Source organism: Wolffia australiana, chromosome 3 (assembly GCF_029677425.1).
Source record: "Wolffia australiana isolate 7733 chromosome 3, ASM2967742v1".
Classification (NCBI taxonomy): Eukaryota; Viridiplantae; Streptophyta; class Magnoliopsida; order Alismatales; family Araceae; genus Wolffia; species Wolffia australiana.
Window position 1 is genome coordinate 22,435,264 of NC_135837.1, and position 69,849 is coordinate 22,505,112.

A 69,849-nucleotide genomic window follows, 5' to 3' on the forward strand; every position below is an offset into this window, starting at 1 on the left:
ATGAGGAAGGAGAGAGTGCAAGAGAGAGGTGCGCCCATCTTCCCCACTCTGGAGCCGACCTCTCGACGCCGTTGTTCCTTGGAGCGTTCAGCGATTGGCGTCTGAGTCGCTCCCCTTTCAACCGATGGTTCCTGTTGCATCTACGCCATGCAGTCAATGCCGCCTCTGCGTGCGGGTCAACTCCACGCACATTTGTTGATCAGAGGGCACGTCCTATCCTCCACCATACGTGCCATGACGAGGCTCTCGTCATCCCTTGGCCAGTGGGTTTCAACCACTCCGGCTGAGCGTGGCAGTTCGGCCGTTGGACAAGGCATTTCCAATTCAGTCGAGAATCTCTTCCCGATAGAGTAATCTGCTGTTGACGACCGAGATTGCGGTCGCTATTGCGATCTCACCCGAGCGCTTCACCAGCAACCACGTCTACGCGTCTAATGGTGGCATTCAACCGTGGCCCTACCGCTCGCGCGGCTTGACAGCCTTCGACCGTAGAGTCGAAACGTAGCCCATTGCTGGCCCCACAACCCCGCGTGTTGATTGTTGCCGCCGCGCCCAAGTCGACCAGAGATCGTCCATGTCAAAGTGTGCCAACTTGCTCTTCAGCACCCATTGTCAACCCACAACTTATGGCCAGTGGACCTATCTACGCCCTAATGACGGCCGCTTGCCCTTGCTCGCTACGCTTGCCAAACTCCGCCATGCCCACCTGCCAAAGGGTTGCGCCTTGGACTCAGTCGCATTCAAGAGCCGGCTCCCTACGCTCTCCGGACTCTCCCTCTCCTCCGACCTCCGACCTCCGCCTACCCGCTCTTGCATCCCCATTGCCAATTGAGCTATGCCGACTCCCCTATTCGGCTCCTCTCCACCACAACCTGCATCGATTGCCGCAATTGACGAAGAATCTACATAATGAGCCACGCGCCGACGAGATCCGTAGGCCTCCCGCCCGCTCGTTATATTATTCCTTGCAGTCTATTGTTGATTGTCTCCACCGCGCTCGGGGTAGATAGGCGAGAGAGGAAGTGAGAGATAACCATGATACTTGAGCGTCTTACCGGTACGAGTCAATCCCGTTCATTGCGTGCGAGCCCCAACAGATTGATTCCATTCGGCGCCGTAGACTCCATCGTCCCTCTGACAAGGTTCGAGAAGCCACCGTCACCATCACCTGTCAACCCCCTCCAGAGTATGGAGTTCGGCACTCTACATCGAGTCGGGCCCTATAAGTATGATCACGTAGGATGCATCATTTCACTCGTAGTTACATACCCATTAGGTTTTATCCGTTGCTGACGACGTCCTACACCACTATCTAGGTATTTGAGCATCGTCTTGGTACCACACGGATGACGTCTGGCATTAGTATGTAAGCGTAGGATATTTTGATTTCTTTTTCAACGGATTAGGGACCATGGCTATTTTTAAGTTGGAGTGAAATTAATGTGATATTTTCTGAGAAAATTATTACATTCATGGATTTCTTAACGAGAGGAATTTATTCTTGTGAAAAAATAGATGTATGAGCCTCATCTTGAGAATTTCATTCCATCCTTGATCCAAAAAAAGTGATCATGAGCTTTTCACAATGATACCAACCTTAATTTAAGACAGCATGTATGATACTTCCTAAATAGGAAGGATAATTAGTGAACTGAGTTGGGGTGTTGAAAAATCAAAGGGCGGAAATTCTATGGGTATGAGTGATAAGAGTGAGTGAAAGTAGTAGAGAAACACCTCCACCTCATGTGATGGATAGCAAAATGTACCTTGGCTGTCTAGTTCATTCATGAAATGGAATTTCAAGTGGGGAGGGGGTTATTACTTCTTCAAGTCCTGAGCACCAAAATCTAACTTTAAGACCTCTCTCTCTCTCTCTCTCTCTCTCTCTCTCTCTCTCTCTCTCTCTCTCTCTCTCTCTCTCTCTCTCTCTCTCTCTCTCTCTCTCTCTCTCTCTCTCTCTCTCTCTCTCTCTCTCTCTCGCTCTCTCTCTCTCTCTTTCGCTCTCGCTCTCTCTTTTGACCGCTCGCTCTCTCTCTCTTTCTCTTTCGCTCTCGCTCTCTCTTTTGACCGCTCGCTCTCTCTCGCTCTCTCTCTCTCTCTCTCGCTCGCTCGCTCTCTCTCCCCCTCTTTCTCTGTCTCTCTCTCTCTTTGTCTCTCTCTCTCTCTCTCTCTCCCTCTCTCTCTCTCTCTCTCTCTCTCTCTCTCTCTCTCTCTCTCTCTCTCTATATATCTATATATATATATATATATATATGTATATATATATATATATATATATATCCTCTTCACCCTTATCCTAGCCAACCTAAAACCATTCCCCATATGATTTTATTACCTATAAGAATCCATCTCTAAACCTTCTCACTATTACTGATGATATGCTTTCTCCCAAGTTCATCTATCTTCCCCTTTGTGATATCCTTGTGATATTGTTTTCTTGTCATCACTCTTTAAAATTTCACTTTTCATCTTTTCAATCTTATTCTTCTCTCTAATTTTTCTTCTTTCTCATTACATTCTCACTAGGAATAATGTTTTATGGTCATGCATACATTACATGGATTTGCTTATGACTTTGGTCATTTCTTGAGCAGTTCATTTTTCTTTTGCCCCTTTGTAAAAAAACAAATGAAAAAATATATTTCAAAAGAAAAATGATTCAAAAACAAAAAAGTACCAATTGGGGTTTTGGACTTAAATTTTATTCTCTCTTAATGAACTCTCTATTAGATTTTGTGCCTTGATTCAACCATGGAAAACAAGTTTTTCCATGCATGTGGAAGCGTTCAACAATTTTCAATCGATCTTTAAAACAAACATCATACGTACCTTATGTTGGGTTCTGTGCCTTGGTTCGGCCATGGAAGACACGTTCCATGGATGCAAAAGCGTATCGATCAATTCATAATCAATCTTTAAAACAAACCATTGAACGTACCTTTTGGGGAACTCATTCCACCCTTCACTTTGCCGCTCCGAGATCATTTTGAAGCCGTTCACGCGTCCGGCCTCTAGAAGTATCCACGCGATCACTCGGTGCTTGGATCTTCATCTCTTCCTATTCAACTCTTCTTGGAGACTCTCTCCTTGGTTGATCTAGAGAATGAAGAAAGGGAGGGGGCGCTCAAATCAGGCTTGCATGGGTGATTAAAATGAGACACCTTTCCCTCTTTATATTTCACTTAAAGTTTTTCTCAAAAAACCCTCCAAAGTAAAATATATGTACCAATGCCCTTATGACCTTTTGCATCTGACCCTCTAGGCCCATGTATCATTCTAGTTAATAACTTTAGTGGCCCAGTTGACCAACCTTATTAATTAACTATATCAACCTATAGATTAGTTAAATAATGATCAATTCAACCCAATCAATATATTAAGTTTCCAACCTGTGGGTTGCCAAGCTATACCTCATGCTCTAGAAGATGCTGAGTATTTTTGAACTCTCTCATGGAACCTTTACCATTACCTGTTGTCGTATATGTATAATCCATCCTCCCCGCGATACTGTCAAACGACTTAGGGGTATGGTTTATCGTCAAAACCTAATCCGTCATTCAATTAGTATTGATGTGTAACGCGGATCATTGGAAAATGCCTTCTCCAATATCCTCACTACCCTGGCCAAACATGTTTCTGCATCATCTTCCTTGAGTCAATCTCCTCTTATACCGAGGGCGAATGATCCCGTCTTGAGCACTCAATTATCTCCGTAAGTTTCTTACTACATTCAATTTATAACTTATTTGAATCCCATGATTAGAGGCTCGTAAGTCATAGTCAAAACGTAACTGTCCACTCACGAGATGCCCTTGGTGTCTCAGGTCAATGGATCCCTTATACAACCGTGAAATGAATCAACCTGATTTACGTTTAGGTATAATACCATTCAAGGATTCTTACGGATCAATTCAGTGAACTCTCTCTCCAAAAAGCACCCACTATGTGTCCTTAGTGTCACCACACTAATAGCCACAAGATCAGCTATACTTATCGTATAAGTAGGATCAACTAGTGCTATTTTATCCGGATAATTTGATGTTTTTATTGTCTATCCATCGAATAGGAATATTTAGAATGCATGTTTAAAGACTAATAATCACTGTATTATGATCTCATCATAATTCACCAAATCATTGCATGTATTCATGGACTTCATTATAAACATCACACATAATAATAATGAACGCAAATATTTTATTTAATAAACTTAAATAAACATGGTACTGTGATTGGCTTGATGGCCACATCATATCCATCACCTTATGGGGAACTTGTTCTACCTTTGACTTGCCCACTCTGAGATTTTTCTATAGCCGATCACATGCCCAGCCTCTAAACGTATCCACGCGATCACGTTGCTCTTTGATCTCCTTCTTCTTCAACTCTCCTTGAAACTCTTGAACATCTTCTCACCATGAATGCGCTCTTCTTAGTGGGGTGGAGAAGAGATCAGAGTCGTGAAAGTGGGCTCTCAATTTTGGCTGGCCTGGGTGCTTGAAAATGTTTGCCCTTTCCCTATATGTACTTAAGTTAATATATTCACCAATGCTCATATGATTTTCTTATACTTGTGATCCTCTAGACCATGTATCATTATAGTTAATAAATTTAGTGGCCTTATAATAATTTTTGGGCACTCAAATCTGGCTTTCATGGTGCTTGAAATGAGAGCCCTTTCCCTCTTTATATTTCATTTAAAGTTTTTTCTCAAAAACCCTAAAAATAAAATATATCCACCAATGCCCTTATGACCTTATGTGTTTGACCCTCTACGCCCATGTATCATTCTAGTCAATAACTTTAGTAGCCCAATAACAATTATTGACAAACCTTATTAATTAACTATATCAACATATAAATTAATTAAATAAGGATCGATTTAACCCAATCAATAGTGAAGTTTCCATCCCATGTGGGGACAAGCTACATCTCATTCTCTAGTTTGAACTCTCTCATGGAACCTTTACCATCACTGGTTATTCTATATGTATAATTCATCATCCACATGAGACTCTCGAACGACTTAGGGTATGGTTGATTATCAAATCATAATCCATCATTTGATTAATACTAGTGTGTAACGAGGATTGTTGGAGAATCCTTCTCCAATATTCTCACTACCCTAGCCAGGGATTTGTTGCATCATCTTCCTTGATGATGATCTTCTCCAATATCCTCTTATACCGAGGGTGGATGAATTCGTCTTGATCACTCAATTATCTCCATGAGCTTCTTAGCACATCTTGGTTATGACTTGTTTGAATCCCGTGATTAGAGGCTCGGAAGTTGTTGTCAAAATGTAGTCTTCCATCCAAGAGATGTCCTTGGTGTCTTAGGGCAATGGATCACATATACAATCATGATATGAATCAACCTGATTGCTGTTTAGGTATAATACCATTCAGGGATTCTTCGAATAAATTTAGTGAACTATTTCTCCAAATAGCATGCACTATCTTTCCTTAGTGTCGCCACACGAATTATCACAGGATCAACTATACTTATCATATAAGTAGGTTCAATTAGTGTTATTCTATCTGTATAATTCAATGTCCATTTCGACTATCCAGCAAAAAAGAATATTTAGAATGCATGTTTAAATACTAGTGATTATTGTATTATAATCGCATCATAATTCACTAGGTCATTGCATGTATTCATGGACTTCATTATAAACATCATAATGGAATAATAATGAACACAATATTTTATTCAATGGACTTAAATAAAATATGGTGGTGTGATTTTTCTTGACGGTCACATAATATCTATCACTATCCATGTGCCTTTATTAAATCCAATTCTTATGAGGAGTATTTTGATCAATTTCCTCAATGTTTTTTTTACCTCCTCCATTTTTTCTAAAATCTTGGGAGTAAAGATGTCTAAATAATCTTTCCCAATATACATGTTATCATTCATTTTACTTTTCCCATTTCTTTCGAGCCATCCATCATTCATTCTCTATTTACCTATAGCTACCACAAGTAACCATATCCTCACCACCTCACTTCATTGCCAATCACTTGACATTTTATGCTCACTAGGAGGAGAAAAATATATCGGAGGTATCTAGCCCCAAGTAGCAACCTATTGAGAGATTGTGTCCATAGCCTTGAGAGATGTTAGGGATACTAATTTTTTGAGATTTGTAAGGTCACCGTTATCTATGGCATAAAACTAGGAGAAAAGTATACTGCCTTTTTCATCTTCATCAGCTCTTTCAAAACTACAAGGGAGTTGACTTACATGTCCTTTAAAGATTTGTGTCTAAATTGTCAACGAATGTGACATGTATTGCCAAGTGGTTGATATTTCTAACACTTCACTCACACTCTCGCTTTCTCTCTCTCTCTCTTCCTCTTTCTCCCTCCATCTCTCTCTCTCTCTATTTTCAAGGATGATCGAGTATCTCAATAAAAACTTATTGGCATTGTTAAGGGACAAATGGGACTAATAATGAGAAGATTAATAAAAATATTCTTTTTATCTATTTTTTACCACATGTTTTTTCATTTGCATTAGAATTATTCTCCATTCAAGGATAACATGAGAATATTACGATTTATTTTCATACAGTCTATTTTTATATATTTTATTGTTTTTTTAGACTAATCCCATTTGACTCCTTAGAGTCAAGTGAACTGCTCACATCTTCTTGTAGTTTTATTTGCAAAACATCACTTAGGTAATTACACTGGTGAATTTGAGATAAAAATGGGAGGAAAGTAGAAGCCTTAGTCATATAATAGATACTAAATAGAGTCCCACTACACAAGACACTCACTCTAGAAGCCCATTCAAACCTCCTTAAGGACCAGGTCAACCAATGTTAAGGATTGTGGAACTAACCCACAATTTGAATTTGAAATGTTTATTTTCAAAACTAGGAATCCATCACTTGTTTATATGGCAATATCACCGGGGGAAGTGTGGCCTAAGGTTCTGCTTGTCCTTAAAATTTATGTATTGCCCTAAAAAAAACGCCAAACTTATTAAAAATAAATAAATATTTATTTCATTTATTCAAAATAGTTTTGACAAGTTTTTCATCATTAAGTTGATTTTATCTTTAGAAAATAGTTAAAAAATCTAGAAAATATAAAATCACCTAAAACAATTATTTTTAGATATATTTGAATTTTAATTTACTCTCTCATTACTTGCTTCTTGTGGATTCAACCCTTACCCTGTTCTATCAAGGAAAATTTTATAAATATTGTTGCCAAAAATCAGAGCAATAAAACAACTTATTTAACCCAAATTCTAGTTTATCAGTGAACATTTGCATTACAACTATGAATAATGAGTCCCAAATCATTAGACACTAACCACCCTTTGATCGGTATTAACCTAATAAGGAAGACTAGTCAAAACACTCTATCAAGTATCCACAATAAGGAAGACTAGTCCCAATTGAGAAACACCCGTGCCAATTTCTCCGTAAGGCCCCCTTCTTCTTCATCTCCATAAGCACCCTCCCCTCTTAGTATTACTAGAATGGGGAGAAGATCTGAATGTGTCCCTGGTGGTGGAGATTGATGAGAAGATGCACTAATCATACATGTTGAGGACTGCAAGGATAGGTCTTAAGATTGTTCATTTGTATTTCTCAAGATGATTCATTCAAGAAATCAAACTATAGTATATTCAATTATGGACAATGTGAAGTGATCATTGAGTAGTTTTGGTGTGATGTTCAAGCTCCATTGTCAATTGTATCTCTTCTATTGACGAAATGCCATCTCAGACTGTACTTCATGGCATAACCCGAAAATATCAAATCAATAAGCATGGGTTAAATAAATAATGAACGTACCCCCACTGAATAACTGAAAGAAACTCTACGGGTGTATTGGTCATGCAGGCTTCCATAGAAGATTCTTCAAATATTTTGCTAAGATATCGAAACCATTATTTAATTTACTTTCTGGGCATTCCTCTTTTATTGTGGATGGTAATTAAATGCATGAATTCAATTATATTTTGGAAATCCTCACACATGCCCCTATCTTCCAAGCTCCAAAGTGGAGCTTTTATTTAGAGATAATGTATGATGCCTCACACTTTTTTCCAATAGGGGCAATCTTGGGTTGAAGGGTAGGTAATACCCTCATCATAACCAAAGGTTCTTTTAAGACCTTATTAGATGAACAGCAAACTTAGTCAACAATGTTGAATTATTCATCACTTTTAATTTTTAAAATATAAATAAATTTAATGTTTTAAAGTTAACCTTTTTTATCTCACAACTTTGAAGTTTTATTCCTAAACAAAAGGAGCTAAGTGAAGGCCCATTGCAAGAACCTGATACAGAAATCAAGTATGTAAAACAAAGTGATAATTTTGCGGGCAACTGGAAATCCAGATTAACTTTTATACATCCTTATTCAGCAACCTAAATATGCATATACTGTAAATTATCAGGTTAGCGATAGGAGATGTGTCCTAGATGAAAAACATCAGAAGAAGACCTTAGATTTTCTACACACAAATCTGTGTGGTGAAAAATACTAATGTATCTTCAAAAAAAGTGTTGCAACACAAACACCTGCTTCGTTCCCGCCAAGATGTTATACCCCTCGGCGGAGCTTCAGGATGATACCGGATGAGCGTGAACATAACACATGCGTCACACATCACCAACTCCGGGGGACATGAACAAGCTGTTGGCGCTTGAGGCCGCGCCACTTCAGACATTCAGTAATATTACCATTGTATCTTTTTCCTTTGTGTCATGGACATGAGCGAGTGGAATCAGCGTGTAATTGGGATATTTACGCTCCCTCTACGCTTATAAACTCTTCTAAACACTTGACCTTGCATATATAAAACCCCCGGGTGACATCTAGGGCATGGGTGGAACGGTCTACCAGCACAACCCTTTGGTTTGTCGTATTCAGCACTGTGTTTTTGCCAATAAAAACAAAGACAAAGATGTTGAAAATTGCATTAATTTGCAAAAACATAGATTTCAATTATCCATAGATTTCATGAACAGTTGATCGTCGTCCTTCCAACCCTAATTGGAATGAGACACCCCAACACCCCCAAAAGACCCATTGGGGCTCCACCTCCTCGATCGCTCTCTATCTACTGGCCGAGGTTTTATCCAATCTCGGCGAGCCACGCGCGGTCAAACAGTCCCGTCAACGCGCGCTTTTAAATCTCGGGACACCGACGGTGACGCGGTGCCAGCTGGCGGCCACGTCGGACGAGGCCCGCGAATATCCGCCCTCGCGATTCGCGGAGAGAGGATATACACACGTCACAGATGACGTCATCCCGTCGTAGGCTTATCCGGGACGCGGCTTTTCTCAACGTGGCGCACGCGGCTGCCGGATCCGTCTGCCACGTTCGACCGCGTTATCGCATTTACTAGGTAGACCCAGAAAACACCCATTCATTGTGAAATCACCTGGCGTGCCTCGCAATTGCGTTTCTGGATCTTTTCGCACTTCCTCAAAGGGCGGCACGAGTGGCTGGAGGCCACGTGGGGGAGCCGGCTCTCTGCCACGCGTGACGAGTCCAGCGGGGCTTCTCGCAGGACTTTCGGATGCCAGCTGGCGTGGCAGAGAGAGAAAGCCCCGATCTTATCCTCTCTTTCTCTCTCTAGTATCGTCTGTGTTTTTCTCTCCTCTGCCCGCCGCCTCGTTGGTCGCCTCTTCGCCGTCCCCGTATTTATTTATACCAGAAAATCACAAAGAAGGAGGGTTTCTTCCTCGCCGTTTCCTTCTCTTCTCTACAGCCGCGCGCGAGAGCGCGGAAGATCCAGCCCTGTTCTTCCCATTTCTATTCTTCTTCTTCTTCTGATTCCTCTTCTTCTTCTTCTTCCCATTCTCTGTCTATCAATCTGATCTGTTTCCGGGAGTCTTGTTCTCCGTCGGCGGCGGTTGGTCGGATTTCTTGGGATCGCGGAGATTTGGTGGCAGGATTATGCCCTTCGATTTCGTCGGGGAAGAAGGGAAAGGGCTCCGGCGAGGTCTGAATCGAGGTGGGTTCGCGTCCGAATCTGAAATCCGCGGACGGGAGCGGTGGTTGGAGGAATTTGGGGGGGAATCCGTGATCTAGGGTTTCGGGCAAGATGATGTCCAGATCGTACACGAATCTCCTCGACCTGGCGTCGGGGAACTTCCCGGCGCTGGGCGGGGGGGGCGGGCGAGCGAAGCGGCTGCCGCGGGTGATGACGGTGCCGGGAATCGTCTCGGAGCTGGACGACGACCAGGCGAACAGCGTCTCGTCGGACGTGCCGTCGTCGCTGTCGCAGGACCGGATCATCATCGTGGCCAACCAGCTCCCGATCAAGGCCAAGCGGCGGCCCGACGGGCGCGGCTGGAGCTTCGCCTGGGACGAGGAGTCGCTCCTTCTACAGCTCAAGGACGGGCTTCCGGAGGACATGGAGGTGATCTACGTGGGCTCGCTGATCGCCGACGTCGAGCCCGGCGAGCAGGACGACGTCTCGCAAGCCCTCCTGGAGCGGTTCAAGTGCGTGCCGGCCTTCCTCCCCGCCGAGATCGTGGCGAAATTCTACCACGGCTTCTGCAAGCAGCAGCTATGGCCGCTCTTCCACTACATGCTGCCCTTCTCCGCCGACCACGGCGGGCGCTTCGACCGGTCGCAGTGGCAGGCCTACGTCGCGGCGAACAACATCTTCTCGCAGAAGGTGATCGAGGTGATCAACCCGGAGGACGACTACGTGTGGGTGCACGACTACCATCTCATGGTGGTGCCGACCTTCCTCCGGCGGCGGTTCAACCGGCTGAGAATGGGGTTCTTCCTGCACAGCCCGTTCCCGTCGTCGGAGATTTACCGGACGTTGCCGGTGAGGGAGGAGATTCTGAAGGCGCTGCTGAACGCGGACTTGGTGGGCTTCCACACCTTCGACTACGCCCGGCATTTCCTGTCGTGCTGCAGCAGGATGCTGGGGCTGGAGTACCAGTCCAAGAGGGGGTACATCGGGCTGGAGTACTTTGGACGGACGGTGGGGATTAAGATCATGCCGGTGGGGGTGCATATGGGGCAGCTGGAGTCGGTGCTCAGGCAGCCGGACTTGGAGTGGCGGGTGGCGGAGCTCCGCCGGGAGTTCGCCGGGAAAACGGTGGTGCTGGGGGTGGACGACATGGACATCTTCAAAGGGATCAACTTGAAGCTGCTGGCCTTCGAGCAGATGCTCGCCGCGCACCCGGGCTGGAAGGGCCGAGCCGTGATGGTCCAGATCGCCAATCCTCCCCGGGGCAGGGGCAGGGACGTGGATGACATCCAGGCCGAGATCCGGGAGAGCTGCCGCCGGATCAACGGCGCCCACGGCTCCGAGAATTACACCCCGGTGGTGTACATCGACCGCGCCGTTGCCTTCGGCGACAAGGCCGCCTACTACACCGTGGCCGAGTGCGTTGTTGTCACCGCCGTCCGCGACGGCATGAACCTGACGCCTTACGAGTACGTCGTGGCGAGGCAGGGCGGTGGCGAGGCGGCGGCGGTGACGGAGGCGGAGAAGAAGAGCATGCTGGTGGTGTCGGAATTCATTGGGTGCTCGCCGTCTCTCAGCGGGGCGATCAGGGTGAACCCGTGGAACATCGAGGCGACGGCGGAGGCGATGCACGAGGCGCTGGCCATGGACGAGGGGGAGAAGCGGCTGCGGCACGAGAAGCACTTCCGGTATGTGAGCACGCACGACGTGGGGTACTGGTCGAAGAGCTTCCTGCAGGACTTGGAGAGGTGCTGCAAGGACCATTTCCGGAGGACCTGCTGGGGAATTGGGCTGGGATTTGGGTTCAGGGTGGTGGCGCTGGACCCCAACTTCAGGAAGCTCCATGTGGACGTGATCGTGTCGGCCTACGAGAGGGCCAGGAGCCGCGTCATCCTGCTCGACTACGACGGCACGCTGGTGCCCAAGACCTCCATCAACAAGACCCCCGGCAAGGAGGTGATCGCCATCATCAACGCCCTCTCCCGGGACGACCGCAACGCCGTCTTCATCGTCAGCGGCCGCGCCCGCGCCAGCCTCGCCACCTGGTTCTCCCCCTGCGAGAGGCTCGGCCTCGCCGCCGAGCACGGCTTCTTCATCAGGTACTTTCCACTCTCTCACTTACTCACTGAATTGCTTTTACTAGTACTATTAACATGTAGCTAGGATACTACTGATCTCCAACATCCTTGGCTCCAATTCCATGTTAGAATTCTTAGTGCTTGCTAACATGCTAAAAGCTATAGTTGATAGCATGGGTGCATATCACTCCTATTAACGTTTAGGTAGGATACACGGCCCAATGGGCAGTCTTTCTCCGGCAATTAGAAGCAAGAACCTTGCCTGTGGTTCTCTGTTAGAATCTGAATTGCTCTCCACTCACTCACTTACTGAATTGCTCTTACTAGTACTATTAACATGTAACTAGGATACTACTGATCTCCAACATCCTTGGCTCAAATTCCATGTTTGAATTCTTAGTGCTTGCTAACATGCTAAAAGCTATAGTTGATAGCTGGGTGCATATCACTCCTATTAACGTTTAGGCACGATGGGAATTTGAACCTGCAACCTTGGCTGTAATTCTTTGTTAGAATTTGATTGCTCCTGTGCCGAAAGCTATAGCTGATATAAAAGGGTAGTGTGTTGTTTCTGGGAATTAGAACCAGGAACCTTGGGAATTAGAATTGTGTTAAAAGCCGTAGCTGATGGCATTTATTAAAAATGTTTAGGCAGGACGTGGATCTCCAAAACTCATGTCTTTCTGTCTGATGTTGGTGGTGGCAGGTGGGGGAGGGAGGAGTGGGAGGTGTGCGGGCCGGCTGGGGACACGGGATGGTTCCAGATGGCGGAGCCGGTGATGAAGCTGTACACCGAGTCGACGGACGGGTCGTGGATAGAGAGGAAGGAGAGCGCGGTGGTGTGGCACCACCAGGACGCCGACCCGGGCTTCGGCTCCAGCCAGGCCAAGGAACTGCTCGACCACCTCGAGAGCGTGCTCGCCAACGAGCCCGTCGCCGTCAAGAGCGGCCAGTTCATCGTCGAAGTCAAGCACCAGGTAAACACCACATATATTTATATATATATATATATCTTTATAAATCTGTATTTAAAGGGGGAAAATGGCAGGGGGTGAGCAAGGGGCTGGTGGCGGAGAAGATACTGCAGGGAGTGAAGGAGAAGGGAAGGGCGGCGGACTTTGTGATGTGCATCGGGGACGACCGGTCGGACGAGGACATGTTCGAGGGGATCGGCGCGACGACAGGGAAGGGGCTGCTGCTGGGCGCGTCCGTCTTCGCCTGCACGGTGGGCCAGAAGCCCAGCAAGGCCAAGTACTATCTCGACGACACCCACGAGGTGCTCTCCACCCTCCGCGCCCTCGCCGACGCCTCCCACAGCCCCCTCTTCTCCTCCCCCTCCCCCTCCGATGACGATGATGACGACGACGACGACGCCTGAGACCAAGCTGCAGGCCCCATCATTGATTCCATTGATTGATTCCACACTGTCCCTCCCCTCTTCGCGTTGATTGATTGGGCCGGCCCGCGACCAGATCTTCCGCGTTGTCGCTTCGCGGGATCTCCGGCGGAAAAGCATCCGACGGCTGTATGATTTCCGACTTCTCGACCCCGTTTTTTTGTCTATTATATAGGCAGTAATCAATCAAATATAAATACAAAAGGGTCGTCAGCGGGCCGGGTAAACCTTGCACTGGACTATCGTCCTCCCCAGCCGGAAACCGGGAAAAACGGTAAACCCGACGGCGGCGCCGCCGCCGCCCTCGACGACGCTCTGCATGTAAACCTCGGAGAAGCGCGTTCCGGGGCGCACCTGAAACACGTGTCGCTCCGCGGGCGAGTCGGTGGAGAAGAAAAGCCGGTGCAGAAGCCAGACCCGCCGCCCCGCCTCCGCGAACCGGCGGCCGAACCGGGACTCGGCGCCGAGGAAGGCCTCCATCGAGGGGTGGACAAGAGCGCGGTACTTGGCCCGAGTCAACTCGGCCACGTCAGCGCCGCCGTGGCCCAATCCGAAGTCGGGGAGGTGGAAGCCGGAGAAGAGGACTCTGGCCACGAACGATTCAAAGGCGAATCCCCGGTCCTCGGCCCGGGCAAACTTCACCTCCGGCGCGACGGCGCCCGCCGCCGCCGCCACGTCCCACCCCGCCGCCGCCATCTCCTCCGCCATCGCCGCCGCCAACGCGCGGACCGCCTTCCCGGCGCGGCGGAGCGCCGCCAGGAAGCCGCCATGGCTCTCCACGTCGCTCAGCTGCGCCTTCAGCTGTAGAATCTGCGCGTCCTTGTGCCCGAGCTCGGACTCGAGCTTCTTGGAAGTGATCTCGAAGGTCTTGACGAGGCTCCGCTGCTCCTGCAACTCCGCCGCCGCCTTGCTGCCGTGAAGAGGAAGCTTCTTGAGATGGGCTTGCTTCAGCTGAGAGAGCCGCTGCAGGTGAGAGACGATGGCTCGGTCGCACGACTGTACGCTGTCGGCGTCGAACGGCGACTGGGCGACCTGCAGCTGAGCGTACTCCGCCTTCACGGCGGCGACGGCGGCGAAGACCTCCGCCGAGAGCGTCGCTTCTTCGTCTTCAGCGGCGGCGGGGCGAGAATATTCCGGCGGCTTCGGCTTGCTTCTGACCAGCCCCGCCCGCCTGAAAAGCGCGATTTTGCTGATGGCTCGCATCATCCGAGAGCGGTCGGACTTCGCCGGCGTCGCCATGCCCGTCCCCCGGCAGAGCTTCATTCACTGCACGGCCGCGAGCACTTGAGAGTTGAGAGAGCGTCGCCTACGAGGCGTCTTTTCGTAGATGCCCCTACTTTTCTTCTCTCGTCGTCCACAGGAAGGGCGAAAGAGAGAGAGAGAGAGATTGGGGAAAAGGAAGGACTGCTTTTTTGATAATTTCATGGGGGTAAAACTAAAAGCAGAAGGAAGAGGGGGGCCCTGCGTTCTACCATGGGTCACGATAAGATTGAGCCTCGATAGAGGAATCTATGGCGACAGCGTACGGATAGGAGCCCCTCCAGGGAAACATTTCTCGCTCGCGCAGACAAGGAAGGCGAACGCTCGGGGTTTCCTGTCTGGGATGATTGATGATCGAGGGATCGGAGTATCGGGCAAGGGACTGGGGGAAAATGTTGAATGTTCGAGCCCTAACTGTTTGAAAACTTGAAGAATCGAGATCGATAGAGTCACTCACCAGGTTTTCTGAATCGGCCGAGAGTTCCGATCTCGCGTTGTTCACGGCAAGCTCGCTATGATCTTCGATTGTCGCACCATTTCCTGCGATTCCATCGCCGGCAGGCCTAAACCCTAGCCGACTGCTCTTCGTATTCCTGATTCCCTGCAAGAAGAAGAAGAGGCCGAAGAAGACTGCGGCGCCTGTCAGCTGTAACCAGAGCGGGTCTCCCGGAATGACGATAATACCCTTCTGTGGGACCCATTCTCTAGCTACTTTCCGCCTTTCTAGAGGTCACTATTTGACCATTTCAAGGGTATTCTTGTACTTTCATTATATTTCCGCCAGCTAGACAGCCGCCTCCACTCACAGAAACTACCCAATCAGTGAGTTGTCATGTTTATTATTTTATTAATTTTTAAAAATGTGTGAGCACAATAATTCCTTGATTATTTAAAAATGATTTACCGTATTTATATAATATCTAACTTTGCACGCCGACGTGGATCGGGAGAGAGAGAGAGAGGACAGAAGTGGCGGGAACTGTTCTGTTTGTTACTAGTACGCTGTTCAGTGATAGTTTCTGATTGAAATCAACGACCTCGATTGCCGCTCGGATCTCGAGATGAACAGAAATCTCTTTATATCTCTGTCTCTGTCCAGACAAACGGAAGAATTGTTCGGATCTCGAGCAGTGGCAACGGACATTCTTGAGCTGGTGACCGATGAGTCTTAATCGTGATTAGAGAAGAATGGGCTGTGTTGGATCGAAGCAGCTCAATGACAATGGTGATCTCTCTTTCTGTCTTCTGCAATTCGTCGTTTTCTTCTCATTCTTTCGAAATGGAATGATATTGTTGCTTTTCTCGGGATGTTGGCATGGAAAACTCAGGTCTGGTAGAATCTTTCCTTACTTCGCTCTCTTCCTCGCACGCTTTCTTTGAGGTTTCTAGAGCGACAAACTCTCCGGAGTTGGTGGTTTCTTGTCGTTTGAGGGAGATAATTCTGCGGAAGAAACGTCTCATTCGCTCGTGTATGAGAAAAATTCGGTGTCATCATCACGATTCAAAATTCTGATGCTCTCGAGTTCTCTAGTTGGATTGTCTTGCATTACTCTGATGAATGAGAATTGCTTTGCTGTATCGGGAAACGGTTTTTGCGCATCAGTTGACGTCATTTGTTTTACATCCTGAATCTAGCACGCGTTTGTGTGCTTTCAACGACATTTTTCATTTTTAAATGGAACACGCCGTATTGCTTGTGCCACGCGTCACTTGATTAATCAGGCAAATTTCGGTTCTTCGCTACCACTGCATTATTGCCAAATCGATTCTTCTTGTCCACCCACTGATATTTGAGACCTATTTATATCTAGTAAATATCATTTGCTGGCTTGTATATGCTTAGACTTATATTTCTATCAAACCGCACTCCATCCGCTACGTTATGCGCTCTTTGTTTGTGTACTTCGTCTACTTTTTAATTTTCTTCTATGGCGGAAACCATGTGAGAATTTCTACAATCTACAATTCTACATAGAAGATTACGTTATGTTTGTGGCGATTAAAACTTCTGGGACCCAGAAGTTTTTACATAGAAGATTTAGTGGACTCTTGATCTCCGAAGCATCACTCCATCCTAATACTCTCTCTAGGCCTTAAATAGTCGTGCAATATTTTAACAGAAAGGTCCTCCACCGCTTAGGGGTTCGGAGTCTCCATCTACTTTGAATGAATATGAATGTGCGATTATCTTTGTTTATTCCTTTTCCAGGCAATTCATTTTCATGAAAATCTGAACGCAATCTCAATGGAATCTTACCAGAACTGTGCCTTGACCATTATTCCGTCTAACAAAATAATATCTCGTCTTAATATATCCAATTCAATGTGCTTTGCCATCAAATTTCTCTGATAAACCAAAAAAAAACTCAGTATTCGGTGAGCACAGGAGTTATCTTACACCAACCAGCGCAGCGCTGTGCTTCAACCATTATTTCCTCCAAAAAAAAAATATACTCTCTTGATCTGTGTAATACACTATGCTTTGACCCTCATATGGACGAATTTATATCTCCATCTGAATTTGATATAACATTTTTAACAAATCAACTAACTTTAAATGAAGAAAAAACAATTATTTCATGAGCGTTGGTTTTTGCGTCTTGATTCATGGGCTCGGCAGCGTTGATTTCGTCAAGATTAGACAACTTTTTTCTAGAATAAGTCTACGAGTGATGCAAATTTCTCCAGATTTTCCTCTTCAGGAAGTTCACGGAAACTGAGGAAGCCCAAACCCTGGCAGTATCCCCGGCCAATTACCAGGGCGGAGCTGGCGAAGATGCGAGAAGAGTTCTGGGACACGCAGCCTCAGTATGGCGGCCGGAAAGGTGCAAATTCCTTTGACCTTGTCTCCCGTTGACCCTCCTACTCCTCTGATCTCGGCCGTCCATTTTAGAAATCTGGGAGACGCTCCGGGCCGCTGCCGAAGTTACAAATTTGGCCCATGCTCAGCTCCTCCTTGACTGCGCGGACATCATCGTCTCCGCTACCGACATGTCCGTCTGCCACGACGAGAGAGGTACACTTATTCATTAAAATATTCATTATTAAAATTCTTAGCTGTTCAATTCATGGTTTTTTTAGGTACCAAATATGAACTTCCCCTTTACGTTCTTCGCGAGCCCACCAATTTAATCCGCGGCTGCTAATCGCCCAGAGCTAATCAGTCTTTTTCTTCATGCGCGTTACCCTCTCTTTCTCTCTCTAAGCTTCCAGGTGGCCATACCTTACCGTCCAGTCTAAGTCAATGGCTAACCAAACGCGGACACGTGTCCATCTGGATGGCTTGCCTGCGGATCCGTTGACCTGGTTTTCGGGTACGGATCCGAGCCGATGGTTAACATTTGCAGTTTCTCTTCGGCCAGGCTCAGGCGTACACGTCGCAGGAACGTGGAAGAGGGCCAACTGTCAACGGTTTAGAGGAAGGGAAGCGATCAAGAGGGATATATCTGGACCCACGCGGCAAGCTGGTTTGAGAAGATCGCCCGCTGAATGAAAGATTAGGAAGAACCCGTGGAGAAGACGAAGAACGCATTAGAAGAAAAGATCACAAGAAGAAGGAGAAGAAGAAAAGTCTGAAGAAGAGGAAGAAATGGGTAGCTCAAGAGAGGTCGCGTTGATGGCGGGGAGGAAGCTGCCGCAGGCGGGGTCATTAATACCGCCGGTGGGGCTCGCCGACCTCGCGCTGGTCGGCGCCCTGGCCAACACGACAGAGGAGCTGGCGGCCGCCGCCGCCGCGCCGCTCAAATTCCACCGGGCCAACGCGAGATTCCTCTTCCGGGCGGCGAAGATTCTCTCCGCCGTCCTCGAATTTCTCTGCCAGTCGTCGTCGCCGAGGAATTCTCCTTCCCCGGGCCTCCCCCGCGCCGCCAACGCCTGTTTCCGAGAGCTCTACGTCCTCTTCCACCGCGCCCGGATCGTCCTCGACTACTGCGGCGGGCCGTCCAGGCTGTGGCTCTTCGTGAACAACTCCCGCGTGGCCGCCCACTTCCACGACGTGGCTCAGGAGATGGCCACGCTGATGGACGTCCTCCCCGCGCGGGAGCTCGCCCTCGACGACGACCTGCTGGAGCAGATCGAGCTGCTCCGCCGCCAGAGCCACCGCCCCCCCCCCTCGCTCGACCCCCGCGACGACGCCCTCCGCCGCCGCGTCTCCGCCTTCCTCGACGGCTTCTGCAACGGCCAGCCCCCCGACCCGGCGACCCTCCATCGGGTCTTCGTCGCCGAGCTGGGGATCCGCGACGCCGCGTCCTGCCGCGCCGAGATCGACTTCCTCGAGGAGCGAATCCACGCCCAGGAAGACGACCTCGACGACCCCGCCCTCGCCCACGCCGTCGTCGCCCTCGCCCGCTACGCTCGCTTCGCGCTCTTCGGCCTCACCGGCGGCAGACCCGTCGCCGCCGCCGCTGACTCCCCCGCCGAGCCCGCCCCGCCCAAGGAGTTGTGCTGCCCCATCAGCCTTGACCTGATGCGGGACCCGGTCGTCGTCGCCACGGGCCAGACCTACGACCGCGCCGCCATCGCGCAGTGGCTCGACGAGGGCCACCGCACCTGCCCCACCTCCGGGCAGCCCCTGGCCCACACCCGGCTCGTCCCCAACCGCGCCCTCCGCAACCTCATCGCGCAGTGGTGCGCCGCCAGCGGCGTCCCCTACGACTCCCCCGCCCTCGGCGCCGCCTCCCTCCCCATCCCCCCCGCCGCCGCGGCCGCCAACCGCGCCACGGCTCGGCTCCTGGTCCAGCAGCTCGCGCGCGGGTCCGCCGTGGCGGAGTCCGCGCGGGAGCTCCGGCTGCTGGCCCGCGCCGGCCAGGAGAACCGCCGCTGCGTGGCAGAGGAAGGCGCCGTGCCGGCGCTGCGGCGCGTGCTCCGCTCGCCGGACCCCGCCGCGCAGGCCCACGCCGTCACCGCCATCCTCAACCTCTCCCTGCTCGACTCCAACCGCGGCTTGATAATGCGCGAGCCGGGCTGCCTGCACTCCATCGTCCTGGTCTCGACCCGCGGGCTGACCGTCGAGGCCAGGGAGAACGCCGCGGCGGTGCTCTTCAGCCTCTCCGCCGTGCACGGCTACAAGCCGCCGATCGCCGCCGAGCCCGGCGCGCTCGAGTCCCTCGCGGCGCTCCTGCGAGGGGGCACCTCGGGGGGGAAGAAGGACGCCGTCGCCGCGCTGTTCAACCTCGCCGCCCACCCCCAGACCAGCGACCGGATGGTGGAGAGCGGCGTCGCGGCGGCGCTGGTGGCGGCGCTGGGGACGGAGGTGGTGGCGGAGGAGGCGGCGGCCGCGCTGGCGCTGCTCGCGCGGCAGCCGGCGGGGACGGCGGCGCTGTCCGCAGACCCGCGGGCGCTGAGCGGGCTGCTGGGGCTCATGCGCCGGGGGTCTCCGCGCGGCAAGGAGAACGCGGTGGCGGCGCTGCTCGAGATTTGTCGGACCGGCGGCGCCGCCGCGGCTCAGAGGGTCGCCCGCGCCCCCGCGTTGGGGTCCCTTGTACAGACCATTCTCTTCACCGGGACCAAGCGGGCCAGGCGCAAGGCTGCGTCTCTCGTTAGGCTCTGCCGCCGGACCGCCGCCGCGTCTCCCCTCACCGGCGGCTGGCCCATGCCCCTCGGCGGCGCCGCCGAGTTCTCCTCCGTCCTCGACTCCTCCGCCGCCGTCCCCGCCACTTAACCATCTCTCTCTCTCTCTCTCTCCTCTCTCTCTCTCTCTCTCTCTCTCTCTCACACACACACACACACTCTATCTGTGTTGATGGCGCACACACAGTTCATTTATTCATTGAACCAGGAGAGGGGAAGAAGAAAAGAACCCCTCGCTGGTCGGAGAACAACAGTTTCAGGAATGCAATCTGTTCATCTGAAGAAGAGCCCTTATTGGTTGAAGAACAACAATTCGAATAATACAATCTGTTCATCTGAAGAACCCTTATTGGTTGAAGAACAACAATTCGAATAAACAATCTGCACATTTGAAGAAGAGCCCTTGTTGGTTGAAGAACAACAATTCGAATAATACAATCTGCACATTTGAAGAAGAGCCCTTGTTGGTTGAAGCACAACAATTCGAATAACACAATCTGCACATTTGAAGAAGATCCCTTGTTGGTTGAAGAACAACGATTCGAATAATACAATCTGTTCCTCACTTCCTCTGTCGCCACATGCATGATCTCATAATGCAAAATCACGCACAGGAAATTTTCCTCTTTCATGAATGCCCTTGTAGAAAGCACAAAGACAAATTACATAATATGAGGGTTTTTTTGTATATGCATTGTTGTTTAGGGTTTTTTCGGTTTGACTTGTCGGAGCGTCGCCGCCGCGCTTTCTTCAACGCATATCGCAAAACTACTGACCGACCAAATTATAATTATTAGATATTACTGGTTTTAATAATTTCCCGCTTTATCAGTCAAGATATCGATGGGGATATTTTTGACTTTCACCCATCTACTGTCGATGATGTTATTGCTCCAATTAATTTAATGAATATTTTTTATTTCACAGTAACAGTTTCGTCGGATAAAAATCAAAGTAGAGATCGGTTAGCGGATTGCGTAGAAAGTTCGATTTCGAAATTTTTCGACAAGTCCTCCGAAGTCGAGAAGTCTGACTTAGCCGCAAAGCGTGGATCTTCGATAGGCGACGGCAGCGCGGCCTCAAAATTTTCCGGCCGCTCGTCGGATTTCGTTGTTGAAGAAAAACGCGATCTGTTTGATGTTCGTGTCGGCTTTGAATCTGCACTCTACATCTCCCTTGTTGATTCTTCGTTTTGCTGTGGTTAATCTCGCTCCGATTTGATCGTTAAGTTCGGCGGCTGTTCCAGGGAAATTTTCCCGGTTGAATCTCAGTTGGCTGACGATTTTTCGGGCCTTCATGGCGAGGTAGATGGCGCAAATGGAAGAATCCAATGAGGATTCTGTGAAGGTCCTGGAACAAGAGGGGAAGTCCAGCAATAGCGATGAAAGTCTTCGGGCTGCGGAATCGTCTCCCTATAGAGCGCTTTCCTTCTCTAGCTGGTGCAACAATGACGAGATCGGAGCTCCTGCCCCGTCTCCAGATGGCGCTTCACCGGATGACGTTCCCTTCCTTCAACAGGGCGGATCATCTAGAGATACTCGTCAGGATGGGAAAATGAGCAGTTCCAACTATCTCCCTCTGGACGTGGAGCAAGGTGCGAGATCTACGAACGGTGAATTTGAAGATGGCATAAATCATCAAAGCGTTTTGTCCTTGAAGGTCGTGCTGAAGACATTGTTCTTGATTTTATTGTGGTACACATCCAGCACATGTTTGACGCTGTAAGTGCCCTTTTCTCCTGCTCCTCCCGTTAATGAGTCGACTTCAATGAAATTGACGTTTCTTTGGCCCAATTTTGGATTAGAAGAAATTTAGCTTGTATGAATCAAGTATTTATTGGTTTGATGCCCGTACTGGTAGTCGTTTCAGTTTCCAAATTTCAGAGTATATTAAATTCTTGTGCAAAAAAACTGTGGAAAACCTCAGAAACTTATGAGATCGAGTGGCTGAGGACGAAATTTTCATCGAAGAAACTTTGGAACGAAATGAAACTGAACAGGGTGAAAAGGGATCCGCTACTCAAAAACTTTATTTTGATACCCAACACGAAGGTGTTAACAAACTAAATGATACGAACAAAACTCCAGCATCATCTCCATTTTGCTGATTTCACGAGCAGATATAACAAGTCGTTGCTGGGGAACAAGCTTGGAAACTTTCCTGCCCCATTGTTGATGAACACGATACACTTTGTGATGCAAGCTGTACTCTCGAGGTTGATCTTATGGTGTCGGCCTCGGAATGCGGATAACAAGGCAAAAATTACTTGGCATGATTATTTCTTCAAAGGTTTGTACTTAGTTCTGGATGTGGATCAGTTTTAATGATGTCTTCTTTTTCTTCTGAATCTTCAAAATTTTCTTCCTATATTTTGTTCTTGCAGTAGTGCCGACTGCACTCGGAACAGCATTGGATATAAACCTCAGCAATACTTCACTTGTTTTCATCTCCGTCACTTTTGCGACCATGGTCTTTTCTTAAAATTTCCAATTTCTTCTTCTATTTTTTGCCCCGAGGAACCATCATAATACGTTTTATTCTTATCTCGGCGCAGTGTAAATCTGCCTCTCCAATATTTCTCCTTCTGTTTGCCTTTGCGTTCAGGTTCGCTTTCTCAATCTTTTGAATCGATTCTTTCTTTTTGGTTTATACCGTTGAAATCAATTCCCAATCTTTTTTATCTCCTATCAGGTTAGAGAGTCCCAGTTTTAAGCTCCTGGGTATCATATTAATAATTTCTTTGGGAGTGCTTCTTGCAGGTACATGCCTTTTCGATTTTGATATTTAACAATGTAAAGCATGTTCCTCGAATAATGATCATCTAACTTCAGCCTGTTGTCAGTTTCCAAAGAGACTGAATTTGAATTCTGGGGATTCATTTTGGTATTATTCTCTTCTGTTATGTCGGGATTTCGCTGGTCAATGACTCAGATCCTTCTCCAGGTGAACGTCTATTATTTTCCCATTTGAAATTTATGCTGCCATAAAATCCATTCTGATTGTTATTTTGTTCCTCTTTGATCGATGTCCGAAATTTCATGAAGAAAGAAACCTATGGTAAGCTTTCCCTGCAACCTTCTTCTATCTTTAGCTACTTTGAAAATTCTGGCGTAATGTTTGAATTTTTTAATATTTAACCTTTTTTGGTTAATGTCGTTCTTTTTCTACTTATCCATTTTAGGACTCAAAAATCCACTCATGTTAATGAGCTATGTCACCCCCGTGATGTCAGTAGCAACCTTGGTGTTCTCTCTCATACTTGACCCCTGGTCGGAGTTTAAAAACAGTGGCTACTTTGATAGCTCTGAGCACATTGTTCGGAGTTGCTTGCTGATGTTCCTGGGAGGAGCATTAGCTTTTGGTATGGTGAGTTCAACGGTTTTAAATAGGCCCCAAATCCCGATCAAAAAGCTTTTAAACATTCTTTAATATTTGCAGGTTTTGACTGAGTACATTCTGGTTTCCGTAACCAGTGCTGTAACAGTGACCATTGCAGGTGTTGTTAAGGAAGCTGTGACTATAATGGTACGCTTTGATATTTCGCAAAGACGATACTTTTTATCGTGTCAATGGGCCCAGAAGTTCATCGTGTGATTTTCTTTTGCATTTTTTATTATTAATTTTAATTTTGTCTTGTTATGGGTATTTTTTTTATAATATTCGTGTAGTTCTGGGAAAAACTGTAATATTCTTGCACTTCATCAGGAAAGATATTTGAATTATTTTCATTTTTTTAATTGATTTTGTTCAATGAGCAGAGAAGTTTCTGATACACTACCGTATGGAATGGTAAAAATTCTTGTAAAATGAACTCACAGATTGCCTCCTCGCTCCTAGCCCTGATCGTATAGAACACCCACGTCGTCTCCGTTCTTCTCTGCAACCACGATCCTTGAAAAGCCTCACGCCGAATGCAGCTCCCGCTCCTCAAGAATAGCCTGCTCCAGAAAATCCCAAAGCTTCCGTGCCTTTCCCCTCCTCCTTTCCTTTATTTATAACCCTCCGTTTCTTTATTTCCTTTCTAAGCTAATTCAAGAATCCGTTCGTTATTTGGCCAGCTCAGTGCCAGCTGGCCCACTAACTTCCCGCCCGTTCCTTTCATTGTGGCTCTGAAAAAAATTATCATATTTTTATTCTGCATCAGAAAATATATTTTTGAACTATTTTTCATGTTTTCTGTTAGTTTGTTTTTGTTACATGACCTGAGAAGCTTCCTCCAAATTCCTGTTTAATAATAACTATCTGATGATAATAATCCCTTAAGTTTCATAATAATCTTGTGATTCTGGAAAAAAACTACAATATTTGGAACCCATCTGAAAATATATTTTGAACTATTTTTCACCTTATTGTTAAATGAGCCGAGAAGCTCCTTTGAAGCTGCTAGTCGTGGCTCTTTTGTAATATTATTGTGCTTCTAAAAAGATATGGTATTTACACGCCACATTAGAAAAATATGTTTTAAGTATTTTTCATGTTTTTTGTTGGAGTATTCAATTTTCTTTCCTTTACTCTTTGGAGTTGGGTTCAATATTTGGATAGATTCTATAGAAATAACAAAAAATGTTTCCCGAAGATTTTGAATCCTAATTTCACTTATAGCTTTCATGTATCCTTGTTGACATCTCCAGTTGGAGAAAGTTTATCAACGTGTGAGCCCAAAAGAACTAACTCTTGTGACTGTATTAGGACACTGGGTTGATCTAATAATTTAGTGATGCAATCTTCCACTAGATTCAAAACGCATATGAGACAAATCCGTATTCTCGATGAGAAAAGGGATACATGGATCGCAAATGTCTGTAGAGAAATGTAAACGAAGGATAGCAAGGAGAGGTAAGAGGGATATACTCTCCTTCTGAGGGATCGTGGAAGCTGGCCGCTGGATCGGACGACTTCAGCTGCTGGGAAGAGGATCTCCTGCCTGGGTCTCGAACTAACTGTTTTTTCATAGCTTGGAAGGAAAACAACTCTTTATTTATAGGTCTTCTTCAACTCTGCTTTCCCGCCCATTATTAAAAAACTTTCCCACGTGTGGATTAGTCCGCACGTGTGGGATTATTTACTCGTCTCTTCTTCGTCTGGTAAGTTATAAGGAGATGTTTATCATTACTTCCGGCGCCAAAGACCAATTGGTCCCCAATTGGGAAGCTAGGGAATTGGCGTTGAACTGTGTTGACATCTTCCCAAGTAGCTTCGAAATTTTGCAGATTCTTCCACTTGACCAGCACTTGCATACCATCTCTGTTGAAGCAATAAGACAGGATGCAATCAGGGTAGACCTGCCATTCCAAAGTATCAGACAAGTTAGACGGAATATCCAAGGTAGCTGTATGATCACCAATAGCTTTTTTAAGTTGGGAAACATGAAAAACTGGGTGGAGTCGGCAGGTCTTGGGAAGAACAATTTTATAAGCAACTGGTCCCAATTTCTTAAGAATTTTATAAGGCACGAAATAACGCGGAGACAGTTTTTCACAGGGGGCTAATTCTCAAGTTCATATGGTACTGCCTGATTCTCAAGTTCACTGAATCTCCTTCCCCAAATTCCACATTACGCCTGTGTTTGTCAGATTGATACTTCATATTATGTTTCGCCTTAGACTAGTACGCTTTGAGCACAGTTAGAATGCGATCTCTTTCTTGCAGCAGAGTATCCAGAGAATTTAAGGGGGTAGCTGGGCTACCATATCTCAAAAGATGTGGTGGGTCTCTTCCATACTCAGCCTTAAAAGGTGTCATCTTGATAGCTGAATGGAATGACATATTGTAACTATACTCAGCCCATGGTAACCATTTCACCCACTGTTTGGGTTTTTCTGAAGGAAAACATCTTAAGTAGCATTCAAGACTTCAGTCTTGAATCCCAGTTTCTGGTGGGTAAGAAGAACTGAGACGTAATGTTGTGCCCTGGACCTTGTGTAATTCTTTCCAGAACCCACTGGTGAACACACTGCCTCTGGGTACCGGATGTAACCTGACAATTTCCTTGGTAAACACCATACCAATGTCATGAGTTGAACAGGGATGTTTGATCGGAATGAAGTGAGCATATTTACTCAGTCTATCTACTACTACTAAGATAGAGTTGAATCCCGGGGAATTTGGTAAGCCCTCAGTAAAGTCAAGAGATATGTCTTCCCATATTTTATCAGGGATTTGTAAAGGTGTTAGCAACCCAGCAGGACACAATGTGGACCGTATGTGTCTGGCAAATGTGAGATGAGGAGACATCAGACTTGATTTTCTTCTTCATGTCTCGCCAATAAAATTGCTGGGATACCCGTTTGTATGTTTTCAAGAACCCCACAACCTTTGCATCATGCAATTCGTTTAGCAACTTATCAATCAAGGAGGAAGTACGTGGGAGTACCAACTTTGCCTTATAAAACAAAAGGTTTTGGAGGAGAGAGCAACTAGGATAATTACCATCATTGGCCATTACTGGATTCTTAATTTTAGAGAGTTATGGGTCTTGAGAAATCTCTAATTCTAACTGATTTTGGTCCAAACAATGAGTCATGGTTATATTGTTAATGGACATATCTCCCATTGAATGAGATAAGGCATCTGCAACAGTGTTACTCTTGCCTGTTTTGTCTTTGATTTCAAAGTTATATCTCAAGAGCTTGGAGATCCACTTGTGGTAAGGTTGTGGTATCCCTTGTTGATCATTGAGATACTTAAGAGAAGCCTGATCGGTCAGAATACAAAAAATTCTGAAAAGTAGATAATGTTTCCACTTATTAACTGCCCGCACAACTGCCATCAATTCTCTTTCATAAGTAGATTTTGTTTGAGCTCTAGCAGATAATGATTTGCTGAAGTAAGCTATAGGATGAGAATCTTGTATTAATACTGCTCCCCCTCCAAAACCAGATGGGTCTGTTTCAATGGTAACAGGCTTTGAGAAGTCTGGAAGGCTGAGTATGGGTGTAGTGGCCAGAGCTTCTTTTAATGATAAAAGGCTTGGTTGGATTATGGTGTCCACTGGAACATGTTCTTTTTGAGTAGCATTGTCAAAGGAAAAGCTTTACTGGAGTAATGACGTACAAATCTTCTGTAATAGTTTGTCAATCCCAGAAATCCATGCAACTGCTTGAGATTTGTAGGAGTTGGCCAGTTTTGGACAGCTTTGACCTTCCCGGCATCAATAGAGACCCCTTCAGCAGATAACCAATGACCCAAAAATTCTATTCTATCCCTATGGAATTGACGCATTTTTTTCGAATTGACGCATAACTGATTTTTCTGCTGCAATTCCAACACTATTTTAAGATGTGATTCGTGTTCCTCTAAGGATTTTATGTATATGAGAATATCATCAAAAAATACTAGTGTAAATTTTCTCAAATATGGCTGGAAAATTGAGTTCATCAATCCTTGAAACGTAGCTGGAGCTGTTGATAGACCAAAAGGCATAACTTAAAATTCATAGTGTCCCTAATGAGTTTTGAAAGCGGTCTTGGGAATGCCATCTTCGAACATTCTGATCTGATAGTAGCCTGACTTTAGGTATAATTTTGTAAAGATAGTTGTCCCCTGTAATTCTTCCAATAATTCTTCCTGTATGGGAATCGTTAATCTATTGGGAACAGAAATTCTGTTTAAAGCTCTGAAGTCAATGCATATTGTCCACCCTCATCCTTCATCTTAATCAGTAATGCAGGACTCGAAAATGGACTGGTCGAATGTTTGATGATTTGGTCCTCCAACATCTCTTGAATCAATGTCTCAATTTCATTCTTGTGCAAAAAGGAATATCTGTAGGGCCTCAAGTATACAGGTCTATGATACGATACCAGATCTAGGCTCGTATCGGAAGGACGGTAGAGGACGAGGAGAGGTAGAATTTCCCGGGGTAGAGAGGTGAAACGGGAAGGATCCGTGGGAAGTCGAGCAGAGGGGGTAGGGATCGGCCGGGGACAAGCCGCCTGAAGAAACTGTGAAGTAGAGACGATCTCGAGAACGGGGATCGTAGAGAGAGAGAGGGAGACCAGACCTAGACGAGGAGAGGGGAGACAAGAAGACCTTACTTCAATCTACTTCTTCTTGGCTGCCGTCCTAAAGGGAGGGCATCCCTATTTGAAGGAAATACAACAATCACTAAATGACTGAAATGCCCCTGTGGGCTAATATGACTAAACTACCCCCTAGGATCCTATCATTACCCCCTTGAAAAACCAGCTAGTCCTCAAGCTGGTGTATCAGTGGCTTGTGCGGTGGGTCCCCCTAGGGCAGCAGCGGAGGTGAGCGCGGGCAGCGTGGTGGGACAGAGGTGATCCAGGAATCAGGTGTATTCGATGATCTAACTCTCATTTGTGTGGTAATCTCATGTTTGACTCAAATACCGAAGTGTATAATGAATCATAATTCGAAATGATAGATGAGAGTTGAAGAGTAACAGAGCTTGATTCGGATTGCATAGTTCAGCTAGTCTTCTGAATTTCTTTTGCTTCTGATGATGTCTTGAGGTGGCAGATTATAGGTAACTCCGTTGGGGCGAAATTCAGGATCTGATTACAACGTATATATCAAGTATTTCCATAACACTTTGAGAGTTAAAATGTTGTAATTGGAGTAGAACCAGTCCAACATCTTGAGCCATTGGACCCCTAATACCACATCAAATCTGCCAAGAGATAGTGGGAAGAAATCTTGGATGATGTCCATACCTTGAATATAGAGGAGCACATTGAGACATATACCTTGGGACGACCTCAAGTAGCCATCCCCCAGCATCACATCAAATCGGGATCTAGCTATGATCGGGATTTCCAAGGAGTTCAAAATTGCAGGGTTTATGAAATTATAAGTAGCTTCCCCATTGCAGGGTTTATGAATTCTTCAGATTACCACTACTGTTTGGAGGTGATTTTAACGTGACATTGGAGGCGGAAGACAGGCCTAATGGAGCGGGAGGACGTGACCCTGGATCTGAAGAATTCTGGGCTCTTATCGCAGATGCATCACTAAAGGAAATGCGGCCGGGGGATTGCACATACACATGGAGGAGCTCGGCGGGCCCTACAACTCTCTCGCGGCTGGATCGATTTCTATGCTCGGTGGAGATCCTTGAAAAATTCCCGTTGGCAGATGTGAGATCGCTTCCTTGACCGTTGTCAGACCACACTCCGATAATTTGGCATTCGCAAGAGAGAACCTCGCGATCCACATATTTCAAAATGGACAGGTCTTGGCTTCTAGAGGAGGGCTTCAAGGAGGAGATAACAAGATGGTGGACTGATGTTCTACAACAGGGGTCTGCCACAACAAATCTGTCCAACAAAATTGGAGCCCTACGCAACCATCTCTTGGAATTGAGAAAACATATAAGAGAGAGGCGAAATAGAAGGCGAGTCGAAGCTCTGGCCAAAATCAGGGTTTTGGATGACCTAGAAGATGTTAGAGTTTTAACACAAGCGGAATCAAGAGAGCGCCACAAACATAGAGAGATAATTGCCGGTGAGGATAAGAAAGTGGAGATGGATTGGAGACAGAGGTCGAGACAACTGTGGCTGGAGGGAGATGCCAACACAAGATTCTTTCATCTCGTAGCAAATGGGAGGAAGCGAATAAATCAGATATTGAGGGTGCAAGCAGGAAACTAAGAATACGTCGGTGCCCGAGCTGTTGGCAGAGCACTGACAGATCACTTTAGGAGCTTCTCAAGACGAGGGGCTAGACACCAATGGAGGTGGAGCGGAAGAGGAGCAACTAGACTAAATGCGACACAGCAGAGAGACCTGGTGCGTCCTTTCTCAGAAACAGAAGTCCTTGCTGCAATCAAGGGACTAAATGGGGAAGGAGCGCCGGGGCCAAATGGCCGCCCATTCTTCTTTTATAATGTCTTTTGGGAGACAATCAAGGCAGAGGTAATGGCTACAGTGGAAGAATTTCGACAAGGAAACTTTGGGTTGGAAAAAATCAACCGTGCTTATTTGGTTCTCCTCCCAAAATGTCAAGGAGCTACTAGAGTGGGAGATTTTCGACCTATAGCGCTATCCAATTCCATATATCTTATCATAGCCAAGGTCTTGGCCAATCGGCTCAGGGAAGTGATAGGCGACTTGGTATGTCCTTTTCAATCTGCCTTTATTCCTGGGAGACAACTGATTGATGGTGCAGTCGTTGCATCAGAAATCTTGACCGCATGGAAAAGATTGAAAGTCAGAGGTTTCATGTGGAAAGTTGATTTTGCAAAGGCATACGACTGCCTTGACTGGGAATTCTCATGGGCCTCTCTAAGGCGTCGTGGTTTTCCAGCAGAATGGGTAGGATGTATTACATCGCACTCTTTCGCGGTGCTGGTGAATGGACACCCCGAAGGAGGTTGGATTCAACCGCAACGAGGGGTTAGACAAGGATGGCCTCTAGCCCCGCTACTTTTTGTCTTGGCCGTGGATGCCCTTTCCATAAGCACAATGGAGGCTTGCTCCAATGGTCTACTAAACGGTTTTCGGACCCCAAGTTTTCCGGCAGGTATTCCTCTTCTACAATATGCGGACGATACCACCTTTTTCATAGAGGGGGCTGAGGAGGAGGCCAAAAATCTATCCATCCTACTTGACCTTTTCGCAGACTGTTCAGGACTACACATTAACCGTGCCAAATCAGCCGTTGGGTTCGGATTATCGCAAGAGGAGGAAGCTCTCTGTTCTAGAGCCTTGGGGACACCTAGTGGTATACTTCCCATGAAATATCTGGGTCTTCCATTGACAGGGGTTTGGATCAAAGCTTTAGACTGGCATCCAGAAGTGGAGAAGATAAAGCGGAAGTTGGAGGGATGGCAAAGCAGAGTGTTATCGAGGGGGGGACGATTGGTGCTTCTACGCCACGTGCTGTCAGTGATACCTATTTTCTACCTCTCAGTGTTGAAACTATCAGTGGGGACCAAGAAGTGTCTAGAAAGTATGATGAGAAGATTTCTATGGAAAGGTTCAGGATCGGAGTAAGGGAGGGGGATATCCCTCGTATCGTGGGATATTGTATGCAGACCAGTTCGCTTGGGGGGACTAGGAGTTCTTAAATTACAAGATCTCAACCTAACATTACTGGCCAAGTGGGTGTACAGACTTATGGGACAGGATACATCGATGGCTACACTAGTTTTGAAAGACATGTATGGCTCGAGTTTGAACTGGGAAGTTTACGGATATCCAGTCCGAGCAGCCTCTGCATTTTGGCAAGAGGTATGTGTTTCCTCAAGTCCGTGATTTCTTCGAAGCCAAGCTAGGAGATGGCACGTCATTCCGGTTTTGGCTAGACGCATGGATCCCCCTGGGCACATTGAAGGCAAAATTCCCACTCTTGTATGCCCATGCAACAGTGAGCGAGTGTTGGGATGGCACATGGACCCATGCCTAGGCGACACCTTATCCGACCAAAGGCTGGAAGACTATACCAGGTTGCAGCAAACAATAATCCACCTACACCCGCTAGGAGGGACACAGGATGGGTGGAAGTGGATAGGCGTATCCTTTTCTGTTCGAGATGCTTATGCGAAGCTTAGCCGCAGACAGGAAGGGGAGGAACCGAGGATACTTTACGCGTGTCGCACCATATGGAGAAAAGTTTCCCCTTAAGGTGAAAATATTCTGTTGGCTGCTCCTCCGACAAAGAATAGTGACAAAGGTTTTTCGGAGGAGATGGCTCCTAGAAGCTTCGGCATTGTGTGCTATGTGTACAAACGGTGATGAGGATTGCGCTCACCTCTTTTTTGATTGTTCCTTTGCCCGAACGGTATGGACTTGTGAGCCACTCAAGGGGGTGGATATCTCATCAGAGGTGGCGTTTTGGGAGTCACCACAAAATGGAGCACCTAGGGGGCGAGCTGGACAGGTTCGGCCCTTCGCAGTACTATGGGCACTATGGCTGCACAGGAATGAAGTCATCTTCAACGAACGGGAAGCATCGACGGATGCGGTGATACAAGCAGCTGCGGGTTTTACTGTTGCATGGTGTAAAATCCCAAGGCCAAGGCCCTGGACGGCCTTTTAGGCCCTTCATGTACTTATCGTTTATATTTTTATCTCACTGGGAAGGTCACCGACGTTGTGTGATCTCCCCTATCCTTATTTCAAAAAAAAATAAGTAGCTTTCCCATCTATCAGGATTACCACATTAGAGCCTTTGATAGAACCCCACAATTTGAGTGCCCCTGTAGCAGCCTGTCTTCGAGCTTGCCTCAAATTTACTCTTGCCATGAATAGTGCACCTTCTGTTATGGGATCCTCATCGGTCTGCATTAAGTCCTCTTCCTACACAGGGTCAGAAATCCCAGTCATTTCATCTCCTTCTCTAATCAGAATAAGGTTTTAATTTTTCCGGCTGCGGTGTCCCGAAGTAAGCTTGTCATTACAATAATAACAAAGTCCTTTATCTTTCCTTTGCTGTTATTCTGCGTCGGTGATCCTCAAATTTCTTCTTCGACCTGACCTTTCATACTGTGCTTTTCTGTGATTGGTCTGAGTGCTAATGTGAGGTTGAACATTGTTGTTGTTTGGTGGTTTGTACTGACTTGAAAAAGTAGTATGTGTTCTTGAAGTATGCACGGTGACAGGCCTCTGACTTGCATTTGTATCGTGTGATATCTCCGCATAAGGGGGCACAGATTGCCAAGATCTATAGAGTATTCCTAAATCAGCTTCAGCCCGCAGCGACAGGTCCATAATTTCCCTTAACCCATAGGGTCTGTAACGTAGCACTTCTGTCCTAATTTCTGGTAGCAAACCTCTGAGGTAGGCATTTTCTTTGATTTCTGGAGCTATAATCGGCAATTGAATGATGATGGCTTCAAATTCCGTCCGGTATGCTTCAACTTAATTCTTCTGTTGGATTTCGAAGAGTTGTTGATGCAGAACGTGAACTGCTAAAGCCTATCTCCCTTCGAAGTGATTCTTAAAGTCTAGCCAAGTCAACATACCGAAATTTTCTTCCATATGGATGAATTCGTTCTTTTCTCTGGCTGCTGTGCTGGAACTTCTGAATAAGAGCAGTTATTTACAATAACTGGTGGCTTGTTCTTTAATTGCACATTTATGTTTGCCATTTCTTGCATAATGTGGTCAAGCACATTTGTAACTCTGCTTTGGTTTGCCTCTACTTTGAGAGCTAGTGCTTCTAGTTTCTCTTCAAGATCAGCCATTAAATCTGAGGAATCTAGTAGCTCTGATAACAAAAATGTTAGGACACTGGGTCGATCTAATAATTTAGTGATGCAATCTTCCACTAGATTCAAAACGCATATGAGACAAATCCGTATTCTCGATGAGAAAAGGGATACATGGATCGCAAATGTCTGTAGAGAAATGTAAACGAAGGATAGCAAGGAGAGGAAGAGGGATATACTCTCCTTCTGAGGGATCGTGGAAGCTGGCCGCTGGATCGGACGACTTCAGCTGCTGGGAAGAGGATCTCCTGCCTGGGTCTCGAACTAACTGTTTTTTCATAGCTTGGAAGGAAAACAACTCTTTATTTATAGGTCTTCTTCAACTCCGCTTTCCCGCCCATTATTCAAAAACTTTCCCACGTGTGGATTAGTCCGCACGTGTTGGATTATTTACTCGTCTCTTCTTCGTCTGGTAAGTTCTAAGGAGATGTTTATTAGACTGTTAATGGTTTGAGCCATGTTTTTGGGGATAATATTTCATCAGATTTTGCGATTAATATTTCTTCAATTTGTTTCTCGTCAAGGCTACAATTTCAATGGTTTAAATTTCTAAAATCATTCTCAGGCTGCGGTATTTTACTTCCACGACAAGTTTACGTGGTTAAAAGGCGTTGGGTTACTCACAATCATGATCGGAGTCAGTCTCTTCAACGTGTACAAGTAAGTCCGTTTTTTACTACTGTTTCAGTATTTCTAAACCTTGGATCCTCTTTTTTTTTTCCTGTTTTTAAAACTGAAAATTATCTCCCTCTAGTTGAAATTGGCGATAATTTAGTGTTTTCCTTTTGTAATATACTTTCCAGTAAAGTTACGAAGATCTGAATTTCTCATGTTCTCTCATGCGCAGGTATCAAAAATTGAAACAAGAATCTTCCTCGACCACTTCAACTGAATCAACCAAGTACGTTATTCTCGACGAAATGGATTCGCTTGAAGATTCTCCCCCGACAAAATAATCATTATTTGGTGACAATCCATGCAGGTAATCAATCACAAGCCCCTTTTATATATCCTGACTGATTTTTTCCACCAATTATAATTTTAGTATTGCAAAGATGAAAACTTGTATATTATCTGCAAAAAGTTCATTATTTTTAATTTTTGAGGTGTTGCCATTAAGCCATAAGTGTAGAGGAAGAAGTTCATTATTTTTAATTTTCAAGAAATTGTTGAACAAGTTAGCTATATTACGGGGAGCTGTTTCTGGATCATTTTCTTGTTTTCCATCGAGAAACATCATTGAGAAACTAAACATTTTCATCCAGAATGAAAACTGTATCGACCTTCATTTATGCCTTTTGTTTTTATTTTTGCAGCTATAATCATTCAGTGATTTGAACTATTAAGGAGCATGGAGTCAACGAAGGATCCTGGAGAAATTCAGATTTTGCATTTTTTCTCCAAAATTCACGGCTTTCTATTTATTCATTTGCTTTGTCAACCGATTTTTCTAGAAGGTCCTGTACAAAAGCGTCATTATTTAAAATTGATCTGTAGACAACAATGGGAATGTGTTATGACTCTCTTATGTATAATTCGTCGTTACTGGTCATGAGAAGATGTCTTCTATATCGAAGCCGACGATGACTCAAAATTAACCAATGTTTTTTCTTACTATAAAATTAGCCAATGTTGAAACGACATAAAAGGCAATTCAGTTGCCTAGTTTAATCAGAATCCAGATCGGTTGGGTGGAACGATGACGTCCATGCAGGATCTGTGATGCATCTATCCACTCGTCTACAGATAGGCTGAATCGGTTACTGGCAGATCAACGGACTGGCAAGATCGGCTTTTCATATTTCTTCCAGAGGTCAAGAGAATCTCCCAACCCCTCACTGAATTCCAAGAAAATGTGTCCAACCTTCAAGCATTCAAATCCTCAAGTGTGTGTCCCACACGTTAACCTCCAGTTGTTCTCCTTTTCTTATTTTGATTTATCCTAGTCAAGACCTTATTAGGATAAATCCCGCACGTTAACCTCCATATGTTCTCCTTTTCAAATTCTTTGAGTTGATGGAATCGATAATTTATGAAACCTACAATTTCTTCCTCCAGCAATGGAGCTGACTGAAATTCAATCCTGACAGAAATTCCCAAAATTTAAGGGGATCGATTTAGCATTGAAGATCGTAACATATTTAGTAGATGAGATCGATTGACATTGCTTTGAAATTGCTGATCCTTTTTTTTTGTATAATATAGAAGATCACCCAACTTGGTGACCCTCCGTACACATGGACGTGGAAGGGTCTAGGCCAAAAAGCATAAGCCCATCCTTCCCCCCATATCCACCACCTCATCCAGGACCAAACCAACAAAAAACCAGTCTCTCTACATCATTTATAGCCCTTTCCACCGACATTGCCGCCCCCTTGAAGACGACCTCATTGTGGTGAGACCATATCGCCCAAAGCACCACAAATCTCAGCCCCCGTTCCTTGCCAATCCCATGCTGGCGCCGCGGCAGTGTGGCCCATAACTGCGAGCTCGACGTAACCTCAGCCCCTGGCTAGCCCATAGCGCCCGAGCAAGTTGACAATGGAAGAAAAGATGCTCGCACTCCTCTTCCTCCTCCGTACACACAAGGCATAGTGAAGATTCAGCCAGAAAAAACCTTCGCCGTCTCACGCGGGTCATTATCCGCTTCCTGGCAAGCAGCCATGCAAACACCCTGACCTTTAAAGGAATCTTTTGCCTCCAGATTGAGCGACATGCCATTAAGATGATTGGGTCCTCATAGTGGTGTGGTCTCAAACTCTGGTAAGCACCTCGGCTGGAGAACGGACCCGATGCCCATACCCACCCATCTGTCATCCCCAACATTGGCCTCCAGTTGTTCAGAGTTTGCTGAAGGCTTAAAAAATCCTCCACCCGCTGACTAGATAAGATGGCCGCAAAAGTTGGACACCACACTCCATCCCAACACTCTTCTACCAAGGCATGCTGGTGACGGAGTCATCCATGCGACGACCAATTGTCCATCCAAAACCTAAAACCGGCGCCATTCCCCAATTGGGCCCAGAAAAACTCCCTGACCAATGGCACACCTTCCTCAGGCCTCTCCAAAACCTAAAACCGACGCCCCCCTCACATTACGCATCAACTTCTCCCAATCCAGATTGGATCCGTATCTGTCCCTCTCCACCTCCTTAATCAAGTCACCCTCCGGTCCCACGATCCGTCCAACCCATTTCGTCAATAGCGCCACATTCAGTGTATTTAGGTCAGGCACCCCAAGTCCCCCCTGTTTAGTTGGCGTGCAGATGTCATTCCATGAAACCAGCGCTATGACACGTCCTTCCCCTGCATTTGCCCCCTTCCAAAAAAATCTCCGCATGATCCGGCTCCGGCGTTTCTCAACACCCACCAGAATTTTAAACGGATAAATAAAAAGTTGGAATTGCTGATAATACCGATCGCAGCAGCACTAGTCTCCCTCCTCGCGATAAGACTCTTTGCTTCCAACCCTCCAACCGTCTCTCCACCTTCTCCACCACTAGTTGCCAGTCTGCTTGTTGTAGGCTATCAACAGATAGGGGTAGCCTCAGGTATCTCATAGGCAATGAACCCACTGGCGTTTCAAGCGCACTGGCACACTGGGTCTCCTCCTCCATCGATAGGCCGAAACCCACAAATTCCGATTTTCCTCTGTTGATGTGCAGTCCCGAACAATTTGCGAACAGCCGCAAGAGTGCCGCCAAATTCTTGGCCTCCTCTACCGATCCCTCGATGAAGAACAGTGTATCATCGGCATACTGTAACAGAGGGATGCCTAATGGCTGGCTTGGCGTCTGAAAACCTCTAATACAACCCCTTCCACATACCAAAGAAGTACATATGGCTAGTACATCAGCTGCCAGAACAAAAAGCATCGGCGCTAGTGGACACCCTTGTCTGAGCCCTCTCTATGGTCTGATCCACCCCCCTTCTGGGCGTCCATTTACCAAAACGGCAAACGACTGAGACGTCACGCATCGCTTCACCCATTTGATCCATTCCTCCGGGAAACCCCTCCTTCGTAGCGCTGCCCATAGGAACCGCCAATCCAAAGCATCATATTCCTTCGCAAAATCTACCTTCCACATGAACCCCTTGGTCCCATTCTTCTTCCACGAAGCAATAATCTCCCCTGCCATGACTGCACAGTCAACAAGCTGTCTCCCCGGAACAAAAACAGACTGAAACGGCCCAACCAAGTCCCCAAGTACCCCTTGTAATCGATTAGCCAGTACCTTTACCACAATGAGATATATGGAGTTGGATAACGATATGGGCCGGTAATCGCCTACATTCTCTGCTCCTTGCCGCTTCGGTAGTAAGAATAAGAAGGATTTGTTTATCCTTTCCATATTTGTTTGAGGGTTCCTGAGCTCCCCCAATGTGGCGATCACATCATCTTTGACCTCACTCCAGAACTCCTTGTAGAAAAACACCGGTATGCCGTCCGGTCCTAGGGCGCCTTCGCCATTCAGCCCTGCCATAGCTGCCCGAACCTCCTCCATATCAAAAGGAAGCACCAGACCATCTCTCTGCCCTTGCGTTAACTGAGACGCCCCTTGGCCCGTCCACCGCCAACTGTTCCGACCCCCCGCCGTGACATCAAATGAAAGTGCCCTGCCATTGCTCGACCCACTGCCTATGTCCCTGTAACCCTTTGCGATCCAACCTTCACTGATAATATCTGATTCATTCTCCGTCGTTCATTTGCTACAAGGTGGAAAAACCTCGTGTTTGCATCCCCCTCCTTTAACCATTGCTGCTGGGATCTTTGTCTCCAATTCATTTCCTCCTTCCTATCCTCCTCTGCCACCACACATCTCCACTTCTTTCGCTCCTGAAGCTCCGCACCCATTACTGTCCGACCGTCCTCCACCTCATCTAGTTCTCTAATTCTTGTGAGGGCCTCGACTCTCACTTTACATCTCGCCTCCCTTATCCTCCTTCTGTAGCTTTTCAAGTGATATCTCAACCCATCTATGCGAGTTGCCAATCTGCTCGCCCCTGGCTCCTGCTCCGAATGTATCCGCCATATGTCCTTTACCTCCTCTTTGAAACCCCCTTCTCGTAACCATGACTTGTCAAATTTAAAGTATGTGGTCCGCCCATGGCCCTCATGAGACTTCCACATGATCGGTGTACGGTCCGATATAGGCCTAGGCAAGGCTCTTACATCTCCCCCCGGGAATCTCTCCATCAACTCCACTAAGCATAAGAACCTATCCAGCCGAGGCTTAGAAGCCGCTCTCCCCAAACTCCTCCATGTGAAACAACAGTCAATCGACCCCATATCCTGCAACCCTGCTTCCGCTAAAAAAGCCCAGAACTCCTCCGATCCTTGGTCTCTCCCCCTCCATTAGGCCTATCATTTGCCCCCAGGGTCACATTGAAATCCCCCCCAATCAACAATAGCAACCCTCGAAATTTATCCACAAGTTCCGCCAGCTCCAACCATAGCCCCTCCCTCAGACTGGCGTTCACAGGTCCATAATGCTGATCCATAATGCTGATCTATTTGAAATAGCTGATCTATATTGGTGGCCAAAACCCTCCAAGAATAGCCTCTGGGATCTCCTGTAAACCCCCATGATATGGTAAAGAGAGGATATTAGGGGAAGCAGTGAGTGGAGATTCCCTGCAGAGAGCCGGATGAGGGGAGACCCTCACGTCCGGTTCGGGCGGGGATATCCCGACCCTAGTATCATTATGCCTTTGCAATGTTAGTACATTCATATTTCATGGGCTTAATGAAAAAAAAATGTGAAAAAAGGCTAGTAAGCTGTTTGAATCTGAACTGTGTTGCTTGACTTTCTTTGAACCAGCCGACTTAGGTTGATGGCCAAGCCCTTTGTATAATGGCTTAATAGGCTGAAACTAAGAATAAGGAAAATGAAAAAAAATTGAACTGGCTTAATGGCCTGATTAGATCTGACCTGATATCCAAAAAAGTGCTTTCGGTTCATTGGCCTGAAACACATTCGCTTTGGTTGATTCAGGCTTGTGTGATCGTGTGCGGAGCACCATTTCACAGTCATGCGGTGCAGTTCGAATTTTCCAACTGCACTTTGTGCAGCCCGCAGGATGTGCAGACCCTAATTTTTCGTTTCTTTCACTTTTTATCTCTCATCTCTCTCTCTCTCTTACTCTGTCATTTTCTCTCTCTCCCTCTCCCTCTCTCATTCTCAGAAAAGGGGCAATCAGAAATTCACCTACTTGATAGTGCTGGAAATTATAAATATTTATTTTAATGGACTAATGACCTGCTGAAAGAAAATGAAAAAAAAAACAAAATGAAAAAAAATAAAAATATCTATAGATCTCAGACTCCCCAACTACAATAGAATGATGAGTTGACGAAGAAGGATTTGTCGACCAATGGATCCTACCAAAATTAGATCGTACTTACAATCAGCTCATCCTCTGTTCGTCCTCTACCAATGTCATTGGCATATGACAATGGTGTCTACTACGACATCAGTGCCCTATATGACATCGACAACAATGACAAGTTTATAATGTGTATAATGCTGGGAAGAGACTCATGGCCGGACTGACGGCAGACGTTTGTCGTTGACGTAGACATGAATGATGACAGATTTTAGGGACTCAGCTGACAGACGAGGTTGTCAATGTCATAGACGCCCCATGACAATAACACCACCAAATTTTTGACATCCGTCCATACATGTCGTTGTCATGCATCATCAATTCATCATCATCCAGGCATGCCGATCCCTATTTGATCTACCGAACTCCTCAGGCAAGGGTTTGGCCTTGACTGGGCCTCGAACATTTCTCAAAAGCCTAATAGGCCAAATTACCTCGCAACAGAAGATAAATTATCTAGGCCCATTAAAGGCCCACATTTCTCAAAAGCCCAATGGTCCAAATTACCTCATTTCAAAAGAGAGATTTTCTTGGTCCATTAAGCCCACTTGTCTCAAAAGCCCACTAGGTCAAATTACCTAGCGTCATAAGGGGAATTTTCTCGGCCCATTAAGCCCACTTGTCTCAAAAGCCCAATAGGTCAAATTACCTCACGTCAGAAGGGAAATTATCTCGGCCCATTAGGCCCACGTTTCTCAAAAGCCCAATGGGTCAAATTACCCTGTATCAGAAGATAGATTATCTCGGCCCAGTTAGGCTCACATTTCTCAAAAGCCCAATGGGCCAAATTACCTTACATGCTAAACACGTTGACCTTGGGCTGTGAGATCCTTAGATTTGCCATCATCCACATCCTGCAAAAGAAAACATCTCAGTAGATTAAGCAAAATAAAGGATTTTCAATTGGCATTTGAATCGGCCAAGAATTGACTTGGGTCTTAATGGGTTTCTTAAAAAAACAGTTTTGATGTAAAATCATGCAAAAACAAACTCACCCGGCATGACATTTTAGGAACAGCATGCATTGATTGTGAAATTCCCATGAAATAAATCCCAGAGATATGCTAGCAATCAGTTGAAACGAGTATAAATCATGGGAGACTTTTATTTTCCGAGCTTTGTTTCTGATTGAATCTCAGGAACTTGAAAAACAATAGCGTAACACAGCTTAAGATATAAAACACAGAAAATCCAATAAAATCAACCCATAAAAATAAATGCCACGGTCAGGTTGTCTCGGGCTGTCAATAAAGGGATCTCCACCTCCAAGCTCCGAAAGTATCTATAAAAGGGTATGTCAGGCACATAAAATATTTGAATATTTATCATTTTCTATGAGAATTCAACAACACAATCAATATTTTCGAGGCATTGAACTTGTAAGAATATTGATGCGTCTTTTATCTCAATCAAATCACAATGTACCAATATTGATCAATATTAATATCAAGAATCCAAAATTCATGTGTATTCCATCCCAAATAGCATCATATATACACGAAATGAGTATTCAAAGAAGATAAACGCTGTGAAGCATCATATTAAATTTTATTATGTTTACCATTACTTGGTCTATTGTGTATTATGATGTGAATATAAGATGCCACATCATGAGTGAATTGAACTTAAGGGTTTTCATAGATATCTAAAACAAAATATTTCAAAATCGATCTTGGAAAGCCATATAAATGAAATCTTTTTAAATGCATGTACTGATATAGATTGGTAACATTTAAGTTAAAACCAGATATTTACCAGGGATACAGTATTTAGTGCATCCAATCTCATGTCATGGAGCTACCATTAGAAAAATCCAATTTCTGGGTAAAGCACAGAAGCAAAATATAAAACTACAATACCAATTCTAATATAGTTTTTGCTGAATCTTCAGTTTGTGAAATCTGAATAAAACTATATTTTCTGAAATTTTAGTTGTGAGAGCATCGGGGAACCTTATCTAGAATGCAATTATATCTTCCATTCACAAATCAAATAAATAGAGTTTTACTTCCATTTCTACAGTGCAAGTTGCATGATGAGTTAGTTGTACAGTATTTGCACCATTCCTGAAATGGCCATGGTGGAAAGAAAAGAGAGGAAGAGAATTAAAATTATGTTCAAGAAAACAAATTTCCGAAAATAGTTTGACAGCACCCATGCATGACCTACATACTTAACTTATAAGAGGGTGTCAAGGCAAAATATAAAACTTTGAACAGATGGTAGATATCAATTGAGAGAGATAGGAAGAGATGTTTAAATCCAAGACAGCATACAGCTCCAGTTTAACGATGTATATCATCCAAGACGGCATACAGTTCCGGTTTAACAATGTAGGTAACAGGTTGACAATGACCATTAACATAATGTTATCATTCAATTAAAATTATTTTCTGTGGCATTTGATTAGCTGACTATCATCCGAAAAACCTTATCATCAGCTGTGTTATCCATCAACAAGAAAAAGGAAACCGATACCAATAATCATATCTATATCATCCAAGACGACATACAGTTCCAGTTTAACAATGTATATCATCCAAGACGGCATACAGTTCCAGTTTAACAATGTATATCATCCAACACGACAGACGGAGAGATATACCATATCCACACCCAGGTTGGCGCATCAAATCATAGGCAAGCACATTAGGCCTTAATGGCAGGTGTTTTGAGATGTTTAAATCCAAGATATAACTGTGTTCTCCTCAGTACAAATAGATAATATAACAAACTGCCAAAAACCATTCACCATTTAGTGCTAGAGATAGTAATACCGAACAAAATCAGTAATATAATTCCTATTGATATTGTTGTAAACTGCATTATCAACTTCATTATCATTGTTGTAAACGGAGAAGCCCCTCTTGGCGGAAGCGGTTCCCGACCGACGGAGAAACAATGGAGAAGAAGGCACGCGTGACGGAGAATCAATGAAGAAACAATGGAGCTCGACGTGACAAGAGCTCTCTCGACCTGGCAAGAGCATTCGACCAAGAGCGTTCGACCTGGTTCGAGGAAGCCTTGGACAAGAGCTTTTGACTTCAACCTAACGGGGAATCCTTATTCCTCAGAGAATTTAGAACTTAGAAGTTAGAAACATAGTAAAACAGAGATATTATTTCCGTCACCAGTGATAGTGACGCCGTCACAGTGATGGTGACGTGATGGAACGACGACGGAGGGACCATGACGCGGGTATGTGACGGTTTTTTCCCAAGCTCCTCAGATGTGTGACTAGACAATGACGTGACGAATAGTTCGTCACGTCACAGATCGTCATCGGTCCCATCACATCGGGGGCGTCATGTCCCGGACGTGCCGTTCCCTAGCTCATTAGGCCCACGCTACTCAAAAGCCCAATGGGCCAAATTACGTCGCATCAGAATAGAGATTATCTCGGCCAAATTACTCAAACAGAGATTATCTCGGCCCATGTTTCTCTGGTCCGTTAACAGTTCATCACGGTTCTTCTCAGTCGGTTGAAGACGACGCGACGGTTGTGTGGCTGAGGTTGCCGGCGGAGGCTAAATCTCCCTACGGGGAAAGCTTCCAATTGTTTGCGCAGCAGAGGGAAGAATGTCCAGGTCCTGTTCTACCGGTTCTTCCACTCCGATCTCTTCAATTTCCGGCGTCCAGGTAAGCTTCGAACGGGATCTCTTTGACTAGGCTATCCAAATTCAGCGGCGACTCGCCTGATTCTTTTTTAATTTGTCAAAGTCGGCTGGATTAATGACTGTTGCTCGTCGGCTGTTCATTCTGACGTCTTTCAATTTGGCCGAGATGTTCGATTCTCTCTTTTTCTCTTGCTTACACTTTTTAGCCAGTGAAAGATACCAACAGAACCAAAATGCTGCTCCTCACTTTGATCATGGATCAAACTTTGACCAGCTCAGCTAGTTTTGGGACTCTGCTCAAACTACGGTGTATACTGTAGGAGAAACATAAATAATTGAACTTAGTAAAAGTGATCTGGTTCGTCAGGTGGAAAGGGGCAGAACCGATGACCGTTTCAGGTTGAGGACTTTTTGGACCGTCGATTAGGACTTGATATTTTGCTTTTAATTTTGAGTAACAAGTTGGGTAAGACTGATTTTTCCCTTCAGAGAAATAGTTGTGTATTTCTAGCGCTTAAGGGTTGCGATAAACATGGACTTGTACTTGGTTAGTGAAATAGAGCTCGAACACGTTCCTACAATCTATGATGCATTCGTTATTATTTGACTTAGCTCCCCATTAATTGAAGCTTACCTATCGACATTTTTAGAAATATTTGATGAAATAGAACGTTGTCTTGAACATGTATTGATTAACAAAGGCGCAGCTCATGGCTCGCTGTGTACATTATGAAACTGACTTTGAGACTAGCGTCCCAGTGACCTCGTTTTTCAAGATTTCGATTTCTTAATTCAATTATGATAACTGGCCTTCGGTATTTTAAGTAAGCAAAGCACATTGGAACTGAAGGCTGATTCTAGAAGCGGAGAACCACATTATCATCATGATCACCACTTTTACTAATTTCTTAGAAGTGTAAAATCCATTCTTCGATGATGCTAGTCCTTGGATTAATAGATACATCACGAGGTTTAAAGGAAGTCTTGGGTGAATATTTTGTTATTATTCTTTGACTAACTAAAATATAATCTTCCTCATTACGAGCCCAAAAAGTGAGGCTTTCTTTGATCCTGTCTTCATAATATTGAGTAGGAATCTTGATAAAAGGAATACAAATCATATTTGGTATTGGAGTTTCCGATGAAATATTCAGAAATAGTATTCATAAAACATCCATCTAACTGCTAAGGGATGGGTTTTCAGGGCTTGTCTTCTTCTAAGTTACTCGGAAGCAGAGCTAGACTGTTTCTTCCTTCAAGCCGTTCATTTCCTGTCACCTTGAGAAGATCCCAGGGATACATTTGTGCTGAATCTGGGAGACAGAATTGGGATTTAGGCAGATTCATCAAAACACTGTACTTTTTTAATGGCCCGCCATCTCCCATAAAGGTTCAGACTCTGACATTTTACCGTCTGAATACTGAACTCAATTTTTTCAGGGAAGTTTATTTCATTTTTTTATCTATGATTGGTATTCTGCACAGATAATTGAATCCATCATGTCGACATTTTCAAGTACATCATCGATGGAGCCGCAGAAGGCAGCAGAAACTTCTGACATCATACTAGTGACTGGAGCTACTGGAGGTGTTGGTCGAAGAGTCGTAGATATCTTACGGGCGAGGGGATATCTAGTTAGAGCCCTGGTACTTGAAATTCCATTTGATTGCTACTTTGGCTTGTGAAATGCAAAAAAAAAACAAATCATATAATTTTTTTATCCTAATGTAAAACATGTAGTTCTATATTTTTCATTGTGGCATGTTTCTTGAAACTTTGATGTTTCATTCATTCATTGGGGGAAGCATATGACGTATATTATTTATCTTCTGGATTTTTAAATGTAGGTAAGAAATAAGGAGAAGGCAAGAACTTTGTTGGGGCCTGACGTAGACTTGGTGAGTTTTCTCTGATATTTCTCAATTGACATATTCCTAAGATATTTGAAGGAGTTTCCAAGAAGAGGGATTTCGTGCATGTGTTTTTTTTTCGAAATCATGAGGATACAGCCATACTCCTATGTGTGCTATCCCGTTGTCATTTAGTTTGGTGCTGTGGAAATAGCATCCAGGTCTTTCCAAATATTTTTTCTCTGTGGAAGGTGGATAAGTAATTCTTTAAATTGTTAATTTGTTTATCATATAATGTATCTGTGATCGCTGTTATCTTTGTTCATCAGTTTTCTGGTTGACATTTTAACCTAATAATATCCTTCAGAGGATTTATCATACTGAAGTAGCATGTCTGGGCCCACCAGGTTGGGCTGAGATAACCCTTGGACCTGTCCCAGCTTAAGGGCTCGGTATCGCGCTATCTTCTATTTTGCTATGAGTATTATATAATGGACGATTAGAGCTTCAATGAAGAATTTGGTAGTTCTTTGAATCTCCTGAACTGCGTCTGGCTAGGAGACATCCTGCAGGGTGAAGAACCTCCTCTGTCTTCACCCTGTCTCCTCTTCTCACTCTTTTCGGTAGGGTTCCTCGGAGGGATCCTATCATAATCTTCTTCCATTCGGCAAGGCCAAATGACAAATTGTTTTCTCATAGGGGTCGGGGATCATATCAATATATTTTTGTTTGTGTTTTAGAGCGTCAAGGATATTTTTGCGTTGTGAATTTTTTAGCTCGTAGTGTAGATGTTAAGGTTGTCATCATCTTTCTTCGTTTTCCAAATGCCATTCTTATCGCCAACTAGTTATCTTCCTCCATAATTCAGCCAAGCATCTTGGTCGGCGGTATACCATTGATAAATTGGAATCTGTGATATTCAATGATTTTTCTGGTATTATTTCTAGTTTGGAATAAGTCAATCATCCTCTTTGACATCTTAAACACAAACATTTTTCAGTTTCCATTGTTATGGGTATCCTCTTCTTTCTACATTTTCCTAATGTCATTCTTATCCATAATCGCTAATCTTACTTTTTTCTCTAAGTTCAGATTGTCGCAGATATCACAAAAGAGAGTACTCTAGACCTAGAGTACTTCAAAGGGGTGAGGAAAGTCATCAATGCATTATCTGTCATTGTTGGTCCAAAGGAAGGAGATACCCCTGATAGAGCAAAATACAGCCAAGTACGTTCCCCCTTGCTTTAGAAAGTCTCTCCCATTAGTGGACATTTCATTCTTTTTGATGCTTAATTATTGATTTGTTTTATTTAATACATTTCTTTCAGGGAATCAAGTTTTTCGAACCTGAGGTGACACTACAATCTCACTTCCCAATTTGTTTTTTTTTGTTGTCAGTATGTGGCAGCCTTTCCTGGGGATTGCATTTGGCATGTCCAGACTATATTGATGTGTGACATTGTGATGTTGTTGTTGACATTGGTTTATGGTTTGTAGTTGACGTTGTCAATGAGTATCAATGTCATGGTCATCATCAGCCATCCATATTTTTTTTGAAGAAAGATAGGAGAGATCACACAAAATCGGTGACCCTCCAGGAGCCGTCCATACGTTTCCTTAAACTTTGTTATCATCGTCATCCAGTCTGGTTGATTTTGACATCAATGTTGATGTTGATGGTTTGAAAGTTTTTAACTAGAATTTGACTAAGTTGATGGGTCATGTGGATGTATGGCATCACCCCTCCATGATACCTTGTCAGCGTCAACAACAAAGTCGTCACTGTCTCAACCACCCTTAAATTTGTCGACATCAGCATCATTTTCAACCGCCCTAAGATTTTTTGTGGACTCAGTATCATCCTCATAGTCGGCATCACACAATTTGACTCTGACAGTGTCGTTGACTTTGATGAGTGCTAAAGCCTTCTTGAGATTGACTTCTTCTCAATGGCCAGATAAAAGGAGATTCTCCTGAAATGGTAGAGTACGAGGGGATTAAAAACTTGCTGACGGTCTTGAAGAGCACCTTAGCATTGCGTGAAGGAAAACCAATTTTTGCTTTCAGTGGTATGATCTCACCCTTTCCCTCTCCTTATATTTTCATAAGTTTACTTGTAAGCTAGAAAAAATGTTTTTAATATTTCCCTTAAAGTATTATTAGATGTTATTATTTTTGAAAGCTTGATGGTGTAGGCAAGCAATCAGGGCAAGTTACGTGGGGGTCTCTTGATGATGTTGTCATGGGAGGCGTCAGTGAGGGTGCTTTTCTAGTTGATCCAGCCGGTGATGAGCATGGAGGTCCTACTGGAATCTTCAAAGGTTTTTTTTTATCTCTCTGCCCCTCTCTGTTCTTCCTATATCACATCTAATCTCTCTTACCCGTTTCTTCTTCACAGGCTCTGTCTCTACAGCCAATAATGGCGGTTTTAGTAGCATCAGGACGAAGGTACTGAAATATCAATTAACGGTGGCATAATTAGGACCGCCTAAAAGTACGTCATTTGGATTGATTGATGGCATGGTTTGGAGAATGGGGAATCTTCAGCAAATTTGGGTTTACTAAATTATTTTAATCTTATCTTCATTTATTCTGAATTTCTTTTTATTTGGAAGGCAGAACTTTTCTGCTTCTGAGGATGTCTCCGCATACGATGGTCTAGAGCTTCGAGTCAAAGGAGATGGTCGTCACTACAAACTCATTTTGCGCACAAGGGATGGCTGGGACACTCTTGGTTACACCTGGAGCTTTGACACTTTGGATGGTGAATGGCAGACGGTAAGTTTGTCTGTTTTTAAACATTTATTCTTGTGAATGATGTACTAGGTTTGTCAGACGGTGGCAAATTCGTCATTGTCATCATTCCAAAATCTCATAATTGTCATCATCATCCATGTTTGGTTTTGAATCAGGGTTCGGGATGTGATCCAATCAGTCGGATCATCAGTGTTACTGATAGGGGTTGGCACATCTGGATGACGACGATGACACATTACTTTAATGTCATGGTCAATGAATGGAAGACAAAATCATAATGATGGTGTTGACGTTGATGCTGATGCCATCCATTTGTGGAGTCCCCAAATTTTTTTGGTCGTTCACATCCATGTCGCAACAACTATCTCTGGGTAAAAAAGGAAGATGATGCCTACCTTGAAGACCGTCGTGTGGGTAACCCTGGTCGATAGTTGAGACATGTCCAGCCCATCACCCACCTTTCCTGATGTGAGTGGCTACATCATCGTCGGACGATGACAACATCGTTGTCATCACACGTCTGTGACGGCCTTTCATCATCATCGCCAAGTCCTCTGTTGATGTCGTCTGTATGTCCACATCATACTAACCAATGACTCTTGTGGTAGCCATCCGCGGGTGACTGATGGACGATGACTGCCTGTACCTAATTACTGGCATATTTCTGTTGGACTAACAATAACGATTGGATTGGCACACTGGTACAGTTAAGAAGCTCATCTGATCATTTTACTGATCGACTAGATCAACTATTTAGATCAACAGTTTTCACAGGTGATCCAACCTGATCATGATCAGATTTCAGAATACTATCTTGAATGAATGGCGATGATGATGATTATTTGTCATCAACTCATGGTGATGATTCTTCAACCACTAGTTATTATCATCATTGATCCCGAATCCTAGCATTATTCACTCAAATTTTAGCATAAGATTTATATGTTTACCTTTTATATATTCAGGTTAAGCTTCCTTTCTCTTCTCTGAGGCCTATCTTCCGAGCGCGCACAGTTTTCGATGCTCCACCTTTCGATGGAAAGATTTTATCCCTCCAGGTTTTTCCATGATTTCCCTTGTTAAATTCTTGAAGTTTTGTTAAACTCTCTATTAATTTTGCTCAAGTTTTCATTCCAGCTTATGTTCAGTAAGTTTGAGTACGATGGAAAGCTGAACCCAAGTTTCCGAGAAGGACCATTCAATCTTTCTCTTTCCAGAATCAGTGCTTACATTAAGGAGCCAATCACTCCCCGGTGAGCATGATATGCACTGATTAAGATGTTGAAAATTCAGGAAATTCATACAACCTTAATGAGAATTGGATCTCGCAATTTGACCACATCTCCCATCCTTCAATTGATCTAAGTGATCTGATCTATTGATATTTGCTTCGGCTCAAAGAATCAATCGATGGATTGAATCAATCAATAGATTTAATGGATCAGATCGAATGTCGAATTAATCATGTATCATATTATTTCTATTGATTTAGGTGGTAGTCTCATAATTTTGATAAAGATATGGACTTTTTTGGTCCCTTATGCCTGACTAAAGATATGGACTCTTATTAGTCCTTATTGATCAAATCAATCCATCCAATTGATCGATTATCTATGACAAGGATTGATCCCTCACCATTTTTTATCTGCTCCAATCTACCTTTTGATCTGATCAGGATCGTGCCAAATTCTAATTCAAAAGAACCTTTAAGATATATAAGCTGTTGCAAGTGGTCCATATGGACTCAGTCTTTGGACCGATTATTAAAACCATTAAGAATTGGATCTCATTTATGTACCATTAAGAAAGGGATATAAGAAACATGAAGTACATCCGCAATAAAGATAAATAACAGCTGCTAGTTTTTTTTAACGCAAGATTTTTTATTTTTATAATTATCTTATCTGTGCATCATATTTTCCAGATTTGTGCACGTGGGTTCTGCTGGAGTTACCCGACCCGAGAGACCCGGACTCGATCTGAGTAAGCAACCGCCTGCCGTGCGCTTAAATAAGGAGCTGGGTTCCATTCTGACTTACAAATTGAAGGTCCCTGTTCTTTCTTCATAAATTTCAACAGATAACAACTCCTGGCATCTATTAGAATTAAATGGAGTGATAATATATATGGTTGTTCTTCAAGATTCCATTGCAACTGTCACATCTCCTGCACTCGTTAATTATGATATTTTTCAATCAATAATCATGCTGTGTTTGGATATCTCTCAATTTCCAATTTATTTGATTACTGTGGATTACTTTATGGATAATAATATTTATATTGTGATGTTTAGGGGGAGGACTTGATTCGGGAGAGTGGAATTCCATACACCATTGTGAGGCCTTGTGCGTTGACCGAAGAACCTGCGGGTGCTGACATCATCTTTGACCAGGGTGACAATATCACGGTAATCATATCACCCATGCGTATACTGTCCCTGTGAGTCTTCACTTTACTCACCGTCTAGCTTTTCTTTCACTTGTCTCAGGGAAAGATCTCGCGAGAAGAGGTTGCCAAGATCTGTATTGCAGCACTTGAAAACCCAGATGCCTGCGACAAGACATTCGAGGCGAGTAGCGTTAACTTCTGGTCAACTCACTGGATTGGCATAAGTCAAAGATTACCCGATAGTCAAAGTCATATAAAGTTGACTTTTCGGGACACTATTGACTCAAATCTCGGTTTTTCTGTCTCAGGTTAAGTCAACTCTGCCGTTTAGCGAGACATATACTGTAGACCCATCAAACCCACCGCCTGAGAAGGATTATGGTGGGTATTTCTTGGGTTTGAAGAATGGGATCACCGGAAAAGAGGCCCTCGGAGGTGAGTTGGTGACAGCTCAGAGCTGAGTTCCATGGCGAGCATCGTCCCTGGGCTGGAGAACTACATAAATAAACTCCTTGTGACTGGGGCCCATGACTGTAAGTTGAATTCCTGAGGAGTTATTTAATTATATGATTATCTTGATGTTGATGCATTTCCATGCGCCATGGTGGAGCTTTCAAGTGGTTTGAAGAAGGGATGGCCCTGCCATGGCTTCTTAATCAGTATCAGGAATATAGGTTAGATTTAAGGTAGGTTATGGGATGATCCTTTGTATGCAATAAACTGAAGATTTTGTGAACTAGGCTCAGGTGCCATTAATAGAAGTTAGAAACTAATCCATACATCTTATTGATGATACTGAATAATTGTACTCAAGTCTGCAATAAAGTGTCGATTTTCACTTGCAAGATATAATGGTTGAACTATAAAAATACAGCTTTGACAATGAGATCAGTAGTTCTTGAATTCATGACTAATAGTCTCTCAAGATCTATTGGAAATATTGATTAAAATTAGGGTTCTATTTAGGGCGTTAGTTTTTTTAGTTTAATCTAATATTTATAAAACCTTTACTCACTGAAATATAGCTAGTCAATGATGAGTAAAGATTGTCTCTGTAGGGACCAATGATAAGGAATTTATTATTCTTTAAATTGACATTCAAAAGGAGAGACATGATACTTATAAACTGCTAGAAAGTGAGATGAGGGAAATGGTGCGGTAGTGAGGAAAATAAGGAGTGATGAACGGACGAGGGTGAATGGAATATGTGACATGAAAAGGAGGGTAGTGAGATGTGTATGTATGGATAAATGGGTTTAAATATTTCTGAAAGATTTGTGACAACGGGATGATAAAACAGGGTGATATGGAAAGGTCTTAGAGCTGATGGGTATAATGGGAAGTGATGTCATGAGAGGAAAGAAAGATCTAACCTAAACAATGACGATGAAGATGAATCAAAGTTAGGTTCTTATGTTCCATCAGGACCACGGTGATTTGCAGATGCAGGTGAGTACCCTTTATTATTTGTTGCTTCTCTTCAATCACTCAAGACACTAAAGATGAACCTAATGGATCTCTCAATTTAATTTATTTCAAATAGCCTAAAACATATGAACAAAGTTCAAAGATAAATTTGTAGCATTAGGTACCTTCACTTATAGATCATAGGGCATAGACGAATATAGGGTGAAGAGATAATTCTGCCCTCAAAATTTCAGCTGATCAGCCTTTTGAATTTGTTCAAGCAATCTTTTTCCCACAAATGCTTGGTAAGAATTATCTTTTTTCAATCCTTGAATTTATTAGATTTGCTTTGGATATCTGAAGATATAAAACAAATTTTCGTCATGGAAGAAATTTTTCCTGGATCCCGGATAAGTTTGGATTGGTAGTGCTTTACGAAAAACTATTTATGGAATCATAATTAATCTCTTAATTTCTTTTGGGAGATTCCTGATATTGGATATCTTGATATGAGGCAGTGTGAACTAGTGCATGTTGATTTAGTTGTCATATAATAAGGTGAAGATATTTTGAAGACATTTTCTGTCAGTATTTTCATTTATATCCGCAAAGATAATCTGGTTCCCTCTGTATCCAAAAAAGTTAGTTCCTTGTATGTGCCTTAAGAGGATCATATATATGAGAGATTATAAAAGGAAATAATAATAATCATTAGTTACTAGTTGATTTAGTTATTAGTTTTCTTTTGGTATTCATCTTGTTGGTTCCAAAATAAAAAACCTAAACTAAACCATCTATTAAAACTAGCAGTGATGAAGTTACTTTCTCAGACCGGAAACTTTTTATTGAGTTGTGAAGTGAGTCTCAGATCTAGTTGTGTTTTTTCAAGAAAATATAATCATTTCATTCTTCCCTTAATCGAATTACATCTACTTACTTTTCTCTTTTACCACAACAAAAACCACATTTCAAATTTGGATATTCCTTTTGATGGAAATATATGTGGCTGTAAATCCAATAGACGTTCCATATCTTGTTCCATGTTCATTAATAAAACATACGCACTATAGTGCACATGTAATGCTTATAATGGAGTCCATGAATACATGATCGGACTTAGTGAATTATGACGAGATCATAATACATAGATATCTGTTCTTAAAGCATATGTTCTAAATATTCCTATTCAAAGGATACTCAAGAAATACATCGAAGTATCCGGATAGAATAACACTATCTAGCCTCACTCATATGATGAGTATGGTTGTTCCCGTAGTCGTTAGTGTGGACACACTAAGGATAGATAGTGGGTGATCTTTAGTGGAAAAAGTTCACTACATCGATCTGTACGAAGCCCTGAATGATATCATACCAAACTGACATTCAGGTTGATTCACATCACGATTGTGTAAGTTGTCATTTGACTTGAGACGCCAAAGACATATTGTGGATGACAGTTGTATTTTGACAATGACCTATGAGTCTCTAATTATGGGATTCTAAATAGGCTTAGTTCGGGTGCATCAAGAAGTTCATGAAGACAATTGAGTGTTCATGAAGACAATTGAGTGTTCATGAAGACAATTCTAGGGACTCCCATGCGCGTTGTGGATATCATGCATCGCGTCAAGCTGTGGATACGACGCATCCACCATCTCATCCCCACTCGCGACTGTAGCTCAGCACTTGGATGCGATCCGGTGACCCTTGCCCCAATCCACATTCAGCTATAGGTCATCCATTGGCACCCACCGCCAATTGGCAGCCTCAAACTGAATGTGGATGGTGCACCCAAAGGGAACCCGGGGCTAGCAGGGGGAGGTGGTATCCTCCGGGATCATACAAGGAGTATTCTCTTTGCTTTCTCCTCTTTCTATGGCATACAAGCTAACACACTCTCCGAAGCTATGGCGATACGTGATGGTTTACTCCTCTGCGAAGAACGAAACCTTCATAATATCGTAAGAGAATTGGACTCACAGGTGTTAGTCGACATGCTTCATGCAGGTACATGCTCCCAATGGCGACTACACCGTGTATGGCAGGACATCATGCGGTGCCACCCTCGCACAACTAACGTTTGTAATCAGCTGCGAGAAGGTAACCAGACAGTAAATGCCCTCGCCAACCACGCGGTACACACATGACTTCCTTCCTCCCTTTTCCTTTCTTGTCAGGCGCTCCCTCCAACCGCTAGGGGATGCTATCACGTCAAACGTCTCGGCTTGCCGAACCTCCGCACGCACCGCACACTTTTGAAAGAGGCCCCGGGGGAGTGGCGGATCGCGTGGAGCACTCGAGGTGGAAGCTCTCACGCCTGATCCGACGACCACGACAGCGGGGTGGACTGCACCCACCTCGGATGAGGTCCTCGCCACGCACTTCATCGATGCACTTATTAAAGGCGGGGACAGCTCCACTATCTCTCCACCATCATCATGCGGGGGGCTCGTGGGAGGCATCGACGCGAGCACTTCTCCGAGCACCTGCAAGGTATCACTTATGTATCGTATCGTTTCCTTTCCTGCACATGGGCGCGAACGAGTGGGATCTGAGTGTAATTGGGATAGTTATACTCGCTCCATGCCTCTAAACACTGATAAACACCACTTTATAAATGAAATCCCCCTAGGTGGCGTCTAGGACACGGCTGGATCGGTCTACGGGCACAACCGCAGGGTTGGCCATACCCGACACCATGTTTTTTGCCAATTTAAAGAAAAAAAGATGGGATCATCCACCCTCGGTATAAGAGGTGACAGCTCAAAGAAGACAATGCAATGAAGTCATTGGCCAAGGCAACGAAATATCTAAGAAGACTTCTTTGATGATTTCTGAATGCATTAGTACTAACCCACTTATTCTAGTGATTTTATTTACTGGATATTATTATTTATTTTCTTACTCTGTTTATTTAATTTTTTTCTAGATCCTCATGCAAAGAGTTTTCCTTATATTGGTCTATCAAAGCTTCATCATTCTTTTTCAGTTATATTTGTGACATGAATCCCACATATAGTTGGACCATGAATTTGAACTTACATGATTAGACTAATCCATTTACAACATTTCTTTGGACATAAGGAAATAAGATACATGACCCAAGGAAAAACATTTTTATCCATGGACTGATCTATTTTAGAATCTTGGAAATAAATAATCAAGATGAATAATCATGATAAATTAGTGAAATTTGGTGACTTCTTCAGTAATTCACAAAAGAAGTTTTTAAATAAAGTTTTTGAAAAATTAATGAAATTTGATGACTTATTTATCTTAGAAATTCATTACCTACTTTATTTCAGTGTACATGGATTTGAGCTCCATCTTGAGTCTTCGTATGCCATCTTGACCATCAACATGTGATATCCTTTCTAAGGTTACTCATTTTCCAAATCCTGTAAAATCTTTCCTTCAGACCTAATATCTGGCAAATTATTAGTACAAGAAAACAAATACTTTTCTATTCTTCAAATTATATCTTTATAACAAATAAGCTCATTTTTTATGAATGTATACTTTCATCATTCCAGTTTACTTATTACTATCAAATAGCTTGTCAATCTCACCCAATTCTATTTTATATTCTGATTAATTTTTTAGTTAAAAATAGATAAGTACCTTTTAAATATTATGTTCACTTCTTTTTTTCTAAATTCTCTATATGTAACTCAATTATATGTAACTCAACAAAATTCTTCCCTTTCTATTTCTCTATAGGGTTCTCTCTCTTGTTATTCCCTTTCTCTATCTCTAGGGTTCTCTCTCGTTCTTCCTTTTCTCTCTCTTTAGAGTTCTCTCTCTTGTTCTTCCCTTTCTCTTTCTCTAGGCTTCTCTTTCGTTCTTACCATTCTCTCTCTCTATGGTTCTCTCTCTTGTTCTTTCCTTTCTCTGTCTCTAGGGTTCCTTCTCGTTCTTCCCTTTTTCCTGTCTCTCTCTAGGGTTCTCTCTCTCGTTCTTCCCTTTCTTTCTCTCTAGGGCTCTCTCTCATTCTTCCCTTTCTCTCTCTAGGGCTCTCTCTCTCGTTCTTCCCTTTCTTTCTCGTTAGGCCTCTCTCTCATTCTTACCTTTCTCTCTCTAGGGCTCTCTCTCTCGTTCTTCCATTTCTCTCTCTCTAGGGCTCTCTCTCTCTCTCACGTTCTTCCCTTTCTCACTCTCTTTAGGGCTCTATCTCTTGTTCTTCCATTTCCCTCTCTCCCTCTAGCTCTCTCTCTCTTGTTCTCTCTTTCTCTCTCTCTCTCTCGTACGCTCTTTCTCTCGCTCTGGCTTGTTCTCTCTCTCTCTCTCTCTCTCTGGGTCTCGCTCTCATTTTCTGTCTCTGTGTCGTGCTCTCTCTTTTTCCCTCTAGTGCTCTCTCATTCTCTCTTTCTCTCTCTCATTCTCTCCCTCTTGCTTGTTTTCTCTCATGCCCTTTGGCTCTCTCTCTTGGTTGTTCTCTCTCTCTCTCTCTTTCTCTCTCTCCCTGTGGCTCTCTCTCTTACTCTATCTCTCCCTCTGGCTCTCTCTTATTTTTTCTCTCTCTCACGTCTCTTTCACATTCTTTCTCTCTCATTCTCTCCCTTCTCTCTCTTGCTCAGGTGCTCTCTCCCTCTTGGGCTCTCTTCTCTCGCGCTCTCTCTCTCTCTTCCCCTTCTGGCTCTCTCTCCCTCTGGTTCTCTTCTCTCACGTGCCCTCTCTAACTCTTCTGGTTCTCTCTCTCTCGTTCTCTCTCTCCATCTAACTCTTCCTCTCTCAATCTCATGCCTCTCTCTCTCTCATTTTTCTGTCATTTCATTTGTTATAAATTTATTTTTGTGGTTATTAATTCAAACAATTCGATCTGATTCGATCTGAACTGCCAGCATGAATCAAATTGGATCACATTATTCGATCCAAACAGTGAACCGGATAGAAAATACGATCCAAAACTAATTCGTCGATCATGAATGAGTTGAATCTACCATGGGTCTGATTGAGGTTTGGATTCAATTGTTTGAATGCTTGATCTGATCAAACATTCAAACGATCAGATCGAATCCTCAATCGCTAGTGACCAGTTAGCCCCCGCTGACCAAATTGACTCAATGCCAAGAGAGTATTCCTGGTTAGAATCGCCACCTCATTGATCACAATCATTTGGCTCTATTAGTAACCAATTCAGCTTTTGGCTGAATACATTTCAAGCTGGTCAAGCAATGGTTGTCATTGGTGAGCTTGATGACCTGAAACCTCTAAATTTCATTAGAATCTAAGCTGCATATTTAATTTTTTTGTCATTTGCCACATTAAAAAATAACATATACGCCATCCTCTGGAATGGTTTCCTGGAGAAATGGTCAGAACATTGATAAAACAGAAATTAAGGTTAGTTATATCACATTGTATATTATCATTTAAACTGTTCATTACAAACACATATCAAATAAGAGTCCAATCCACGCAGAGAAAGTATTGAAAAGTAAAGTTTTAAATTATTTCTATATTTAATAATTAAATCTAATTAAATAAAATTTTAAAAATTCAAAATATTAGAAAAAGCTGAGAAGAATAGTGATCTTATTCAAATTAATTGACCCAACTATACTTTTAGGAATGTTAGAGTATTTTCTAGCCAAAATAAAAATTAACTACAGTAAAAGGTAACTTAACCAACGTTTTGGTAGTGCTAGGAGATAAGAAAACATGGGAAGGGGAGTGAGTAGAATAAAGTAATATTGTCATTACAAAATGCTGAGGAGATGGCAATATATGCAGGAATGAGCAAATTAGTGGGCAAGTGATGCTAAAGCTACCAAGGGGTAGAAAAACTGGGTACATGCCTTCGGGCTCACCAACACTATGACACCTTATTGTTGCTTAATGAGTTCTATCTTTTGAGAGAATATTGACGATTTTATTTTAGTATTCTCGAATGATATTCCTGTGTGCAGTCAAAGTTTGCACGATCATGAGAGGCATTAACAGAAGGTGTTTCCCAAGATTGAAAGAGTATCTGATCAACCTCAACTCGTAGAAGTATGAATTCCTCAAGTAGTTAGAGGGGGCGGGGCAATAAATGGATTTTTAGTAGCAAGATTGTACAAATTTTTGAGTCATTATATGCATCATTTTTTTTATATTATTCATAAAACTCAAAAGATCCATAACATATGACATATTCCATCTTTAGCTCTACCCCTTCGATCTGCACTTCGTGATACTCACTCTTGAGGTTTGTTCACGAGAAGAAGTGAGCTTCCGCGAGCCGATTGAAGAGCTACTATGCATTTGGCACTAGGTATTTGTTCTTCTTATAGACCTTGTTGAAACTCAGTAGTGCATGCAAAGGTGGTGCAACCCATCCTTCTTCTTTTCAAATGACATCGGTGCATTGAACGAAGCCTTAGATTGGCGGATTAGCCCAACTCAAACATATATTGGGGTTGTCAACTCAACTCTTCCAAGTAATTTGGGGTCATCTTGTTGGGTGCACATGAGTTTGGATAGGTAACATGTAGCAGCCTGATTTTGAGGTCGACATATTGCTTGTGAGGCAAGCACGAAGGGAGCTCTACAAGCGTCAACCCAATGAACTCCGACATGTTTGTAATTGCTTGTCGTAGTCCCCCTGCAATGGCACTGAGGTTATGGCCATCATCATCTACCCAGTTAAGAATTGCTAGACAATCTGATGTGCAACCTTACTGAGCACCCTGCCTCCTAGGTGCCTGCACTCTTCAATGATAGTGAAGGTCTCTTCCCGCTTTTGATGTCCATCCTTGCATTTCATTGCAGACATGAGAGTAGTGTCTCGTGGCCCTTCACCCCCTTGGTCAATCATGAAACAAGGGTGTGATCCCTCGCAGAACAGGATGTCATAGTACTAGGGGAACACAACCGAGTGTGCTTCCACTAGGAGGTTGAGACTTAAAACAATTCAGAAGTCATCCATGGGGGACACCATAAAGTGGATATGGCCTTTCCTCATTCCCACCTGCAATGAGTCCCCCTTGGCCATGCCGATAATGTTAGAGGTCTCTAAGCTGTGTCGCTTGGCTTCTTTCACCACGAGGAGGTTATGTGTCACCCATTTGTTGATCATGGCCATTGCATTTGGCGGTTGAGAAGGACTTTGATGTGGAAGAGGCTGAGTCTTTCATAACATTGTCAAAAGAGATGGTGCAAAGCTAGATTATCCTCAACAATGATAACCCAGGAAAAAGAACAAAGATGTAAGTCTCAAAAGATCAAAAGTCACCCTAACATCGTGTCATGTTCCCAACAAGCAGAGTGATATGTTGTCTTGATACTTGGTCAGATCACTGCTCATTTAATCCTGAAATCTAAAAACTCCAAAAATGGACCAAAAGAAGATTTCAAATGTGTAAATTACTTCACTAATGTTAATTAAGAACAAAATAAAAAGAGATTTCATAACATTGTCAAAAGAGATTTCAACCTCACCGTGCAGCCCGAGCCGACACCCGCGACTCCAACTTCATATACTTGGCCTAGCACTGATCATGATCATTGATTTTAATTTTTCTTGTTTTTTCTTGTACTTATGATTTCTGAACGATCAGATGGGCCATCGTGTTTGGGCCTTGTCAGTTGTTAATTTTGTTTTATTTGTTTTGATATACATTTAAGGGGAAATCTCTCATCAAGAGATGATTTCTCCTATTTCAGCCCACTTGGGCATCCTCCCTACTTATATACAAAGGGATAGCATGCCCAAGGAAGCCTTGGAGTTCATTTGAAATTGAAAGGAGTTTTCTCATCTGGGCTCCCGCCTCCTCCCTTTGGGAGTTATCTTTACCATTCTCTAGAGTAGTTCGTGGATAGCTGCACATCGCAGCATCGCCAGCTTCACCACGTTGAGTCTACGTCCTTTCCTGAGCAGTTACAGCCATTTCTGGAAGAGTTCTTGGACCTCTATCCAAGAACACCATCTCTTGGACCATCTTCGTGTCACCCACGTCCTGTCCGTAGCACTACCAATGCCGCCGCCGACTCCACCGCCGCCCGCGCTCGCGATCAGCATTTGTGCACCCTGCCTATGCGCTCACTTCCTTGCCCCGCATGGCCCCACGTCTGCGTCTTGCGTGACCTTACACCCGCGACCATGGCTCTTGCACCCCATGCACCCTTGTGCCCGTGCACCCTCCCTGCGTCGCACAACCCCGCGCCCAACGCGTCCTCGCACCTGTGCACACGTGTGTCGTGTTTGCTTGCCCTTCACACACACTTAATTGTGCACGCCCCCTCACGTGCGTGGTCCACGCTTGAGCTCGCGCCCCTGCGCCCAATGCGCCATCGCACAGATGGGCTTTTGTGCCCTGCTTACGGCATCCACACCATGCTCTGTGTTCGTGTCTCACACTCGAGTGATCAATACTCACTAGGCCGTCGCTTCTCACGTTGTCAACAATTTGGAACCCAATGCCTTAGACTAACAGGTTTTGACCCCCTCAGGTTAATCATCTTCTCACCCCCCTTCCCACCCTTTAATTACACTATCATTACGTCGTACATTGTCATCTTCTCTACGCGCTCCTCTGCATATACATTACTTCAGTGTTAGGACTAGCCACTTGTGTGGAGTGATAGTGATTTTCTTGAGATAACAACTTGGTTCACTAGCAATGGAGGTCGAGGACATCTTTGGACACCTCATGTCCCCCTCTACCTAAGACATCTAGTTACTCAGACTGGGTCATTGGGAGTCTGAACATAAACTAGTCCACTTCTGATCCCTAATTGAACGTCATCTTTGATGGAAATACATGTGGTCGGCAAGCCAATCACACATTCCACATCTCATTCGATAATCATTAATACAACAGATTCATTATAGTGCACGTGTGATGCTTATAATGAAGTCCATGAATACATGATCAAACTTAGTAAAATATGATGAGATCGTAATACGGAGATCACTAGTCTTTAAGCATGTGTTCTAAATATTCCTATTCAAAGGATACATGAGAAGGACATCGAAGTATTCGAATAGAATAACACTATCTAGCCTTACTCATATGATGAGTATGGCTGGTCCCATAGCCATTAGTGTGGAGACACTAAGGATAGATAGTGGGTGCTCTTTAGTGGAAAGAGTTCACTGAATTGATCCTTACAAATCCCTGAATGGTATTATACCGAACTGTCAATCAGGTTGATTCACGTCACGATTGTGTAAGTGGTCCTTAGACCTGAAACTCTAAAGACATCTTGTGGACGAACGGTTGTACTTTGATTATTCCCAACAAGTCTCTAATCATGGGATTCTAAACGGTCTTAGTTCGGGTATATCAAGAAGTTCAGGAAGATGATTGAGTGTTCAAGATGGGATCGTCCACCCTTGGTATAAAAGGTGACAGCTCAAGGAAGATGATACGATGAAGTCCTTGGCCAAGGCAGTGAAATATCAGGAGAAGAGTCCTTTGATGATTTCCGAATGCATCAGTACTAACTCGGATGACCGATTAGGGTTTGACAGTTTACCATACCCTAAGTCGTTCAAGGAGCGTCAAGTGGATGAGGGACTACATACAGGGTAACCAATGACAAACATGTTCCATGAAGTGAGTCGTTACACACTCCTTTGTATCTTCTAGAACACGAGGTGTAGCTTGGCACACCACGTGTTGGAGACTCGACCTATCGATTGGGTTAAATTGATCTGACACTAATTAATCTATATGATGATATAAGTAATTAATTTGGAAGGCCAATAAAGGTTATTGGGCAGCTGGAGTCATTAACTAGACTGATACATGGGCCTAGAGGGTCACACGCAAATAGTCTTTTGGATGTCGAAAGATATATTTATGTTTTGGGGGTTTTTATGAAAAATGCCCACTTAGTATAAATAGGGGAAGGCCTTGAACGAAATTCACCCAGGCCAAAATGGTTCAGGGGCCTTTTCCCTTCTTCTCCCTTCTCCCACACCCCTCTCCATGTCCGATGCGATCGAAAGAGGTGTAATGACAACGGTGGAGGTAGAACGGGGCTCGTCAATGAGGAGGAGATTTGACGCGTGGAGGATCGCGTGGATACGTCTAGTGGCTGCACACTTGAGCAGCTCAACTCCTCTCACATCGGGATCCAAGAAATCATGGATGCAATCCATGCAAAGGTACTTTGTTTCATGGATTTTATCGATGCCATTTTGATTCTGTTATGTGTCTTCCACTGCATGGAATCCTCGTCTTCATCATGTCAAGGCCTATAGAACCCAACAATCTTAGTCAGCAACTATCTATCCTTTCTCATGAATTTTCACTATACTTTGCATACATGGCAATAATCACAACTCGTTGACCGCTTCTCTTGTGTTGTAACATGAGCCAACTGATCTCGGCGCTCTCCGTGTTACATCAATTTTAGTAAAATGCTTTCAACATATTTGATGACTGGTCAAAGCAATGCATGCATTAATAGGTGTTGTCATCAATCACAATAGGTTATCAGTCAACTTGTTGACTGGTTGTTAGTGAAGTCCAAATTACATCCTTAGTTACATTAAGTGCTACTTAGATCGACCATATGGTGAAGAAGCAAAGTCACTTTTTTTAGGACATGAATTTTCTATGAACAAGTCAAATCATGTTACTACATACTATGCACTGGGGGGACGAAATTACACTTACATGGTGGGCATTCTCATCTACTTGACTAATACAAAGATTACACAAAGTTCTAGATCTCGTTTCTGCAATCTTGATAAGGGGTGTTCCCTGTGAGAAATCTTGACTAAGCACTAGGTTTAAATGTTCTTGTGCATGTTTTTCTGAGGTTTTTGTGGAATTTACCAAAATTTTATTCATAAAGAAAATATATATTTATATTTAAGAATATATATTTTTTGTACTTTTGTGACATTATATTCAAAGAGATAGTTTTTAATATTTTTATAAGGATTTTTATGGAATATAATAAAAATTCTAGAACAATTTAATGGGTTTATAAAAATTTTGATGATTTATTTTGAGTGCACCATCTGTTGCCATCCAATTTATCACATGGAGCCCAATAATTGATTTTTGACAATGCTTAGCCGTTCTAATCATCAGGCAAAGGTGTAACTATGTCACCATAACCCACAATGCAATAATAAACTAGCGAATACTTTTTTCATGTACATGGATATTTTGCCTATTAAAAAAGGCCATATTACAAAAAAATAATGTAATTTTGAATACCGAGAAAGTGGGACACGCGTCAAAAAAATAAATCCTGTGATTCAATCACAATAAATGCCATTTCAAAGACTAAGAAAGCAGGGCACATGTATGATGAGTACAATACTGTGATTTTGATAAAGTAAAATGCAATTTAGAAGGTCAAGAAACTGTGCACACTTAGTAATGGAAAAATAGTGATAGGTTTTTGTAGAATACAAGGATATGACTTTTGATTAATGTATGCATGAGAAAGATATAAATCCATAATCTTTAGCTAATATAAAGTTCTGTAAAACACTAGCAATTCAACAGCATTATAATGACTAAGAAGGATCCAGTTTCAAAACCTAATATCTGATTATCGATAATGATTTTCAAGTTGAAATTCTTTCAGAAACTTTCTCTTCGCCCAGTCCATCATACCTTTAATCTATAAATGGACCCCTTCATCCATGTAAAATTTATATTGGAATTTCTCCTACATGTATATGCCAAAATGGAGAAAGTAATTTCTGTGTCAAAGAAAGTTTTGTTGGTTTCCACCATTGGTTGAATTTATAAATAAAAAGTGCAAAGGCACTCCTTTTGTAACACATCTCCTTGATCCTAGCAGAATATAAGGATCTATGGTGAGTATCCTTACATTTATATCATCTTCTCAACATCCATCCATCCACATATATCCATCTCATCCATAACATCCATACATGTCATCCATTCGTATGTAATTTTCATATCATAATTATTCATAGTGTGCTTTGTATTCAATTTACAATCACTAGTTATCACATATGTCTACGCTTATCATCCTTTTCATCTCACCACATTTCTTATTTAATAAAAATGTATCTTCTTATCCCAGATTACAATTAAAAAATGTATTAAATTCCTAATATCAAATTTCTTTGGAGATGGTCATTGCTCATCCCTAGATGGTAATATTTTTATATAATTCAAGGCTTCTATACGTTTTTTTTATTAACTCAAATCCCACAAATGAATTAGTACCCCAAAGTTGAGCTCGTCACATCCATATTCCCAAAATATCACACATGCTTCTCTTTTAATATTAATATAAATACACCCTCATTTATTCTATTTTTAGTTTACCAAATTTATATTAACTATTTATATACAAAGTTATATTACTTATGTAGTGTTCTAGAGGCCTTGATTTGGATGAACATAATGGCATCAACACAATATTGCAATGCATCCTTGATTTCTTGGATCCTTTAGTGTGTCAAGTCAAGCAGTTCATGTGTCCAGGCTCTAGACATATCCACATAATCCTCAGCATGTTGAATCCCTTCTCACCTTAATGAGCTCTGTTCCTATGTTTTCATCATCTGTACGTAGTCCTGATCGCATTCGGAACAAAAAGGAGTAATGGGAAGAAGGGAGAAGAAGAGGAAGGCCCTTGAAAAATTATGGCCTAGGAAAATTTTGTTCAGGGCCTTTCCCTATTTATACTAAGTGGGTGTTTTTCATAAAAACCCCAAAACTTGTGTATATCTTTCGATGTCCATAAGACCATTTGTATGTGACCCTCCAGGACCATGTATCAGTCTAGTTAATGACTCCAGCGGCCTCATAACCTTTATTGGCCTAAAAAATTATTAATTATATTATCATGTATATTAAAATGTATATTAATTAATCTTAGATCGATTAAACCCAATCAATTTATGGAGTCTCAAACACGGGGAGTGCCAAGCTACACCTCCTACTCTAGAAGATATTAAGAAGTGTGTATCAACTCACGCATGGAACCTGCTTGTCATCAGTTATCGTGTACATATAGTCCCTCATCCACGTGCCGCTTCTAGGATGGCATAGGGTATGGTCAACTATCAAACCCTAATTAGTCATCCAAGTTATTACAAATGCATTAAGAAATCATCAAAGAACTCTTCTCTGATATTTCACTACGATGGCCAAGGAGTTCTTTACATTGTTTGTGTACATTGTGGACTATCCCATCTTGAACACTCAATCATCTTCATGAACTTCTTGATATACACCAACTACGCCTATTTAGAATCCCATGATTAGAGACTTGTAGGTCATAGTCAAAGAACAATTGTCAGTCCACGAGACGTCTTTGGTGTCTCAAGTCTAAGGACCACTTACACAACAGTGAAATGAATCAACCAAATTAACAATAAGGTATATTCAATAATGAATATGAATCAATTTAGTGAACTCTTTCCACTAAAGAGTACCCCATATTGATGTAACATGACTCCTGGGATTCGACGGCTTGTGTTAGACCACAAGGGAGAGTAGTGGAGATGAATGAAATAGATAGAAATGAATACATAAGTTTTTAAAATTAGATCAGAAATACACATCAACCACTGATTAAGCGTTGATTTATTAATGTGACAAAGGAATCTAGGCAACAATCAAGCTCCCAGTGACCCGTTTGACCGATTCGACAACCTACATGGAGGGGGACACCAAAGTGTCCAAGGGCATCCTCGACCTTTGTTGATAATGATCCTAATTGATATCTGAAATAAGATCCTATCTCTCGACAACGTGGTGGCTAATCCTAGAAGTATGTATGTCCTCGCCATGTCTAGGTAGTAGAGAAAATAAGAAGACAACATTGAAAGTAGTAATAATGCTCCAAACTATGAGGAAGCGATAGAACCTGATGGGTGAAAACCCGATAGTCCGTGGCGAAATGTTGATGCAGAGCAGTACACAGTGGCTTGGTGCGGACAAAAAACCAGAGTGTGAGTGGATGAAGGTGTGAGGGTGCTTGGCGACGGCGGGTGCGAAAACACATGAGGAGGGGCATGCGGATGCGCAGCGGTCGAACTTACGCATGAGAATTGTGACAGATGGGCGCATTAGCATCAGGGCATGGCCACGCATGGCGTGCAATGGGCATTAGCGCGTGGCTGACAAGCGGTCTGGACGTGAGTGTGCGGGGTGTGGCTCCTTGATGAGCATGCGAGCACACGCTTGGTGAAGTCACGTTGAGGGGCACGTTGGCATGCAGCATGCACTGACAAATGACAACGGGTGGCCTGGATGCGACGCGTTGAGGGTGCGCTGGCACGCAAGATCGTGTGGTGTGATAAGCCTAAAATTGATGTGTAATTACATCGTTGTTTGGGCTTTTAGACTTATGCAATAAAATTTATAATACCCCTTAATCACTAAATATATATATATATATATATATATATATATATATATTAGCAAGCACGGGGTCGAACCACAAGGAGGCACTAAGCAATAATTTTTATCCAATTTCAAATCAATTAAGTCAAGAATGCATTAATTTTGCATTTAATAGAACTTAATATGTTTAATTATGTTTATAATTAATCAAAATTAAGTAGAAACTTAATTTTGATTTTAATATTTTTGGTCAAGACACTTGGATAGGATAATTTTGATTATAATATCAGATTCATTCAGATTACCAATTTCCCAATCAAAAACACTTTTATAAGACAATTTTATATATTTAAAATTGGAAATTAATAAGCACAAAAGGGGGTTTTCAAATTGGACTTGAAGATGGACAATTGTTTTTATGAAATTTTAGATTTTAGTATTTAAGATGTTTAATTGAATTTCTAAACAATCAATCTTGAAATCTAGAGAGAGAAAATTGGAGATCTAACCTAAAGAGAGAAAGTAGAAGAATTTGGGGAAAATCTAAAGATCTAAAAATGAAGAATAGATCCAAATCAATGTAAACTAAATATTAAAAATCATATCTTGAATCAAAATCAAAATGCAATGTTAATTTCATTTCAAATCAACTTCAAGGGCATGTACATTTCGCCCATGCCATGGCGTTTTAGAATCTTTTAAGAAGATGTTCAAAATACAAATTAGAAACTTACAAATTTCAATGATGAATCAGGATCTGTGGACTTTGAAAGCAACCCATGTGCCCTTCCTGGCCAAATCCTTGGGGAGAGCTTCAAAAAGTAAACTGCTCCCCGACCTCTATTTAAATATACAAACATGCCCTCAAAATTTCAGCTCAATCGGACGGCTAGATCTCAAGATATCGCCATTTTACTAGCGTTTAATCTCAACCGTTGGATCATTTTATTATTTAAGAAAAGCAGATTTTTTCTTATTGGATGACGCCTCTTTTTTGTTGTTTTCGCCACCTTGGATGTTGTTCTGACACATGTTTGAGTGCTTCGACAGGCCACAATCATTGGAAAAATGATGCTTCATTTGCGCGGAGGAGAATGCGCCATGTCGTCCTATTTTTTTCAAAAAATCGCAAAAGACAAAAGATACTTTCCTTGGTTAGAAATTATTACACGCGGAGTCAATTTCCACGTGCAGTAAATGCATGTAGCTACCCAACTGGGCATACGAGGAATAATCATGCGTCATAAATGCACGCAGAGATTGATTATCTGGGTGCATTTATTACACAAAAAAATTAATAAGAAAAAAATGTACCTTTTTCCTTGCCAACCGCGCCACGTAGCCTGCATGTATTTCTTTCGAAAATGATTTGCTCATTATGGCGCTTCCAATCATTTGCCCAGATTTTCCGGCGAATGACGTGTAAAAAATATTTCTACAATGCAATGAGGTTAAAAACCATGTGAAAAATATTAAAAAATTATAAAAAATAATAAAATCAAAGTGTAAGTCATTTATATCCATTTATATATGATGACATGCAAATATGGTCATTAAAACACATAAATGTAATGTAATATACATCAATTTAACGTTATAATTTGTAAGTTATCAATGTGTTGCTGGCAGCAGTCACGCACGGAGGACCATTGCTGGGGGGGGGGGAGGCGACCTGGATGCAACACACTAGCGGCGCATTAGTGCCCAAGATTATGAGAGTGTGATTGGTAGAAGACATGCACGAAGGGGCAAGCGGCTGGGAGAGGGGGTTGCCAGTTCTCGACGGCTCTTGGGTACGATCAATGATCAGACACTTGGCAGCACGGACAAGTGGCAGGAGGCAGGATCTTCCGAGAATGGATGACGACTGGGTTCTTAGAGGTGAACAAAGGCATCAAGAAAGACAATCTTGAAGGCGATTGATAAGCCTAAAATTAATATGTAATTACGTCATTGTTTGGGTTTTTAGACTTATGCAATAAAATTTATAATAACCCTTAGTCACTAAATAATATAGATAGAGCAAGAAAGGGGTCAAACCATAGGGAGGCACTAAGCAAGAATTATTATCCGATTTGAAATAATTTAATTCAAGAATGAATTTATTCGGCACTTAATAGAGTTTAAACATGTTTATAACTAATCAAAACTAAGTAGAAACTTAATTTTGTATTTAATATTTTTGGTCAAGACGCTTGAGATAGCATAATTTTAATTATAAGATCAGATTAATTTCGATTACTAATTTCACAATTATGAAAATAATTTAAGACAATTTATGTATTAAATTGGGAATTAATAACCAAGAAAGGGATTTTGAAATTGGACTTCAAGGTGGACAAATTTTTGGATGAAAATGTATATTTAGGTTTTTTATATATTGATTTAAATTTCTAAACAACCAATTTCCAAATCTAGTGAGATAAAATATACGAATTAACCTAGAAAGATAAAGTAGAAGAATTTGGGGGAAAAGTGAAATTTGACCCTAATCTAGAAATCTAAAAATGCAGAAATGTTCCAAATCAATCTAGAACTAAAGATTAAAATTAGATCTTGAACCAAAATCAAAATGAAATTCTAATTTTATTTCGAAACAACTTCAAGGGCATGTACATTTTGCCCATGCCTTGGAGTTTTAGAATTGTTCAAGAAGAAGTTCAAAAATCAAATTAGAAACTTACAATTTTCAATGATGAACCAAGATCTATTGACTTCCAAAGCAACTTCTGTGTCCTTCCTGGCCAAATCCTTGGGGAGAGCTTCAAAAAATGAATTTCACCTTCTTCCCGACCTCTATTTAAAGATCCAACCATATAAATTGTAGAGGAGGAAAAGACAAACATGCCCTCAAAATTGTAGCTCAATCGGACGGCTAGATCTCAAGATATCGTCATTTTATTGAAGATTAATCCTAGCCGTTGGATTATTTTTATCTCTCCTCCAAGAAGGTAGAAAGTGGCATTTTCTGATTCATCGAGGCATTTTTCTTGTTTTCTCCACCCTTGGATCATGCGCTGTCACGTTTTTCCGTGCTTCAATAGGTCGCAATCATCGCGAAATGATTGCTTCGTTTGAATGGAGAAGAAAATGCCACGTCACACTGTTTTTAAAAAGAGCATAACAGATAAAAGATACATTTTTTTTCTTTTCGTTAGAATTAATAACACACTATCGATTTTGTGTGCATTTAATGCACGCGGCGAATCGACTGCCGGAATGTATTAAATATGGCGTAAAGTTCCCTTTTTTTTATTAATGCACGTGTGTCGGTAGCCGCGTGCAACCAATGCACGCGGCTACTCGACTACAAGGATTCTACTTCAATAAATGCACAAAAAAATCAAATAAAAAATGTACCTTTTTCTTCTTCTCGCCCGCCATGCCACATTCCTTTTCAACATACATGATTCGCTCATTATGGCATCGTGATGCGCGATGCCATAATGAGCCTATCATTGATTAACTTAGCGCTTCCAATCATTCGCCCAAATTTTTAGGCGAATGACGTGGATGCCATAAATTTAATAAAAATCAGATTTTAAGTACTAAATAAATAATAAAATATATTCTTTTAATTCTTAATAATCATTTCTTGTCTAATCAGAAAATTATAAAAAATATGGGAAAACTCCAGAAAATTAGTAAAACCCTTACCAACCTTTAGCCAAGTATTCTAAGCCCTGTAAAAAAAATATTTATTCAATGCAGAGA

At 43.2% G+C, this 69,849-nt stretch overlaps 7 protein-coding genes across 7 annotated transcripts; 5 read left to right on the top strand and 2 right to left on the bottom strand.

The window, feature by feature from the left end:
- The first annotated feature begins 9,668 nt into the window (after nucleotides 1-9,668).
- Nucleotides 9,669-13,473, top strand: TPS7 (trehalose-phosphatase/synthase 7). Its single transcript, XM_078573115.1, has 3 exons — nucleotides 9,669-12,072; nucleotides 12,758-13,028; nucleotides 13,100-13,473. The coding sequence occupies exons 1-3, from the start codon at nucleotides 10,088-10,090 to the stop codon at nucleotides 13,427-13,429; spliced, it is 2,586 nt and encodes an 861-aa protein (XP_078429241.1). The 5' UTR covers nucleotides 9,669-10,087; the 3' UTR covers nucleotides 13,430-13,473.
- Nucleotides 13,465-15,327, bottom strand: LOC144701329 (protein GRAVITROPIC IN THE LIGHT 1). The gene is made up of 2 exons (XM_078573119.1): nucleotides 15,165-15,327; nucleotides 13,465-14,713 (listed from the first exon to the last, which is right to left on the bottom strand). The coding sequence occupies exon 2, from the start codon at nucleotides 14,708-14,710 to the stop codon at nucleotides 13,658-13,660; it is 1,053 nt and encodes a 350-aa protein (XP_078429245.1). The 5' UTR covers nucleotides 14,711-14,713; nucleotides 15,165-15,327; the 3' UTR covers nucleotides 13,465-13,657.
- Nucleotides 15,328-15,727: 400 nt separating this feature from the next.
- LOC144701330 (uncharacterized) lies at nucleotides 15,728-17,883 on the top strand. The gene is made up of 4 exons (XM_078573120.1): nucleotides 15,728-15,932; nucleotides 17,410-17,532; nucleotides 17,601-17,723; nucleotides 17,789-17,883. Exons 1-4 carry the CDS (start codon nucleotides 15,896-15,898, stop codon nucleotides 17,851-17,853), a joined length of 348 nt encoding a protein of 115 aa, XP_078429246.1. The 5' UTR covers nucleotides 15,728-15,895; the 3' UTR covers nucleotides 17,854-17,883.
- A 152-nt stretch (nucleotides 17,884-18,035) lies between these two features.
- LOC144701327 (U-box domain-containing protein 17-like) lies at nucleotides 18,036-20,730 on the top strand. The gene has a single exon (XM_078573116.1). The coding sequence runs from the start codon at nucleotides 18,297-18,299 to the stop codon at nucleotides 20,364-20,366; it is 2,070 nt and encodes a 689-aa protein (XP_078429242.1). The 5' UTR covers nucleotides 18,036-18,296; the 3' UTR covers nucleotides 20,367-20,730.
- A 511-nt stretch (nucleotides 20,731-21,241) lies between these two features.
- Nucleotides 21,242-35,022, top strand: LOC144701328 (Nucleotide/sugar transporter family protein). Its single transcript, XM_078573117.1, has 12 exons — nucleotides 21,242-21,996; nucleotides 22,395-22,564; nucleotides 22,659-22,744; nucleotides 22,830-22,879; nucleotides 22,967-23,034; nucleotides 23,118-23,218; nucleotides 23,320-23,332; nucleotides 23,457-23,641; nucleotides 23,714-23,800; nucleotides 34,012-34,106; nucleotides 34,294-34,428; nucleotides 34,763-35,022. The coding sequence occupies exons 1-11, from the start codon at nucleotides 21,584-21,586 to the stop codon at nucleotides 34,400-34,402; spliced, it is 1,377 nt and encodes a 458-aa protein (XP_078429243.1). The 5' UTR covers nucleotides 21,242-21,583; the 3' UTR covers nucleotides 34,403-34,428; nucleotides 34,763-35,022.
- A 1,479-nt stretch (nucleotides 35,023-36,501) lies between these two features.
- Nucleotides 36,502-38,577, bottom strand: LOC144701450 (uncharacterized). The gene is made up of 4 exons (XM_078573258.1): nucleotides 38,174-38,577; nucleotides 37,682-38,093; nucleotides 36,863-37,240; nucleotides 36,502-36,804 (listed from the first exon to the last, which is right to left on the bottom strand). The coding sequence occupies exons 1-4, from the start codon at nucleotides 38,575-38,577 to the stop codon at nucleotides 36,502-36,504; spliced, it is 1,497 nt and encodes a 498-aa protein (XP_078429384.1).
- Nucleotides 38,578-43,284: 4,707 nt separating this feature from the next.
- Nucleotides 43,285-51,035, top strand: LOC144701331 (NAD(P)-binding Rossmann-fold superfamily protein). Its single transcript, XM_078573121.1, has 16 exons — nucleotides 43,285-43,472; nucleotides 44,655-44,840; nucleotides 44,936-45,097; nucleotides 45,299-45,349; nucleotides 46,394-46,528; nucleotides 46,630-46,653; nucleotides 47,259-47,370; nucleotides 47,497-47,622; nucleotides 47,700-47,749; nucleotides 47,921-48,079; nucleotides 49,024-49,116; nucleotides 49,196-49,311; nucleotides 49,983-50,106; nucleotides 50,352-50,465; nucleotides 50,547-50,627; nucleotides 50,755-51,035. Exons 1-16 carry the CDS (start codon nucleotides 43,413-43,415, stop codon nucleotides 50,905-50,907), a joined length of 1,746 nt encoding a protein of 581 aa, XP_078429247.1. The 5' UTR covers nucleotides 43,285-43,412; the 3' UTR covers nucleotides 50,908-51,035.
- The last annotated feature ends 18,814 nt before the right edge of the window (nucleotides 51,036-69,849 follow it).

What these genes read in the sequence shown, in the direction of transcription:
- TPS7 (XM_078573115.1), top strand. Translation starts at nt 10,088, where the DNA reads ATGATGTCCAGATCGTACACGAATCTCCTCGACCTGGCGTCGGGGAAC. An exon ending in GAGCACGGCTTCTTCATCAG is followed by an intron (nt 12,073 to 12,757) that starts GTACTTTCCACT and finishes TGGTGGTGGCAG; the next exon opens with GTGGGGGAGGGAGGAGTGGG. An exon ending in TCGTCGAAGTCAAGCACCAG is followed by an intron (nt 13,029 to 13,099) that starts GTAAACACCACA and finishes GGAAAATGGCAG; the next exon opens with GGGGTGAGCAAGGGGCTGGT.
- LOC144701329 (XM_078573119.1), bottom strand. Translation starts at nt 14,710, where the DNA reads ATGAAGCTCTGCCGGGGGACGGGCATGGCGACGCCGGCGAAGTCCGAC.
- LOC144701330 (XM_078573120.1), top strand. Translation starts at nt 15,896, where the DNA reads ATGGGCTGTGTTGGATCGAAGCAGCTCAATGACAATG. An exon ending in TCAGTATGGCGGCCGGAAAG is followed by an intron (nt 17,533 to 17,600) that starts GTGCAAATTCCT and finishes CGTCCATTTTAG; the next exon opens with AAATCTGGGAGACGCTCCGG. An exon ending in CGTCTGCCACGACGAGAGAG is followed by an intron (nt 17,724 to 17,788) that starts GTACACTTATTC and finishes TGGTTTTTTTAG; the next exon opens with GTACCAAATATGAACTTCCC.
- LOC144701327 (XM_078573116.1), top strand. Translation starts at nt 18,297, where the DNA reads ATGGGTAGCTCAAGAGAGGTCGCGTTGATGGCGGGGAGGAAGCTGCCG.
- LOC144701328 (XM_078573117.1), top strand. Translation starts at nt 21,584, where the DNA reads ATGGCGCAAATGGAAGAATCCAATGAGGATTCTGTGAAGGTCCTGGAA. An exon ending in TCCAGCACATGTTTGACGCT is followed by an intron (nt 21,997 to 22,394) that starts GTAAGTGCCCTT and finishes TTTCACGAGCAG; the next exon opens with ATATAACAAGTCGTTGCTGG. An exon ending in GCATGATTATTTCTTCAAAG is followed by an intron (nt 22,565 to 22,658) that starts GTTTGTACTTAG and finishes TTGTTCTTGCAG; the next exon opens with TAGTGCCGACTGCACTCGGA.
- LOC144701450 (XM_078573258.1), bottom strand. Translation starts at nt 38,577, where the DNA reads ATGTGGAAGTCTCATGAGGGCCATGGGCGGACCACATACTTTAAATTT. An exon ending in GAGGGGGATGCAAACACGAG is followed by an intron (nt 38,094 to 38,173) that starts GTTTTTCCACCT and finishes AAAGGGTTACAG; the next exon opens with GGACATAGGCAGTGGGTCGA. An exon ending in GACTAGTGCTGCTGCGATCG is followed by an intron (nt 36,805 to 36,862) that starts GTATTATCAGCA and finishes GTGGGTGTTGAG; the next exon opens with AAACGCCGGAGCCGGATCAT.
- LOC144701331 (XM_078573121.1), top strand. Translation starts at nt 43,413, where the DNA reads ATGTCCAGGTCCTGTTCTACCGGTTCTTCCACTCCGATCTCTTCAATT. An exon ending in TGGGGCCTGACGTAGACTTG is followed by an intron (nt 45,350 to 46,393) that starts GTGAGTTTTCTC and finishes CTCTAAGTTCAG; the next exon opens with ATTGTCGCAGATATCACAAA. An exon ending in AAGGAGCCAATCACTCCCCG is followed by an intron (nt 49,312 to 49,982) that starts GTGAGCATGATA and finishes CATATTTTCCAG; the next exon opens with ATTTGTGCACGTGGGTTCTG.